Source organism: Nilaparvata lugens, chromosome X (genome assembly GCF_014356525.2).
Source record: "Nilaparvata lugens isolate BPH chromosome X, ASM1435652v1, whole genome shotgun sequence".
Classification (NCBI taxonomy): Eukaryota; Metazoa; Arthropoda; class Insecta; order Hemiptera; family Delphacidae; genus Nilaparvata; species Nilaparvata lugens.
This window is the reverse complement of record NC_052518.1, coordinates 98,433,092-98,505,180: the sequence shown is the minus strand read 5'-3', so window position 1 is coordinate 98,505,180 and position 72,089 is coordinate 98,433,092. Positions and strand designations below refer to the sequence as shown.

General features: G+C 36.1%; 3 protein-coding genes and 1 long non-coding RNA gene across 4 annotated transcripts; 2 read left to right on the top strand and 2 right to left on the bottom strand.

Annotated features, from left to right (window-relative positions):
• The first annotated feature begins 2,083 nt into the window (after nt 1-2,083).
• Nucleotides 2,084-5,727, top strand: LOC120354708 (gastrula zinc finger protein XlCGF57.1-like). The gene is made up of 2 exons (XM_039442142.1): nt 2,084-2,093; nt 5,126-5,727. Exons 1-2 carry the CDS (start codon nt 2,084-2,086, stop codon nt 5,725-5,727), a joined length of 612 nt encoding a protein of 203 aa, XP_039298076.1.
• A 17,177-nt stretch (nt 5,728-22,904) lies between these two features.
• LOC120354859 lies at nt 22,905-26,911 on the top strand. The gene is made up of 2 exons (XR_005573255.1): nt 22,905-24,603; nt 24,741-26,911. It is a non-coding gene; the product is annotated as an uncharacterized LOC120354859 (long non-coding RNA).
• Nucleotides 26,912-32,356: 5,445 nt separating this feature from the next.
• LOC120354707 (protein arginine N-methyltransferase 5-like) lies at nt 32,357-37,735 on the bottom strand. Its single transcript, XM_039442141.1, has 3 exons — nt 37,732-37,735; nt 34,491-34,678; nt 32,357-32,625 (listed from the first exon to the last, which is right to left on the bottom strand). The coding sequence occupies exons 1-3, from the start codon at nt 37,733-37,735 to the stop codon at nt 32,470-32,472; spliced, it is 348 nt and encodes a 115-aa protein (XP_039298075.1). The 3' UTR covers nt 32,357-32,469.
• Nucleotides 37,736-43,850: 6,115 nt separating this feature from the next.
• LOC111043959 (protein arginine N-methyltransferase 5-like) lies at nt 43,851-69,160 on the bottom strand. The gene is made up of 8 exons (XM_039442140.1): nt 69,107-69,160; nt 68,800-68,903; nt 64,724-64,842; nt 59,890-60,104; nt 56,513-56,619; nt 53,320-53,635; nt 49,192-49,406; nt 43,851-44,175 (listed from the first exon to the last, which is right to left on the bottom strand). Exons 2-8 carry the CDS (start codon nt 68,892-68,894, stop codon nt 43,851-43,853), a joined length of 1,392 nt encoding a protein of 463 aa, XP_039298074.1. The 5' UTR covers nt 68,895-68,903; nt 69,107-69,160.
• Nucleotides 69,161-72,089: the final 2,929 nt, after the last annotated feature.

The following is a 72,089-nucleotide window of genomic DNA, read 5'->3' as shown; positions in this document are numbered from 1 at the left end:
GCTCTAGCTCTCAGCAGGCTGGACCTGCTAGCTAAATACAGTATATCAATTTCAATTATGTGGTAATTAAAATTTAGAGGATAAGGTTTGAGGTGTGGGATTTCTGAGTCGCGAGCCTGCAGCTGCGAAAGGATTTTCAGCAATTCTGAAACTGCTAAACAGGATTTCTGCGCTAATCTGATGACTGCGCGCCGGTTATTAAGGGCCAATCTGTGACTGCCCTTAAGGGTATGGGAATCACTCTCAATCGTCCGAAACGCTTTTAAATTAATAGTCAGTATGTTGACTATTATGAGAGGATAGAAAAGATTTTTCACAGACACAGTCTGTAGAATAATATCGGGAAGACAACAGTCTGTCGTTGTCAGGGTAGGAAAGGATTCTTCCAGGATTTTCCACAAGGAAAATATCGAGTCAGAGACTCCTAATTCAGGAAAAGATTTCAATAGACTTTTCCAAGTAATTGCCAGTCTAAGGACTACCACAAGATCGATCTCTAATTTGCAACTGAGATCACGGGAAAATTCGTGAATTTTCCACAGGTAAAGCCAGCAAATAATATTTGCTATTAAAGAAGACAGGTTTCTAAGAATTTTAGAAAGGATTCGCGGGTCTGAAAACCCGCGACTAGGACGATCTCGAATCTGGAACTGAGATCAGGAAGGATTTTAACACAGGAAGAATTAAGAGAAAGGATGCCGCAGTCTAGAAACTTCGGCGAGGAAGTCCTCAAGCTGTACCTGAGAGCTAGAAGGATTTTAGAATAGGGAAAGTGAAGAGAAAGAAAGAGAAAGGGCGTCGCAGTCTACCAACTTCGACAAGGACGAACTCAAGCTGTACCTGAGTTCTCAAGGAAATGATTGGAATTTCCTACTAGGTATACAGCAAGTCAGAAACTGCTAAGAAAAGTTAAAATACTGGGCCACTCTATAGTATGAAAACTAAGCAAGGAAAATTTACCATAAATGATAATAATTTCTCTACAAGGATAAAAATTAATCGAGAAAACTATTCTCAAAAGGAACAGGGATTTTCCCACAAGAATAAAAATTAATTGGAGAAAAATTACTCTTTAAACTAAAGGCCACCTTACTACAGAGAAGGAAAAATATACGGACTACCAGTCCTGACATACAATTACCTGAAATGACGTGGATACTGATACGGAGAATAGCGAACCGATTCCCACTTCCCGTATTATAATTAAAAACGTCGTGAAGCGACAGAGTCGAGACTTATAAATTAAGTACTCAAAAATAACCCGCTATAAGAGCCTAGCTAAATTTCCCACTCAACTATTTGTAACACAAACTTGAGATCCCTTACAGGTTTCAAAACCAAGGATAACTCGTTCACCCCCAGTGATACGAATTTAGGAAAAATAACCAACAAGAAAGAAAATCCCCCAGGAAGTTCTATCTTCAAATACAGTCGGCAATTCGACATACAATATTCCATTCACTAAAATACAGAATAGAATATTAGCCCTCTAGTACACCACTATTAGGAGCGCCGCTCGGAACGCAGCCGTACACGAACCCGTTCACCGAACAACTGCCCTCTCCCAGGTCTTCTCGAAGCTGCACCGGGTCGCTGAAAATTAGGAGGCCGGGGGAAAAGAGCTTCCTAACCAATGAGAGTCTGAAAAGACGATCACGCCACTGGTCATGTGACAGGGTTTGATTCAGCTGCTCCTGATGCTAAGGGTGCAGCAAATGATGACAATGATAGTAATTGCTACACTAATTCAGGCCGGTAAACAATATTTCTATTCCAGAAATTTCATGAAGAGCGATACCAACCCGACTCGGTAGCCGCTTAGAGTGGTAAACAAGATCTGGAAATATCTGGTTAGATGAATCCGCTGCTGATGATTTAAAGGGGTTGACGGCGATGGTGATAATGCATATACAACTACAAGTCTAACAAAATATATCCGGCAGTCGATCCTATTCCTATTCTAAAACAGAATAGATTCGCTAATTTTTCACTAGTCGACGGCTCTCTATCCGTCACAAAAATTCACTTTGTGACATTACCAATTACTATTCTCGTGAATTTCGCAAGTTCTCAAGAATTATACATGGCAGGGGGTAAGTTATAAATAGAACATCGATTTACACAAAGCATCTGCTAAATCTCAGCCATAATAATCATGTAAGAATTTGGTTCAACTGCTGCTTCTAGCGTCTTCCCTTACAAAATTTTCCCGGAGAATTAATCAACATTAGCAAGCAATGTTAATCCAAGTTCTCTTTTTTTTCTCTTCTGCCATTTGTGTGTGTGTGTGTGTGTGTGTGTGTGGTGTGTGTGTGTGTGTGTGTGTGTGTGTGTGTGTGTGTGTGTGTGTGTGTGTGTGTGTGTGAGAAAAGGTGTTTGGTAGAGGGATTGGAGGAGACGACATGGGACAGATCTGTAAGGATAGTTACGTTTCAGGAGGGATTGGTGGAGTTTTTTGAGGTACTGGTCAAGATGGTTAGGATCACTGCAAATTTTTTGGCCACGGATTGAGAGGGAACGTGGGAGGGACCTTTTTTATGTGGTAGGGATGGCAACTTTCAAAGTGTAGGAACTGTTGAGTGTGGGTGGATTTGGTTAAAATATTGGTGAATAAGATATTGGAGTTGGAAAGGATTAGATTGACATCTAGGAAGTTGATAGAGGATTCAGAAATATTCCAGGTGAAGGAGACAGAGTAGTTGGAGTTGAGTTGATGGAGGAAGTGTAAGAGGTTGATTTCTCTTAACCCGTATCCATCTTATGTTTCTCCATAATATTTTATTTCCGTCATTGTCTTTGTTGGCAATACTCTTTGTTATCTCATTCATAGGTTTAATTGAGAGAAAGTCATCTTTCTTCATTTCAATAACAGTGAACTTCTTGGATGTTTTTTCACGATTTTCATCCAATATTGAGCAACATAAGTGTTGTTATGGTGCTTCTTTTGTTTCTCTATACGAACAAAATCTTGGCCACACTCCATATAGGTATGCCCTTGCTCCAAAAATTTGTGGTCAATAACCTCCAATGATTCACTCTGTCTTATTATATACATCCAGTATTTCAAGATGTTGTTGTTGCTGTTTTGACCGCCGCAGCAATCACTGTAAGCAATAATGTGTTTAGTACTGGTATTCATTTTCTTACAATATTTTTTTGAGGCAGGAGCCAATTTCTTGGGAGCCTCTGGATGCGATGTTTTCACTCCACATGAACACAGAAGCATCTCCAGTCTCAATGTTATGAACTCCTAGGTTATAGGTCCATAAAACTCTTAGGTAGTACACTTTGTTACTGGTGAGAGAAGGTGTTGGCAATGTTTTTTGCAGGTCAAAAGTGAAAATTTCAACATCATCCCCAGCATACTTCTTGTCATTCTCTTTCTGCTCAACAGCTAATTGAGCCTTCCTGTGATGCAGTTCTTGTTCAAGCTTAGTTTGAGACAAAATTGTTCCATCTGTTTCGTGTTTTAATTTGATTGCAAAAGTGTCACACTTGTTACATGTGTCTGTGTGTGGTCTGTGAAAACTCAAATTGAAACAAGTATTGAAAATATGACGGTAACACCACTCTTTCACATTATCATATCCATTTTCTTTACACCAATCACAATATAACTTATATATTATAGAAATGGAGAGATCTGGTGACAGGTATTGTCTTTTTGGATTATAACGCCTATGTAGTGGCTACTGTATTTGGGGAACAAGCGGATGTGTTCTTTTACTTGATTTATCAGGAGTTCATCAATTTCATGTTTCTTCTTCCCTTCACCTCGACTATCTTTTGATGCAATGCCAGTTTCAATCATTTTTCTTGTCACAAGATCGAATCTGTTGTGGGAAACACCTAAAGTTTGAATGAAGAATGATTTACATACTCTGAATCCCTTCAGAGTAACAATTTTTGTCATCTGCTTGCATTTTTCTTCTTTCTAGCTGGTTGTTTTGATGTAACACAAGAGGCTATAAATGCTGATTGCAAATTTCAATTTGCAAGAGACCAAAATTCATCAAAAAATTTCTGCCGCTCTAGATCATTGATGGTTTCACCACACTTGTATCTGCAGGTATGTCTGCAATCAAGTTTCACCATGACTTTAGCTTCTTTCTTTTTGCCATGATGACCAATATATTCCTTTCCAGAGTTTCTGAGTATTTTGTTTATGGTAGATTTCCTACCTTGTTTTTTCCGCTTGCGTCCTTTTTCAGTGCATATTTACTGTAGGGCTGCATCTACTACCTGGTTAGCTGCTGCTTGAGGCTGGTCACAATAAATTTCTGACTGCTCACTATCTGATGAGTCCAAGCTGTTTTCTCCACCAGGGTTATAGTCCACATCCTTGTCAGAATCGTTCACTTCTTCCGACTCTGCTGAGCTTCCTGAAAAAATATGAAAAATATCAGTCAAGATAGCCTAAAGATAAAACTAATTGCTGGAGTTCAATCAAATACCGTACTGAATTATAGTAACTTGTTATTCACAAACATTGAAAAAGTTACTTTAAAACCAAACCGTAGCTCAACATTTTCCAATCATTAACAATAAGGAATCCAATCCAACCTAAGATGAATAGTAAGTTACTAATATTCATAACAACATAGTATAGGCTAGACAATTGTTGGAGTTCAATTCAATTATTAATTGGAGTATTAATTATAAAGTTATAAGTTCTTTAATCATTAGCAATAAAGAACCCAATCAAACCTAACAATGAACAGTAGATAGGTCTCTAATAATCAAAACTTATAATAGATATCCAATAAACAGTAAGTCACCAATAATCAACATAGCCTAGAGATAAAACTAATTCCTTGAGTTCAATTCTGAATTATTGAACTTACAAAAATATTGAAAAAGTTATGTGGTTCATTACGGAACACCATATCAAACTCTGTCGGACAAGGAGGTTTAAGCTCAATCAATAGATCAGTTGATGAAACTCTTGGGAACACTTTGATCAACGATTCTGACGAAGACCTCAATGAGGTGGACTTATCAATTAAAAATGCAAGAAAGAATGTGATTGATGCAGCAAGTGATAGTGAATTAACTGAATGTCAGTTGTGTGGTGAAGCATTCAGCAACATCAGAGAATTAAATCTTCATTGTATTATACACACAGCTGGGAAACAACATAAGTGCAAGTACTGTAACTACAAAACAAAAAATAAAGCAGATCTCATCAGACATATAAGGACTCACACTGGAGAGAGACCCTTCAGCTGTGATTCCTGTGACTACAAAGCAATAACGAAATCAGCTCTCACCCAACATTTGATGATTCACACTGGAGAGAGACCCTTCAGCTGTGATTTCTGTGACTACAAAGCAACATGCAAATCATCTCTCGCCATACATATAAGGACTCAAACTGGAGAGAGACCCTTCAGCTGTGATTTCTGTGACTACAAAGCAACATGCAAATCATCTCTCACCATACATATAAGGACTCACACTGGAGAGAGACCCTTCAACTGTGATTTCTGTGACTACAAAGCAACAGACAAATCAACTCTCACCAAACATTTGAGGATTCACACTGGAGAGAGACCCTTCAGCTGTGATTTCTGTGACTATAAAGCAACAAGGAAATCAGCTCTCACCCAACGTTTGATGATTCACACTGGAGAGAGACCCTTCAGCTGTGATTTCTGTGACTACAAATCAATACAGAAATCATCTCTCAACAGACATCTGAGGACGCACACTCAAGATAGACCCTAGAGCTGTGATTTCTATGACTACAAAACAAATCTAAAAATAAAATTTAAGGAAACACACTTGCAAAAAACTTTGAAATTCAATTTTTCTATACAAAATCTCTAATTACAATCCAAAACAGTATCATAGTTCTCAAATAAAACACTCAATATTCATTTTTGTCTTTCCTATGTATCCTATTATTAAATTTTCCATTAATGCCTATGAATGCAACATCATTCATGTATTTACAAGTAAATTATCCTTGCGTTTATTACATTTTATTTAAAAACACTTTTTAACCAGACTATGTTCTAGTGATTTCAACGTTACAAAATTTATTATGCTCTTTGCACGTGGATTCACAAGATTTTTTGTTCTTTAATAGCTATGGTGAATGTGATATTTTCGAGCTCAAAATTTAAGTGTTTTTATTCTTTATTTTTGTGAATTTATAGTTTGTTTCATGTTTTTAAGAAACTTTTATTATTAATCCATCCAAATTTAAAATTGTTTGTTTTATTCTAATTTATATTTTAGATAGTTATTTGGTGTAGAAATTTGAATGGACATAACCTATAATATTTGGACAATTTAAAACTAAATTAGGAAACTAAATTAGCCTGTTTTTACTTTTCCGATTCTTGTATTTTTGCTAACCTTATAAATAAATAAATAAATAAACTTTTGAATTGCATAAATTGGAGAATTAAAATGAGAGGCCAAAATATGTTCTTTCTAAATTCTCCAATTTCGCTTTCACCACCCACTTATCTTTTTACAACAAAAGAGTTATAGCATTTCAAAATTTTTTTTGTTCCATTCTGTACCTGATCTGTGGTTTAGGTGTTTATGTTGAGCTTTGAGTTCATGCTAGACCCTTTGATTTAATTTTTGATTAGAATTTTTTTTATTAATAATAATGATTAGAATAATTTTTTATTAGTTCGTATAGCTATCAATTTGTTTTATTAATTTCAATTAACAGTAAAACGACTCATCATGGCAGTATCAGTCACTTCGTGGGCAAAAGACCCTTTTGAATTAATATTGATGGAAAAGCTACAACTCTTTACGAAGGCTGAAATCAAGTGAGTAATGTAATCGGTAATATTTTACATATTTTTGTAGTATTCAATTCAACGCTTTGTTTATAGCGCTTCCATAGCAGCGTTTCAAGATGAGTATTTAGAGCCTCCGTGGTTAGAGCACCTAACCTATAAATTCATAATGCCGCATCTACATGTTGGCCCGACGAAGGCCAATGTGACAGTGCCAGTGTTGGCCTTCGTTGACCTACGTTGGGTTACCAGGCTGGGCCAGAGACTGGGGCAAGCGGGCAACATGTAGATGCGGCATTAGTTTCGATGATTCAATGAAATGTAGTAGTCAGCACTTTCAATTCATCTACAGCCATAACGTTCATACAACATGAATTTCCAATGAGTCATCGATTCTAATGAATTTATAGGTTATGTGCTCTAGCTGATGGAAAGAGCTGTATATAACCAGGTTTCTTGCCGCCCCCAGGAAAGGAGTTTCCCAAGAGGATGTTGTGGAAATCGATGGAGCAAGTCTTCACCTATCATATGATATCACTATCAAATTTTGGGCTCAAAAATTATGCTTTCAGTGATGTGGAGTTCTGTAGGTAACCAGGTCCCTTGCCACCCCCGGGAAAGGAGTTTTCAAGAGAATGTGGTGGGCTCAACAATCACGCGGGGGGGGGGGGAAGGTTCGTAAGTAACCAGGTTTAATGCCGCCCTCAGGGAAGAAGTTTTCAAAGAGTATGTTGTGATACGACATCATATGTTGTCATATGATACGACTCTCAAATTTTGTGCTCAAAAATTACGCTTTCAGTGATGGGAAGAGCTGTAGGTAACCATGTCCCTTGCTGCCCTCAGGGAAGAAGTTTTCCAATAGAATGTAATCGAAATCAATGGAACAAAACTTCACCTATCATATGATACCTTTTCAACTTTTTGGGTTCAACAATCACGAGGGGAGGGGAAGGTTCGTAAGTAACCAGGTTCCATGCAGCCCCCAGGGAAAGAGTTTTCAAAGAGAATGTAGTGGAATTCGATGAAAAAAGTTTTCAGCTATCATATGATACCCTGTTCAATTTTTGGGCTGGGAAATTACGCTTTCAGTGACAGGAGGAGCTGTGGGTAACCAGGTCCCTTGCCACCCCCAGAGAAGTAGTTTTCCAAGAGAATGTTGTGGAATTAGAAAAAACAAGTCTCCAGCTATCATATGATACCACTCTCAAATTTTGGGCTTTAATATTACGCTTTCAGTGACGGGAAGAGCTGTAGGTATCTAGGTCCCTTCCCGCCACCAGGAAAGGAGTTTTCAAGAGAATGTGGTTGAAATCGATGAAACAAGTCTTCATATGATACTACTTTAAAATTTTGGGCTCAATTATGTCGTCAACAAGGAGGAAGGTTTGTAAGTAACCAGGTCCCTTGCCGCCCCCAGGGAAGGAGTTTTTCACGAGAATGTAGTGGAAATTGATGAAACAAGTCTTCAGATATCATATGATACCTTTTTCAAATTTTGGGGTCAACAGTCATGTGGGGGGGAAGGTTCGTAAGTAACCAGTTTCCATGCCGCCCCCAGGGAAGGAGTTTCCCAAGAGTATGTTAAGGGAATCGATGGAACAAGTCTTCAGCTGTCCTATGATACCACTTTCAGATTATGGGGTCAAAAATTACACAGTTAGTAAGGGGGGAAGGTTTGTGAGTAACCAGGTCCCTTGCCACCCGCAAGGAAGGTGTTTTTCATAAAAATGTGGTAGAAATCGATGAAAAAATACTTCAGCTATCATATGACAACACTCTCTAAGTTTGGGTTCGAAAATAATGCTTTCAGTGATGGGAAGAGCTGTAGGTAACCAGGTCTCTTGCCGCCCCCAGGAAAGGAGTTTTCAAGAGAATGTGGTTGAAATCGATGAAACAAGTCTTCATATGATACTACTTCAAAATTTTGGGATCAACAATTTTGTCATCAGCGAGGGGGAAGGTTTGTAAGTAACCAGGTCCCTTGCCGCCCCCAGGGAATGAGTTTTTCAAGAGAATGTGGTGGAAATTTATGAAACAAGTCTTCATATGATACCTTTTTCAAATTTTGGGGTCAAAAGTCATGTGGGTGGGGGGAGTTCATAAGTAAACTGTTTCCATGCCACCCCCAGGAAAGGAGTTTTTCAAGAGAATGTGGTGGAAATCGATGAAACAAGTCTTCAGCTATCATCTGATATCATTTTCAGATTTTGAGGTCGAGAATTACGCTTTCAGTGCCAGGATGAGCTGTAGGTAAAATTTTGGGCTCAAAAATTATGCTTTCAGTGACGTAAAGAGCTGTAGGTAACCAGGTCCTTTGCCGCCCCCAGGGAAGGAGTTTTCAAGAAAATGTGGTGGAAATCAAAGAATCAAGTCTTCAGCTATCATATGATACAACTCTCGGATTTTGCGCTCAAAAATTATGCTTTCAGTGATGGGAGGAGCTGTAGGTAACCAGGTCCATTGCCACCCCCAGGGAAAGAGTTTTCGAGAATGTGGTGGAAATCAATGGAACAAGTCTTCAGCTTTCATATGATACTACTTCAAGATTTTGGGCTCAAAATTATGCCGCCAGCAGGGGGGAAGTTTCGTGAGTAACCAGTTTCCATGCCGCCCCCAGGGAAGGATTTTTCCGAAAGAATGTGGTGGAAATCGATGGAACTAGTCTTCAGCTATCATATGATACTACTTTCAAACTTTGGGGTCGGAAATTACGCTTTTAGTGATGGGAAGAGCTGTGTGTAACCAGGTCCCTTGCCACCCCCAGGGAATGAGCTTTGAAGAGAATGTGGTGGAAATCGATGAAACAAGTCTTCAGCTATCATATGATACCTCTTCAAAACTATGGGCGCCACAATTACTCTGTAATTGGGGGGGGGGGTAAGGTTCATGAGTAACCAGGTCAATTGTCGCCCCAAGGGGAGGTGTTTTTCATGAGAATGTGGTGGAAATCGATGAAATAAGTCTTCATCTATCATATAATACCACTCTCAAATTTTGGACTCAAACATTATTCTTTCAGTGACGGGAAGAGCTGTAGGTAACTAGGTCCCTTGCCGCCCCCAGGAAAGGAGTTTTCAAGAGAATGTGGTTGAAATCGATGAAACAAGTCTTCATATGATACTACTTTAAAATTTTGGGCTCAATTATGTCGTCAGCAAGGGGGAAGGTTTGTAAGTAACCAGGTCCCTTGTCGCCCCCAGGAAAGGAGTTTTCCAAGAGAATGTGGTGGAAATCGATGAAACAAGTCTTCAGCTATCATATGATACAACTCTCGAATTTGGCGCTCAAAAATTACGCTTCCAGTGATGGGAAGAGCTGTAGGTATCCAAGTCCATTGCCGCCCCCAGGGAAAGAGTTTTCAAGAGAATGTGGTGGAAATCGATGAACCAAAACTTCACCTGTCATATGATACCCTTCCAAAATTATGGGCGAAACAATTACGATGGTTGGGGGGGGGGAGGTTCATGAGTAACCAGGTCCCTTGTCACCCCAAGGGAAGGTGTTTCCCAATAGAATGTGATCGATATTGATGGAACAAGTCTTCAGCTTTGACATGTTACTACTTCAAGATTTTGGGCTCAACAATTACGCCATCAGCTAGTATCATATGATACCTCTTCAAAATTATGCCGTCAGGGGAGGTGGTAAGGTTCATGAGTAACCATGTCGCTTGTTGAACCAAGGAAAGTGTTATCCATGAGAATGTGGTGGAAATCGATGACACAAGTCTTCAGCTATCATATGATACAACTCCGCTAATTTTAGGATTGAAAATTTCGCTTCCAGTGATGAGTAGAGCTGTGGGTAACCAGGTCCCATGCCGACCCCAGGGAGGGAGTTTTCGGAGATAATGTGGTGGAAATCGATGGAACTAGTCTTCAGCTATCATATGATACTACTTTCAAACTTTGGGGTCGAAAATTACGCTTTCAGTGATGGGAAGAGCTGTGGGTAACCAGGTCCCTTGCCGCCACCAGGGAAGGAGTTTTCCAATAGAATGTGATCGAAATCGATGAAAAAATTCTTCAGCTTTCATATGATACAACTCTCGAATTTGGCGCTCAAAAATTACGCTTCCAGTGATGGGAAGAGCTGTAGGTAACCAAGTCCATTGCCGCCCCCAGGGAAAGAGTTTTCAAGAGAATGTGGTGGAAATCGATGAACCAAAACTTCACCTGTCATATGATACCCTTCCAAAATTATGGGCGAAACAATTACGATGGTTGGGGGGGGGGAGGTTCATGAGTAACCAGGTCCCTTGTCACCCCAAGGGAAGGTGTTTCCCAATAGAATGTGATCGATATTGATGGAACAAGTCTTCAGCTTTGACATGTTACTACTTCAAGATTTTGGGCTCAACAATTACGCCATCAGCTAGTATCATATGATACCTCTTCAAAATTATGCCGTCAGGGGAGGTGGTAAGGTTCATGAGTAACCATGTCGCTTGTTGAACCAAGGAAAGTGTTATCCATGAGAATGTGGTGGAAATCGATGACACAAGTCTTCAGCTATCATATGATACAACTCCGCTAATTTTAGGATTGAAAATTTCGCTTCCAGTGATGAGTAGAGCTGTGGGTAACCAGGTCCCATGCCGACCCCAGGGAGGGAGTTTTCGGAGATAATGTGGTGGAAATCGATGGAACTAGTCTTCAGCTATCATATGATACTACTTTCAAACTTTGGGGTCGAAAATTACGCTTTCAGTGATGGGAAGAGCTGTGGGTAACCAGGTCCCTTGCCGCCACCAGGGAAGGAGTTTTCCAATAGAATGTGATCGAAATCGATGAAAAAATTCTTCAGCTTTCATATGATACCACTCCGCTAATTTTAGGTTTGAAAATATCGCTTTCTGTGATGAGTAGAGCTGTGGGTAACCAGGTCCCTTGCCGCCACCAGGGAAGGAGTTTTCCAATAGAATGTGATCGAAATCGATGGAACAAGTCTACAGCTTTCATATGATATTACTTCAAGATTTTGGGCTCAAAATTATGCCGTCAGCAGGGGGGAAGGTTCGTGAGTAACAAGTTTCCATGCCGCCCCCAGGGAAGGAGTTTTCCGAAAGAATGTGGTGGAAATCGATGGAACTAGTCTTCAGCTGTCATATGATACTACTTTCAAACTTTGGGGTCGAAAATTACGCATTTAGTGATGGGAAGAGCTCTGGGTAACCAGGTCCCTTGCCGCCTCCAGGAAATGAGTTTCCAAGACAATGTGGTGGAAATCGATGGAACAAGTCTTCAGCTATCACATGATACCACTTTCAAACTTTGGGGTCTAAAATTACACTTTCAGTGATGGGAAGAGCTGTAGGTAGCCAGGTCCCTTGCCACCCCCAGAGAAGGCGTTTTAAAGAGAATGTGGCAGTAATCGATGAAACAAAATTTCACCTAACGTATGATACCTCTTCAACTTTTTGGGCTCAACAATCACGAGGGGGGTGGAATGTTTGTAAGTAACCAGGTTCCATGCCGCCCCAAGGGAAAGAGTTTTCGAAGAGAATATAGTGGAAATCGATGAAAAAAGTTTTCAGTTATCATATGATACCCTTTTCATATTTTGAGCTGGGAAATTACGCTTTCAGTGACGGGAAGAGCTGTAGGTAACTAGGTCCCTTGCCGCCCCCAGGAAAGGAGTTTTCAAGAGAATGTGGTTGAAATCGATGAAACAAGTCTTCATATGATACTACTTTAAAATTTTGGGCTCAATTATGTCGTCAGCAAGGGGGAAGGTTTGTAAGTAACCAGGTCCCTTGTCGCCCCCAGGAAAGGAGTTTTCCAAGAGAATGTGGTGGAAATCGATGAAACAAGTCTTCAGCTATCATATGATACAACTCTCGAATTTGGCGCTCAAAAATTACGCTTCCAGTGATGGGAAGAGCTGTAGGTATCCAAGTCCATTGCCGCCCCCAGGGAAAGAGTTTTCAAGAGAATGTGGTGGAAATCGATGAAACAAGTCTTCATATGATAGCACTTTCAATTTTTGGGCGCAACAAATACCCTTTCAGTGATGGAAAGGTCTGTAGATAACCAGGTTTCCTGCCGTCCCCAGGGAAGGAGTTTCCCAAGAATATGTTGTGGAAATCGATGGAACAAGTCTTCTGCTATCATATGATACCACCATAAAATTTTTGTCTCAAATATTACGCTTTCAGTAATGGGAAGAGCTGTGGGTAACCAGGTCCCTTGCCGCCCCCAGGGAAGGAGTTTTCAAGAGAATGTGACGGAAATCGATGAAACAAGTCTTCAGCTATCATATGATACCTCTTCAAAACTATGGGCGCCACAATTACTCTGTAATTTGGTGGTGGGGGGTAAGGTTCATGAGTAACCAGGTCACTTGTCGCCCCAAGGGGAGGTGTTTCCCATGAGAATGAGGTGGAAATTGATCAAACAAGTCTTCAGCTATCATATGTGACCACTCCGCAAATTTTACGCTTAAAAATTTCGCTTCCAGTGATGGGAAGAGCTGTGGGTAACCAGGTCCCTTGCCGCCACCAGGGAAGGAGTTTTCCAATAGAATGTGATCGAAATTGATGGAACAAGTCTTCAGATTTCACATGATACTACTTCAAGATTTTGGGCTCAACAATTACGCCATCAGCTAGTATCATATGATACCTCTTCAAAATTAAGCCGTCATGGGAGGGGGTAAGGTTCATGAGTAACCATGTTGCTTGTCGCCCCAAGGGAAGGTGTTATCCAGGAGAATGTGGTGGAAATCGATTAAACAAGTCTTTAGATATCATATGATACCACTCCGCTAATTTTAGGTTTGAAAATATCGCTTTCTGTGATGAGTAGAGCTGTGGGTAACCAGGTCCCTTGCCGCCACCAGGGAAGGAGTTTTCCAATAGAATGTGATCGAAATCGATGGAACAAGTCTACAGCTTTCATATGATATTACTTCAAGATTTTGGGCTCAAAATTATGCCGTCAGCAGGGGGGAAGGTTCGTGAGTAACAAGTTTCCATGCCGCCCCCAGGGAAGGAGTTTTCCGAAAGAATGTGGTGGAAATCGATGGAACTAGTCTTCAGCTGTCATATGATACTACTTTCAAACTTTGGGGTCGAAAATTACGCATTTAGTGATGGGAAGAGCTCTGGGTAACCAGGTCCCTTGCCGCCTCCAGGAAATGAGTTTCCAAGACAATGTGGTGGAAATCGATGGAACAAGTCTTCAGCTATCACATGATACCACTCTCAAATTTTGGGCGCAAACATTATTCTTTCAGTGACGGGAAGAGCTGTAGGTAGCCAGGTCCCTTGCCACCCCCAGAGAAGGCGTTTTAAAGAGAATGTGGCAGTAATCGATGAAACAAAATTTCACCTAACGTATGATACCTCTTCAACTTTTTGGGCTCAACAATCACGAGGGGGGTGGAATGTTTGTAAGTAACCAGGTTCCATGCCGCCCCAAGGGAAAGAGTTTTCGAAGAGAATATAGTGGAAATCGATGAAAAAAGTTTTCAGTTATCATATGATACCCTTTTCATATTTTGAGCTGGGAAATTACGCTTTCAGTGACGGGAAGAGCTGTAGGTAACTAGGTCCCTTGCCGCCCCCAGGAAAGGAGTTTTCAAGAGAATGTGGTTGAAATCGATGAAACAAGTCTTCATATGATACTACTTTAAAATTTTGGGCTCAATTATGTCGTCAGCAAGGGGGAAGGTTTGTAAGTAACCAGGTCCCTTGTCGCCCCCAGGAAAGGAGTTTTCCAAGAGAATGTGGTGGAAATCGATGAAACAAGTCTTCAGCTATCATATGATACAACTCTCGAATTTGGCGCTCAAAAATTACGCTTCCAGTGATGGGAAGAGCTGTAGGTATCCAAGTCCATTGCCGCCCCCAGGGAAAGAGTTTTCAAGAGAATGTGGTGGAAATCGATGAAACAAGTCTTCATATGATACCACTTTCAATTTTTGGGCGCAATAAATACCCTTTCAGTGATGGAAAGGTCTGTAGATAACCAGGTTTCCTGCCGTCCCCAGGGAAGGAGTTTCCCAAGAATATGTTGTGGAAATCGATGGAACAAGTCTTCTGCTATCATATGATACCACCATCAAATTTTTGGCTTAAATATTACGCTTTCAGTAATGGGAAGAGCTGTGGGTAACCAGGTCCCTTGCCGCCCCCAGGGAAGGAGTTTTCAAGAGAATGTGGCGGAAATCGATGAAACAAGTCTTCAGCTATCATATGATACCTCTTCAAAACTATGGGTGCCACAATTACTCTGTAATTTGGTGGTGGGGGGTAAGGTTCATGAGTAACCAGGTCACTTGTCGCCCCAAGGGAAGGTGTTATCCATGAGAATGTGGTGGAAATCGATTAAACAGTCATCAGCTATCATATGATACCACTCTCAAATTTTGGGCTCAAAAATTATGCTTACAGTGACGTGAAGAGCTGTAGGTAACGAGGTCCTTTGCCGCCCCCAGGGAAGGAGTTTTCAAGAAAATGTGGTGGAAATCGAAGAAACAAGTCTTCAGCTATCATATGATACAACTCTCGGATTTTGCGCTCAAAAATTATGCTTTCAGTGATGGGAGGAGCTGTAGGTAACCGGGTCCATTGCCACCCCCAGGGAAAGAGTTTTCAAGAGAATGTGGTGGAAATCAATGGAACAAGTCTTCAGCTTTCATATGATACCTCTTCAAAACTATGGGTGCCACAATTACTCTGTAATTTGGTGGTGGGGGGTAAGGTTCATGAGTAACCAGGTCACTTGTCGCCCCAAGGGAAGGTGTTATCCATGAGAATGTGGTGGAAATCGATTAAACAGTCATCAGCTATCATATGATACCACTCTCAAATTTTGGGCTCAAAAATTATGCTTACAGTGACGTGAAGAGCTGTAGGTAACCAGGTCCCTTGCCGCCCCCAGGGAAGGAGTTTTCAAGAAAATGTGGTGGAAATCGAAGAAACAAGTCTTCAGCTATCATATGATACAACTCTCGGATTTTGCGCTCAAAAATTATGCTTTCAGTGATGGGAGGAGCTGTAGGTAACCGGGTCCATTGCCACCCCCAGGGAAAGAGTTTTCAAGAGAATGTGGTGGAAATCAATGGAACAAGTCTTCAGCTTTCATATGATACTACTTCAAGATTTTGGGCTCAAAATTATGCCGCCAGCAGGGGGGAAGTTCCGTGAGTAACCAGTTTCCATGCCGCCCCCAGGGAAGGATTTTTCCGAAAGAATGTGGTGGAAATCGATGGAACTAGTCTTCAGCTATCATATGATACTACTTTCAAACTTTGGGGTCGGAAATTACGCTTTTAGTGATGGGAAGAGCTGTGGGTAACCAGGTCCCTTGCCACCCCCAGGGAATGAGCTTTGAAGAGAATGTGTTGGAAATCGATGAAACAAGTCTTCAGCTATCATATGATACCTCTTCAAAACTATGGGCGCCACAATTACTCTGTAATTGGGGGGGGGGTAAGGTTCATGAGTAACCAGGTCAATTGTCGCCCCAAGGGGAGGTGTTTTTCATGAGAATGTGGTGGAAATCGATGAAATAAGTCTTCATCTATCATATAATACCACTCTCAAATTTTGGACTCATTAATTTTGAAAACATTATTCTTTCAGTGACGGGAAGTGCTGTGGGTATCCAGGTCCCTTGCCACCCCCAGAGAAGGCGTTTTAAAGAGAATGTGGCAGAAATTGATGAAACAAAACTTCACCTATCATATGATACCTCTTCAACTTTTTGGGCTCAACAATCACGAGGGGGGAATGTTCGTAAGTAACCAGGTTCCATGCCGCCCCCAGGGAAAGAGTTTTCGAAGATAATATAGTGGAAATCTATGAAAAAAGTTTTCAGTTATCATATGATACCTTTTTCAAATTTTGGGCTGGGAAATTACGCTTTCAGTGACAGGAGGAGCTGTGGGTAACCGGGTCCCTTGCCACCCCCAGGGAAGGAGTTTTCCAAGAGAATGTTGTGGAATTCGTAGAAACGAATCGATAGAGCAAGTCTTCAGTTATCATATGATACCACTCTCAGATTTTGGGCTTTAAAATTACGCTTTCAGTGACGGGAAGAGCTGTAGGTAACTAGGTCCTTGCCGCCCCCAGGAAAGGAGTTTTCAAGAGAATGTGGTGGAAATCGATGAAACAAGTCTTCATATGATAGCACTTTCAAATTTTGGGCGCAACAAATACCCTTTCAGTGATGGAAAGGTCTGTAGATAACCAGGTTTCCTGCCGTCCCCAGGGAAGGAGTTTCCCAAGAATATGTTGTGGAAATCGATTGAACAAGTCTTCTGCTATCATATGATACCACCATCAAATTTTTGGCTCAAATATTACGCTTTCAGTAATGGGAAGAGCTGTGGGTGGGTAACCAGGTCCCTTGCCGCCCCCAGGGAAGGAGTTTTCAAGAGAATGTGGTGGAAATCGAAGAAACAAGTCTTCAGCTATCATATGATACCACTATCAAATTTTGGGCTCAAAAATAACGCTTTCAGTAATGGGAAGGGCTATGGGTAAGCAGGTCCCTCGCTACCCCCAGGGAAGAAGTTTTCAATAAAATATGGTGGAAATCGATGAAACAAGTCTTCAGCTATCATATAATACCACTCTCAAATTTTGGGCTCGGAAATTACGCTTTCAGTGATGGGAAGAGCTGTAGGTTACCAGGTCCCTTGCCGCCCCCCGGGAAGGAGTTTTCCAAGAGAATATGATGGAAATAGATGAACCAAAACTTCACCTATTATATGATACCTCTTCAAAGTTTGGGCGCAACAATTACGCTGTCAGCGGGGGTGGTGAAGGGTCATGAGTAACCAGGTCCCTTGTCGCCCCAAGGGAAGGTGTTTGCCATGAGAATGTGGTGGAAATCGATGAAACAAATCTTCAGCTATCATATGATACCACTCTCAAATTTTGGGCTCTGAAATTACGCTTTCAGTGCCATAGCATTACCTGGTACTGCCAAAAGGTATTGCAGTCCTGTTTTAGTTTGCTCTTTATAAAAGAGAATATCATCGCGTAGGGTATAGTTACGTAATTTTCGCGCAGTTATTTTATCTGCTCTTTTCACAATACAAGGAGCATTGTTGTCAGGTGTACCTGGAAATCTATATGAGATAGAGCGCTCTACCTAGTCTCAGATTGTAGAGCACAAAATCACGCCCAGAAGGATTTTGAATTTTACATCTAGATTGTAACAATGGGGATATATTGTTGATCAAACTGAATATCATCAAAATTGATTTTTTTCTTAAAATTTACCCAATTTTTTAAAAATCATAACTCAGTACTCATTGGAAATAAAGAGTTCCGAATGATCCCATTTTATTCAGAATTTTATAAACTTTGAAATTGCTGAAGCAAATTTTTCTGTCCGATCACTGATTTTGGCGGAAATAGCTGAAAACTGGGAAAAGAACCGAAAATACGAGGTTTTTGGGCCACTCTGTATATAGCACAAGGGAATTTTGCATGTAGAATTTGGTTCTGGACTTATAATAGTAAATTAATATATATTAAAAAATCATAACCACAATGTAAATTGCAAGCACCAATGTATATAGTGACTGGACTAGTAACACAAAATATCTGATTAAACTATTTTTATGTTCGAAATAGGTACCGTACACAATATGAAAACAGGCTGTGCAAAGGCTAAGAGTAATCTTTCTACTCGTGATATTTTCCCAGGCTTTTCGATTTGTATATCATCAAGCTATCAAAATGAAAAAATTTTCCCAGGAAAACATTTTTTTCCGATCATTACTTTTTGAGATATGAGCGCCTGAAGTTTGAATTTTTGGGACAGAGCATTTCAAATTCGGTACGAGATAAATCCATGAAATTCAAAGGATAAATTCTTCATGGTATTGTTGATTGAATAAAACAAACATTTTCTGAAAACATTAATTCTTGAGAAGGTTATTCAATTTACTAAAAAATACCAAAAATAACGTTTAGTTGAGTTTTTTTTGTAAATTGAATAACTTTCTCAAAAATTGATATTTTTAAAAAATTTTGATAGCGTGATAATATACAAATCGAAAAACTCTGAAAAATAGCACCAGTAGAAAGTTTATTTTTAGCCTTTGCACAGCATTAAGATGTAGACTGCAGCAGAGTATTAGATCTACTTAACTTGCTAAGTAATTGAAACTAAAATTTCTATACTATAAGTTGTTTAACACACCTGTTTAATTAAGTAGAACTCGCCTGACCTTTGCATGGGGTAATTCCTTCACCAATTCTTCAAGATCTGGGGACAGAACTATTTGATGTTAGCTAGACCACTCATTCGTTCCTGGGACATTGTTGATCATTGTTGACCACTCATTTGTTCATTAGCTCGAGGTTGAAAAAGATTCTTATATAATTTTACTATTCACATTTGATATTATGAATGCATTATTTATTGAGCTGTTCCATTATTGGAAACATGCAAATTTTATCGAGTATGTGAGGTAAAAGTCCTCGCATTATGTACCTCACTTTTCGCGTTTCACCCATTTGTGGGTCTATTTGTCTACACAAAAACTGCATGTGTGCCATGTAATTCTGTATTGTTTCTGAACGAGACATTTTTCTGTTTGCAAGTTCGATTTCGAGTTTTTCAATGTGTGCTACTGGTTCAAACTATTCTGTCATTTCCTTTTGTACGTTTTCGTAATTTAAAGTATTTTGTTTATGTAATCTGTCAAAGTAGTGAGCGGCACTACCTTTTAGATAGAATGGTAAGTAGAGTGAAAAATCTTCTGAACTCCATGAATTTGACTTTGAGGTCGTATTAAAGCTACCGAAAAAGTCATGTATGTTTTCGTGTGGTGAGGCAGAATAGGTTGGTGGTGTAATAAAAGGCCTCTTTCTGTCAGCCATTTCGGTTTCTGTATCTGAATTTTTTTCAAGTGTTTCGGTTGGGATGCAAAAATTCGTATAGGTATTAATTGTTTCGCTTTGAGTGTAAGAATCTGTAGTGAGACTTTCTGTTTGAGTACATGAATTTGTTTTAATTGGTTCAGGGGGAAAATACGTTAGTTTTGCTGGCAGAAAGTGTTAATAGTTTATTTGGTGTATTTTCAAGGCTTTGTTCTCCTGCGCTTGCTAGTCTGAAATTTCTTCTTAAGTAGTTTTCAAGGACATATAAACCGGGATAGCTATCTTTTAACGTATCTGAAAGTGGGACTCGATCTATAATGTATTGAATCGCTCCATCACGCTCTTTCTGATATTCTAAAATATCATTGAAACTTTCTTTAATAAGACGAAGATTTGAGCGGACAAACACTCAAGATCAGCATTAGCGGGAATGTAAAGGTTATATTCCTGTGATAATTTTTTTGCTGTTCCCAAATTAAGTTTGGAAGTTTGAACAGTACGCAAGTCAGTTTTAGAGTAGTTGAGGACATATTTCCTAGCACAATTCATAAAAACGAGATACATTTTATACATTTGTATAACATGCAGTATAGCTGGATGATTGATCTAGGTCAGGCATGAAACAATAGAAAGCAAAAAATACCAATAAGCAATAACTGTAGGATGACTCTTCTCACGCTCATTTGCGTTGACTGCTATTCAATGACAATATATAATAATAATTCAAATAAAAATCTATATAGCCTTTGCACTTAATATTTCATCAATTAGTGGGCTCAGATAGTTAATAATCTTGGCATTGAAATAAAACATCCATTGAACACACAACTTACTTCGAAATAACAATACACTTTCTTCCTGTAATAAAAATTCATTCAAAATGGTTTGCTATTTCGTATTGGAGTAAGTTCACTGATCAAACGCCAGTTTTTAGTTCCATTTAATTTCAAGAACTTTTGATTTGAGTTTTGCAAATATATTTATGTATTTTATAATTTGAGGGACGGGGAAATAAAAATCTTTTGTTTCACTTTTCTGTAAAAGTGATTATATTATAATCAAACATGTTCAAAATCTTTAAGGAAGGAATCGAAACAATCAATGACACATGTGTACTAGCAATCAGTTCAGACATCTCGACTTACTTCTCGAATGATACAACTAATTGAGCAAACAGAGAAATCAATCATTTCAATTACCACATTAAAAAACTTTTGAAAAAAAGGGGGCGATCCACCAGTTCCCAGACGGTAACACTGTAAAATTTTTGTTGCGTAGCATTTGATGGTATAAAGCAAAAGCAGTTGGTTTTTTTTTTTAATATTATCAACTAGATGTTTTTTGGAATTTGAAAGGAAAACATTTTTAATGATTGTTTTTATCAATAAATCTGATAGGAGTCAGATTTATTTTATTGAAATGGAAAAATTTCTGTGAGATTTAAATGTGAATTTTAACATATTTTGGCTTTATAAAATTAGTTATCCTACATCTATTTTAATACACAAAACAATTAAGAAAGGTTATGGAATTTTGAGCATTCAATCAATTTTAAAAATTAGAAATAAACTTGTTGCCAATGACTTTACAAAACGTTAAACAGAATTGTGATGGACTATTTGATTATTGTGTTTTTTATTTAAACAAGTTATATGAAAGTTTTAAAAACATGATTCAAGGCATAATTAATTTGGAATTTCTAAAAATTAAAAACAATATGGAAAATAAATTTAGATTGGAACGATACCGTTATACAGTTGACGTCCATCCTAAGTTGCCATGGTCTGAATGGAAAACCAGGGGATGTCCATCCACGGGTCAGCTCGGTCTGTCTCTGGAGGTAGGCGATGGAAAAGTTTGTGAAATTATTCAGAAGAAAAGTGGAAAGCTTTTTCCACTAGCTGGCTGGAGGGGAGACTAGAATGCTAGCCCCAGAACTTCTACCTCTCCTCAGCGTCTTTACTCTGTCAGCCAAAACTGTCTGATCAGCTTTTAGTTTTTAAAATTGAAAAAATCATTTCTCTTCCTAAAGAAGAAACTGATGTTTGGAGGTTTGTCAAACCTTCTGGTTCATGACAATTATCTGCAAAAACTGCCTGATGAATGTTCAATGTGCGGATTTCTGTACTCTGTAAGGAATGTATTTTTTCTTTAGGGCTACCTACTTTTAATATAAATAAAAATATAAATCTGAGTACCCTTTTAAATTATTTTGTCACGACATGTTTCGGCTACTAATGCCATTTTCAAGTGATTGACATGTTTCAAGTGAAACTTGTTGGCTTATATTTGTTCTTTGTGCAAATTCATACATACAATCACATAATAATATTCACAAGAATAAAGATTACAATGTAAATTGGATAGATTTTATGATAAATCATAATAGATTGTTATGTGTAGATTGAATATGAATCAATAGATTTGTAAATAAAAACAGTATTCATTTATTTTCACATAATTTGAAAATGGCATTAGTAGCCGAAACATGTGACTAAGTAATTTAAAAGGGTACTCAGATTTATACTTTTTTCTGTAAGGAATTCTTTGATTTTGCTGTATCCAATGATGTATTGTTTTTCAGATGTTTATGGCAATAACTAGGCTGGTACTGCGCACTAAGAAGGAACTAAAGGAGCGTCCTACTGATACAGTCATCATAAGACCTAGACAAAAACCGAAAAAAAGCAAATGTTGTTAGCAGTTTTATTAGATAGAAGTTATGACTTCGGTTGCATTTATGGAAATACTCATGTACATTTTAATTGTGTACCACAATGAAAGCATTTTCATGCATGGCATGTGAAGTATATAGCGTGTTTTGCAAGTGTAAATATCTATAATTATGAATTGAAGCTGATAGTAGAGGAGAAGATGAACACTTCATAATAACTAGACAATGGTCGAAGATATTCATGTGATCATCATTTTCTTCTGCTATCTGAGCTCAAATCTTCAATGTTATCAGTTGCTTAATCTGAGTTAATATTTCAAGTGCATTCGGGTTAATTCAGCCTAATAAGGAAAAGGATTCAGCCTAATTTCGATGTATTCAAGAATGTAGTCGAATTGCTTGTGCAGTAGGTCTAAATTACATTGGATAGAGAAAATCTGCTACTTCATTCAATAGCAGACCGACCTTTTTTGGGTTGTTGAGATTTTCAGCTTCATTTTGTAGAAACATTTGAATTTACGCTTATTGTAAATTGTAATACAAATTTAGATGCTTGTTTGTGAACCTTGCATTCTCTCCTGTATGAATTTCATGCTGTTTCTATAATTTTATTTCAATATTGCTATACAAACGAGTATAAAAAAAACATGATAGGAAAATTTATCTATTTTAGAAGTTATGAACTTTTATTAATAGTATCCAACCAAGGAACTAAAGTAATGTTTAAAGAATGTAATGAATATATCATAGAAATAAGAGAGCACGATTCTGAATTTGTTAACATTTTTGCCCTTTGGAAGATATTGCTGTAAAATTCAAAAGAAGGGATTGGGAATTGATCTCACAATTTTAAATTGAGAACTTAATACTGAACCTTTTCCCATTCAAGATTCAACTTCATAGGAACTCCAACTACCAGATAATACACACCGCCTGTGATTCATTCATCATTCTTATTATTGGTTTTTTAAATTTATTTTATTAATTTGTTTTATCTATTTTGAAATTGAGTTCATTGAATCGTGTACTCTTATTGGGTCACTCATTATTATTCTTTTATTATATTACTGTAATTTTCGTTGCAAGTTACACCTGAATGGTAATTTTATGAATAATTATTGATAAACCTTGTATACATAATAAAATTGTACATTAAATCATAATATCATAGAGAAAAGATACCGTTAATTGCATTATTCGTCTCTGATAATACTTTCAATTATTATTTTACTAGCCTATATATTGTAGAATATTTAATGTCTCATTATATGTTATGATTAATAGTTGTGTATGAGTTGATGAAATAATACATTAGTTTTATTAATCGGAATGCACTTAATATACACCAATTTGATAAGATTACATTCCGAAGCTGAAAACATCGGAATAGCTTATTAAGGAAGTGTTAGTTAATTAATGGTAGCTGTGTTGAGATAATGTTGTGAATGGTTATGACTTAATGTCGCTTATTTCTAAAAAAATCTTCATATCGCGGATAATTTTGTAAAGTGAAATTCTCCAGATGTCTCCACAAAACATTGCTGAACATAGCTTAATATTTAAATCTCTCTAAAACTGTGAAGAGGATCAGGGCTGTAATAAAGTAAACACCATTTTAGAATAGTTGAGCTTTGCATATTGAATTTATTTCAGTTATCTAATTCGTGATTATTATTGGCAGGATTGAATGTCAGAACAAGTATTGTGCCTCTTTTACACATCCATGGAGGATGCATTTTTTACTGGAATTTTACATTTTTACTACGCTTTTATTTCAATATTAATGTATATAAAGATAACATTTATTGAAATCCCCAATCCTTTCCTGACGAACGTTTTCATTGATTAGGCATAATATAATAATATGGAAGGAATTATTAAGATAGTGTTCTCATTGAGTCTATTTCTCAATCTGGCTTTTGTCAATTATTGAATTATTTCTGTATTATGTACTCTACACGCTAAATTTCAGTTCGTTATCAATTAGTTGAATAACTATAAAGCTTGTCACTGGAGCTTCTGACTTTTTAATATAGCAAAATTTAAATTTAATGTCAAATGATCACCAGCACTATGAATCAACCAAACGTATTCTAAACTCAAATGTCCTATTCAAACTTAATTTGGAAGCATTACTTATTTGGAAAACTACTAATTCTCTTTTCAACTTGATTTTATTTATTGCTTCAATTTTGATTGGAAATTGTCCATCTGGAAGTTCAAACAAATTTGAATAATAGGTGAGATCGCTTTGCATAGATTAGCGTTGTCTGTGTAATTCTTGAAAAAAAATCTCGTTGAATTGAAAATGGTAGGTAATCTATTATAGGTCATTTTAGTCCCTTTGCCAACTTCGAACTTTCCGACTTAATAATTAATACCTTGTTTCTCCAATCTTTCAAAGATTTTCTGCCTAATATTAGTGCAGTTTACGTTGAATTGAAAATGGTAGGTAATCTATTATAGGTCATTGTAGTCCCTTTGCCAACTTGGAACTTTCCGACTTGATAATTAATACCTTGTTTCTCCAATCTTTCCGACTTAATAATTAATACCTTGTTTCTCCCGTCTTTCAAAGATTTCCCACTTAATATTAGTGCAGTTTGTTTTATTATGAGCTTAACTTTGAGACAATAGATACCAGTAGGCCTACTCCTTGAATGTTGAAACACATGAACATTGAGGAAACTCCAAGAGCTGAACATTGAGTAAAATTCATCCATTGTAAATCTCTCTTGATTATCCTGGAATTATGATTATTAATAAATTGTATTAACTAAACAAGAAATTTGTGTTCTTGAATCAGATCAGTTATCGTAGCCTTGTCTACTTCAATGTTTCTTGGATGGAAAATGTATGATTTTTGTGAAAAATATTATAGTTAGATTGAATACCATTCTTAGCCATGATACATGAGAAGTATGGTAGGTAACAACTTATGAGTTACCTGAATTTTTCCTCTAATATGTTTTAGCATACTCGAGATGCATTAGAAATGTTCTAAATTTCAATTAGCCTGAAAATCTGTTAAATATCAATTTTAATTATTCTCCAGCTGGAGTCGATTATCATTATTTTTAATGAGACATTCCATAATACATATTTAATGTCATTAGTTGACTTTGCCACACTTGTTCCAGTATATCAAACATAACATCTAACTATTCATCAAGTCATTGAAATTTTCTAGTTAATGTCAAACATAATTTATTCTTTATGAAACCCCACAGTGAGAAATCCAACGGTGTTGAATCTGAAAAAGATTTTCATGTAGGAAATTCCAAACTTTACAGTGAAGGAGTTAATGCACCGTCGTGTTTAAAATAAAAGGATACTTGTTCACCTGGAATATACTTGTGCTTGATTTGCTGTACTAGGAGTCTTTCCACACATTTTGTACTTTCCATTTAAACAAAACTTTCTACCGTGGCGCTTGTAGAGTGTCAATCTCCAGTTTATTTTGTGTTTTAAAACAAAAAGTCACCTCTCAATTATGTTTGTAATTTGATTAATGTTTTAGGTGCTTTTGAAGTTGTAAAGTCCTTGTGTAATCACTTTCTGTAATATATATTGTAAATGTTAGTATTTCAAGTTGACCATTCATCAGACTCGTTAACTTATCCAATGTTACTATTATTAGGCCAACATGCAAATACTATTAAGGAATTTATATTGTTTTGCTCACCTTGTGAATTTCTTGTTTCGTTTTTGTATAACAATAAGCATTGGTAGCTCTTGATTTCGACATCCAGCTGTTCAAAATATTTCCTGCTTTCTCCGCTAATACAAGTTCGGTTCTTAAGCTTTTATTCATAACGATATTATGTTATCAGGTAATTTCAATACTTTATAAGGAACCATGTTTAAAACTTCAATCGTCCTCATTTATCAGGAAGTTGGGTGTCTGGATAAGTTAGCTTACCAGGGTATGAATCTGCTATAAATATAATAAAAAATTGATTTGGCAATCTTCAATACTCAAAATTGTAACGTTCACTGCTCACATTCTTAAATAGCAAAGCAATAATATTCAATTGAGCTTTGTTATTTAGAATATGAATTTGTAATTTATTGAATCATATTATAAGGATATTGACTATTATGTATAATTTTATTTTTTAACGCATTATATACTGCAACTCTTACTACCATGTATTTGATATTGCTTTCTTTATAGGTAACCAATTCTTATTTTATTAAGTTTTTAGTTCCACAAACTATCGAAACATATAAAATGTTTTCAGCTCATTATTATTTCACTATACAGTTTAGCATGGTTTCTAGTTCTATATTAATCAATCAAATGTAAATTTGTGTATCATTTCCTTTGCTTCTTGTGAAAGAAAACTTTTTTAGTTCAACATTTTATCAAAAACACTATGTTTTCAGATTATTATTTCACATTGTATGCTGTTTAGCATGGTTTCTAGTTCCATAATATTTTTTGCTTCGTGTGATATCAATCAATATAGATTGCAATCAGTATACTCAAGAAATATAATCAACGTCATTCTTTAAATAGTATTAATGATCATCTTCCCTTGAAATGTGTTTATGTATAATAAAAATCACATATGTAAATGATGAGAAATCTTTATAATTATATACCATTTTTACAAACAAGAATATTTTTTATTTACAATATCCAATTCGTAGTCCAATTATTTGATGTTTAATGCTCAACTGAGAGATTATTCACGGAATCTTTCACCTATGTATTGTCCTTTATAAGAATATAATTTTGACCATAATTCAACTATTGAATATTCCTAAAAAATAATGGCGTATTCTTTCTGTTTTTTGCCATTTTTCAGTTACTTGAAAACAATAAATTATTTATTTTTATTTACAGAAATTATTTTATTGAAAATTTGAGTAACTTTAACTTAGTAGCCATACTTCCATTGAAATAATTTAAATGGAAGTTGATTTGAAATAATGCAATCAGTTGGGATTAGGAATGATTCAAAGATGAAACATATTACAACTACACACCAAAAACATCGCCCTATCCAATGTTTGTTATATCAAAAATCTATTTCACCCTATGCAATGATGTCTAGTAAGTTCTTGAATCCTTGAAATGGGAATTGGCTTTTTTATAATCTGTCTTTATCATCTGGGAGCTGATACATTCATGAGTGTGAAGAAAACAACAAACAATATGCACAGTAGATTAATGAAATAATGAATTTATTGCCAAATACAAGACATATTTTTACAAATAAAAATAATTATTAAAATAGGCTTACAATAGTTTTTTGCTTGACTGGAAAAAGAAGGCTTGAGCTACAGCCACGAATTCTAAAAATCTGGTGTGGTACACTCACACAACTTTCCTTGCTCATATTTGAAACTACGATCAGACTTTTGTATGTATATGTGTATAAGTAATTATTGTTTTCAGAGTACTTTTTCCTTTGTCTAAATTGTGAAATTCGATAATTTTTTTTTAGTTGTCTTTTTAAAGTCGTCATAACAGCTGTTCTACAGATGAAATATCTCGACTATGTGTTCTTTTTATGAACTGCTCTACCTACCTACCTCATGCACGAGAAGGAGGTTACAAGTCCATTTCCCAAGGATGGGGTGGACCCTCCATTGGTTTCCTAGAAAGGAGACTTATGCCAGTTGATAGAGCTGATAAATAACTATACAGGGTATGAATTTTAAAAAAATCGGTCATGTTATTTTTGAGAAAATCGTGAAAAACATGGTTTTTTAGCAATTATCCGCCATTTTTCTCAAGAATATTACGGAGCTCCTGCAATTTTCCCAGAAAAAAACTCATGTCATTTGATAGGGCTTATGAATAGCTATCCATGGTATAAATTTGAAGAAAATCGTTAGAGCCGTTTTCGAGAAAACCGTAAAAAACATGGATTTTTAGTCATTATTCGCCATTTTTCTCAAGAATATTACGGAGCTCATTGAATTTTCCCAGAGATGAGACTTATGCCAGTTGATAGGGCTTATAAATAGCTATCCATAGTATAAATTTGAAGAGAATCGTTAGAGCCGTTTTTGAGAAAACCGTGAAAAACATGGTTTTTTAGTCATTATCCGCCATTTTTCTCAAGAATATTACGGAGCTCCTGAAATTTTCCCAGAAATGAGAACTATGCCAGTTGATAGGGCTTATAAATAGCTATCCATGGTATAAATTTGAAAAAATCGTCAGAGCCGTTTTCGAGAAAAACGTGAAAAACATGGTTTTTTTGTAATTATCCGCCATTTTTTCCGCCATCTTGGATTGAATTTTATTGAATTTCTTATTGTTGGATCCTCATGGTATAAGGACCTTAAGTTTAAAATTTCAAGTCAATCGGTTAATTAGGAATGGAGTTATCGTGTTCACAGACATACACACATACACACACACACACACATACACACACACACACATACACACAGACCAACACCCAAAAATCATGTTTTTGGACTCAAGGGATCTTGAAACGTATAGAAAACATGAAATTAGGGTACCTTAATTTTTTTTCCTTACCTATGGTAATAGGGCAAGGAAAGTAAAAATAAGAAATACATTTTTTAATATAATAATAACTGTACAAATGAAACAATTACTAATTTTAAAGTTTACTTTATCGTATAGATTGAATATAATTATGTTCAAGAACTAGGATAGGGATCCTGGTACTTTCAACTGAAACACGCACTAGAATCAGTTATAACCTGGGCGTGAACCTACAACAGAATGCTATAGTGAGGTCCACGTTATGGCAGTGTATGATTTGCAATGTGTTGCTATCCTTGTCTATCATTCAACAAAGCAGATGGCGCTATCTCTTTCACGCTTTGCGATGTTGCCACATCGTTTATCAACAATGTAGAAATTCAACTAATTGACAAAATATTTAATCTCAATCATGAAAGTTTATTATTAGGCTACATATTTTAAAAAATTCTTGACAAATTAACTATTTTCAACAATAATGAACAGTTAAATTCATCAGATATACCAGTCACTTTTTGTGTAGTTGAGAATTTGATATTGTGGTAATTATTTATATTGAATGAAAAAGACTAAGAAATTGTCAAAAAACCACAGATTTATTGATACTTAGAAAGACCGGTTTCGATTAACAATGGTGTGTATTCCAAACCGGTCTTTCTAAGTATCAATAAATCTGTGGTTTTTTGACAATTTCTCAGTCTTTTTCATTCAAGATTTACCAGTATCAGCTGTTTGGGTGGCAAGGCTGAGATCTGGCAACCCTTTTCTCTTATCTTCCTACACTGCCATTATAACGTGCACCTTATTATAATCAAATGAACATTTATGGGCAGCAGGCAGGGTCACTTTACTCACAATTACAATATTCTATTTAAAAGATCATCATCTCCCTTGTTTTTTTTTAGTGTTACTGTACATCAGAGATAATGTATGAAGTAATTATTTCAAGCATGCAACTCGTATTCTGAATAATTATTATTTGTTTAGGGATTTGCATGGAGAGGCTTGTGTCTGAGTCATCTCACATTACCAAAATTGGATGAATTAATAACCCATTCTGAGGTCAAATTAATTATCATAAGCTGATTGATAGTTCCACTAAACACAAATGAAATGACAAGCAGTAAAAAGAAGGGGGAGATGTAGTGGAGGGAGTTAGATTATTTGCAGTACACCTGCAAATAATACAAGATCTTGACAGACACAAATAAATAGGCTTTCAATAAAAGATACTTGAACAGTATCTTTACTCTATGATCTTGACTTGTCAGTGCTATAGAGACTGTATGTAATCATAATGTGGACATAAAATTATGTTGGAATTTTGATTGGCTAACTCGGTCACATGGTACAAAGACTCTATGGTTTTGCCAGATTACAATGTAGTTACATAAGGCTTACATTGGGAACTATTCTAATAAACTGCAAGTATTACTACAGATCTAACCTATTACCACAGATCTAGTCAATTACCACAGATCTAAAGTAATAGAAGAGTACTTATATTAAATTGGTCTAATGGTATTACCAAGAGATTTTTATTGTGAGAGTGATAACAGCTGAATATGATACAATCCCTATATTCCACAATAACTTTACATGTATCTCTAACTAATCCAGAGGCGCTGGCGAATCCACAATCTTTGATGAACTATAGTTAGTAGGTCCACATTATAATGGCAGTGGAGGAAGATAGGAGAAGAAGGGTCGATGTCAAACGAGGCCACCGACAGAAGTGGACACTTTTAAAAGCACAGAAGCGACAATGGAGGCCTACGACAGTTGAGGACTATACAACCAAAGAATTCATACAAAAACCGAGAGAGTAAGAGAGTCTTGTAATTCATACAAGAAGACTCCTGATAAAGTTCCTCTTCTTCTATAATATAGTATTCTTGTATAAGAACAGCGTTGCTGATTCTCTGCCTTTAGCTCAGTCAACCAAGTGTTATACAGGGAAAAGTTTGGAAGACAATTTTTGACCCCGCAGTTCTATTTAGGGTAGTAAGGAGGTAAACATATCAAAAGTCCCCACCCCTACCCATTGTGCTAAGGGAGTGGGGGTGGTTCAAAGGTACCATTTTTTGGTTTCTCGCATATAACTCGAAAATTATGCATTTTACAGACATGACTGTTCTATAGAAAATTGAAGCTCACATAATTTCCTACAATATTGATGGAACAACTTTTTCTATATCTCTTTTACTTTTCGAGATATCTGCTCTAAAAGATGAGACATTTTTGGAAAAGACACATTCTCCTTCAACTTTTTGCTATTTTTGCTCTTATAAGTTTTTGAATATCGATGGGAAAAATCCATGCTGATCATAAGCTTATAGAGCATCAAATTCTATTCAATTTGATGTATAATTTTACAAGTTTACGCACATCCCCACGACTGTAGCACCAGCTTCAATGTTGAGTGTGACATCTACAGTTATGCAAAAATAGACCAATTGACAAAGGAATTGGGAGAGAATGTTTTGAACACAAATTTTGACTCCGTAGCTTTGTTGGGACTAGCTAGGGGGTGAACATATCAAAAGTCCTCATCCCTACCTCTTGTGCTAAAAGGATGAGGGTGGTTTAAAGTTTCATTTTTCAATGTTTTGCTTACACGCTCATATCTTGAGAAAAATGCGTTCAACCGACATGACTAACTATTCAGAAATAAAGCTTGATAAATTCTCAACAATATTTGTTCTGTGGTGATTTGTGATATCTCCAACAGTTCTCGAGATATACGCTCTTAAATGTGTAAAATTGTTAAAATAACAGCTTTTAATCCTGTTTTTTGATGTTTCAGGGCCTACAACTCTCCAACAATGCATCGTAAAAATGAATGCTCACCGTAGATTTGTAGAGCTTTGTTTTCTCTTCAAATTTGATGTATTATTTCACTACTTGATGTTTTCCTTCTATTGTCATAGCAGATTCAATGTGGGGGGTGAAATTTTAATTTTGTAACGATTGATCACTTGACAATGAAATTTGAGCCTGGAAGATCTGGTACACAATTTTTTACTTTGTAGCTTAATGAAGACTAGTTGGGAGGTAAACATAGCAAAAATACGCATCAATGTGGGGGGTGAAATTTTCAACTCTGCAACAAGTGTCAACTTAGCAGTTTCACACCTTCAATAGACGGGCTAGAGATGCGTTTTGAGATGAGTTTTTATAAACTTGTAAAATTATACATCAAATTGAATAGAATTTGATGCTCTATAAGCTTATGATCAGCATGGATTTTTCCCATCGATATTCAAAAACTTATAAGAGCAAAAATAGCAAAAAGTTGAAGGAGAATGTGTCTTTTCCAAAAATGTCTCATCTTTTAGAGCAGATATCTCGAAAAGTAAAAGAGATATAGAAAAAGTTGTTCCATCAATATTGTAGGAAATTATGTGAGCTTCAATTTTCTATAAAACAGTCATGTCTGTAAAATGCATAATTTTCGAGTTATATGCGAGAAACCAAAAAATGGTACCTTTGAACCACCCCCATCCCCTTAGCACAAGTAGGGGTGGGGACTTTTGATATGTTTACCTCCTTACTACCCTAAACAGAACTGCGGGGTCAAAAATTGTCTTCCAAACTTTTCCTTCTATAACACTTGGTTGACTGGGCTAGCTAAAGGCCAGATATCTACTTTTTTATATATGATTTCAATAATACAGATGTTTGATTTGACTTAAAACTTGAGTATCTATCGCAATTTTGCAGAGTATCCTATGCCGTTGAGATTGTGGATAGGAGTGAATTTTGGCTTACAAATGCTCCATTCATACCACATCTTTTCCTTGTTAACTAATCTCCAGAAATGTAATTCCACTTTATCTCCCGCTTTCAGTTCGACGGGGTTCTGAAAAATAGAGAAAATACATCGTTAATATTTGTCATAGAGGACATGATCCATGTATTATTTTTGGGAGTTGGAAGTTAGTCCTGGAATTGATTATAGACGTAGTTGGTAAAGTAATTCAATTTCCAACGTGTAGGTTATGAACCGTGTATTTTTTATCACGTTCATTAGCTGAGTATAAAGGCAATTCAAATTCATTCATTTATTTTGCCATAAAATAATACATATTGTTAAAATAAATATTCTAACTTACAAAATGGCACTACCGGCAAAGAACAACTTGTGCGCCGTCAGTGAGAAACCAATATTATGATTTTACTCCGTGTCATACAAACTATAATGAGTTAGCTTTTGGTCTGCAAATCATCAGGTTCTTCTCCTGATCCTATGTCCCATTTCTCTTGGGGTCGGCCCTCCTAATCCTTTTCGCCATTCTGAGTGTTGTTGGTAGGGAAATCAGGTTTGTTTGAAAACCACATAAATACTTTTTGAATTTTATTCTTGAGGCTCATATCCGTCTGTTAGGTGATTGTTTGAGATACAGCTAACCTGAAGGGATATTTTTGTTAGGCTGGTCCATTGATATGACAATGCCTCAACCTTCACGGCAATTATGCTGAAGAATGATCATAAGTGTAAGTCATAATCATAAGTGTAAGTGTAATCATAAGTAGCCTAACTATTGGAGGAAAAAATATTATTTCGTATTATATATCCGTCATGTTATTGTCTTTTTTCTTCAGGGCTACTTCTAATATAAATAAAAATATGATTCTGAGTACCCTTTTAAATTATTATTTCATCACGACATGTTTCGGCTACTAATTCCATTATCAAGTGATTTGAAAATAAATAAATTCAATTCAATCCTTTATTGCCAAAATTTAACAACGTAATAAATCAAAGGTTAATAAATCAAACACATCACAAGAAAATAAAATAAAATGAACGAACTACCCAGAACTAAAAAACTAAAAATTGTTCAGGCACCACAGCAAAAGAAAAGTCTTAGACCGCTGGTGGGAGTCGCAAAAAGTCCGATTCAAAATAAATACTGATGGAAGATTCTTATTTTTTATCATATTTTAGTATATTCATATGATTTTATAAACTAGGACTGTTAATTATGGATTTAAATTTGCATGATTCTATCAAAAATGGGGTTATAGAGGTCTAATTACATTTATTATTAAAATAAATGTTAACGAAGAATTTCATATCTATGCGGCGGCAATATTAAACAAAGATAAAATAATAAATTTAATTCAATTAGACATCAACAACCCCATTTTTGATACAATCAAGCAAATTTAAATCCAAAATTTACACTCCTAGAAATAGAAAGAAAAATAAAAATCTCAGTACCTTTTTTGAATTATTTAATCACAACATGTTTCAACATTGATGCCATTTTCAATGACTTGAAAATGGCATCAATGTTGAAACATGTTGTGACTTGAAAATGGCATCAATGTTGAAACATGTTGTGATTAAATAATTCACAAAGGGTACTGAGATTTTTTCTTTCTATTTTTATTACAAGTAGCCCTATACAGAAAAGATATTTACAGTCCTAGTTTATAAAATCATATGAATATACTAATATATGATAAAAAATAAGAATCTTCCATCAGTATTTATTTAATTTCAAATCACTTGAAAATGGTATTAGTAGCCGGAACATGTCGTCATAAAATAATAATTTAAAAGGGTACTTAGATTTCTATTTTTATTTATATCCGTCCTTCATTCGAGACCAATCGGTGGCTTAAAAATTGACCCTCGTACATTCATTATATGAGAGTATTACTACTACATTAAATGCGCTGCACTATTCTATGTGAAATATGAACTACTCTAATTACCTGGATAGGGAAGTAAATCGGGAACCAAGTGAACAATCCCGATGTATGGTTGTCGGGGATGGTGCTTAGAACTATGTCACCATACAATAAAGTATGGAAGTATCCAGCAAAGCCATGCAGGATACATTTTGATTTCACATTGAATTCGAGTACTTTATACCGGGTGATGTCCTCGTGTGACTTACTCTCTGCAAAAAAAATGTTTCAATTCATTTAAAAAATGAAATAGTAATATAGATTACTAGTGAATAGTAAATATATTACAGCTGTATTAGTATATAAATAGTAATGTGCATTAGAACCTTGATATAGTACATCTCAAGGGACTGTTCAAAAAATACTAGGTTGAAAATTATATGGACGTTTCAAGGGACTGCAGAAATTATGGGGTGTACTGGGTCTATTATATCCAGGTTCCACTCTATTACCCAATCCTGAATCTTTATTATATTGAAGCTACAAATGACAAAAAATTCACAGCCAATACGGCTTGTTCGCTCGAAAAACTAACCTCAAAATCAGTTGGAGGCTATGGAAAACACTCCAAATCACGAGTAATGTATAACAAAGAAAATAAAAGAGAAAAATTACAACTGATAATAAAAACAAAAATGATATTTTTAGGGTAAAAACTGTTTATAATAAGTTCATAGTTAGTTGATTATGAAATATTCTTATTAAATAAAAAGACTAAGAAATTGTCAAAAACCACAGATCTTATTGAAAGCTAGAAAGACCGGTTTCGGTTTAAAAAAAAAAAAACAACTAAATATTACATTTCTCTGAGGCTAGTTCTCATTTTCAATATTAGGCTATATTATATATAAAAAATTGGGGTTATAAATACTGGATGAAAATTACAGCAATGATTTTGATTATAGACAAGTTATAATAGTTGGTATTGCTTAAATTGGTTATCAGCTATCAGTTTGACATTCAGTTTTTCACGATTCCAGAGGACGTTCTATAGTGAAATTCACTTCGAGGTGTCAGCATTTCACGAATAAAACATCATTCTTTCACATTCTTAATTCTGACAGTTCAAAGTTGATTCCAAATCAAATAAAACTTTTATTATTGTCATGAACAAACATTGATTTCATCGACAAAAGTCACTTGAACATAATTATTCATAAAGAACATTTCATTATAATTACAGTTTAGTATAAGTTACACGTTATCAAAATGCTTTTGATAACCCGACTCCAGTAACTATAGTGAGGTCCACGTTATAATGACAGTGGAGAAAGATAGGAGAATCAGCCTACATTCTACCTTCAGAGATCTTTGGTCCCTTGGTCAGCGCCCAGGTCTCGAATGGCGATCACTCCCGTCGTTAAAAAATAGATATAAAATAATACTTTTCAAGATGAATGATTAAAACACTAATGCTCAACTCACACTTACGCGACTCAGGTGGAGAAGAGACTTGACTAAAGTCGAGAGCATGCGTTTCCAAATGTTGACGTCGCGGAGACTAGATTCGACTGGTCTAATCAGACATCGCGGAGACTAGAATCGACTGGTCTACTCAGACCAGTCGATTCTTATCTCCGAGACTGTCACCATTTGAAAGCACATGCTCTCGACTAGAGTCGAGTCTCTTCTCGACCTGAGTTGCGTAAGTGTGAGTTGAGCCAAACTTTCCTTACAAGATCCCGACCCTGAAAATACAATTATGAAGGTTTAAACTGCCCGAATTGAGACAGTCTATAAAATTGAAATTGATTTATTTTCTTCTTCTTTTACAAAATACAATAATATACAACATTAAATGTGAAGAAGGTTCTCCCATATGGATGCTTTTTGATTTGCAAGACAAGATACCTTCAATTTCAATTTATTTACAACACACAAAAATACAATGAAAAAAGCAATGTGCAATAAAACAATTACAATAACAGTAGCAATGCAAATAACAGATAAAAAAGATATTGCTAAAAAGATGTGATGTGCTGGGAGAAAGAGGGGGAAAATTATTGCCAACTATGGTTTTCCATGTAGTAGGCAGGTAAGGTATAACAGAAAGGGTAAGGTGTGACAGGAAAATGAAAGAAGGTGGTAGATAGGATGTGAAATAAGGATCCAGGTATCCTTCAGGATTATAAAGACCTTCAGTTGAGTAATCCTTCAAACAATTACTTGTTAACGACAAACGGATATGAGCCTCGAGATAAAAATTCAAAAAGTATGATAATTCTGTACTGATAAGTAAAAAGAGTTCAAGCCACAAAATGTCGATTTTGTTGTTTCCACATTTTCTTATTCGGGGAATTTTTTTTGTATAAAGGATTTAAGTCTATGTGGTATTGTTTTAGAGTTATTCTCATGGTAAAATGAATAAATCTCAGAAAAAATCATTCATGTTTGATAAAAATGATACAAGTCAACTCAAAAGGTGGAATTAAATCTATTAGGTATTGGTAAAAATGATACAAGTCAACTTATAACTTTCAAGAAAAGAAATAGGTATTGATATGAATGATACAAGTAAACTTATCCCCTTCAAGATGCGGCAAAAGGGTATTAATATAACTGATACAAGTCAACTCAAATCAAGATCAAAAAGGGTCAAGTCATAAAATACTTTGACACAAAGGGTTCAAGTCTACACATGTTGTTTACACCTGTATATGCACATGAAGATTTCCTGGTGGCTAAACCAGCATCAATAGCCTACTTAAATACCCTGGAAGCATGCCTCTAATTTCCAGGTCAAAAGTGACTAAGATATTTTCATTCGATTTATATATGAATTTTCTATTGTTTTCTTTTTTTTTTTTTTTTTTCGAATTTTGTGATCATAAATGTGTTGTGTATACTGCCATACGCTAAATAAATACACCTGTATAAAAAATTTCAATATGTGAGAAACCATTAATGGGCACAGTAAACATTTGAAGAAATATGTAGAGCAACTATTAGCGTTTTAATACTTTCAATAATTGTAATATCTCGGGTAGCTAAGATATTAAAGAATTGTTTTTACCAAAGTGTAGACGTGATTAAATAAAGCTAAGGTTTACTCTACGAAAATTTGTTATATTTAAACATTTGCTCTACCAAATTTTACATCAATTTTGGGCTCTATTCTGGCTGCCTAGCCTAATACAAAAAAGAACATTGAATGAGATTTGGACTGTTACAATAAACAAAAAACAACCTATTGTTATGCAAAAACATAAATAAACATAGTTCGATCGCTCCGTGTCATTAGAGTAGAATTAATTTTGGGACTCACCCATAATGAAGACGTCGAAGAAATCCATTAGGTGATGATTTGGGTGATCCAGTTCCGAAAAGAATTTGTGTCCGAGCGCGCTCCGTTCGCTTCAACCGTTAAAAGAAGAGTGCACGGAAAGAATGCAATTTTTGTCTCAGGTCCGACTCTTCCTAGGCCTACACGTGGAAAACTAGACTACGGCAGGGGGGAAGAAGAGCCGGAAACTGTTGATGGGACGAGTGGATGGAAACTATCTTTCCCAGGCTGGGATGCAAGCTAGGCAGTTCCCAACCCTGAGAAAGATCCTCACCTCGTCCATCGGTTGAAAAAAATGCAAGCTTTCCGTAGCCTATGCTAGGCTGCCAGCAAATAAAATATTACGTTCTAATTTCACAAATTTCAATAATACTATTTCAATTGCTTCCATTACATCACCCCCTCCCTAGAAAAAGGGCGCACTAGGATTCCCGCGGCTCCTCAGGATCCTGGGTGGGTGGTGTAGAGTCCTCTGCAACATCCATTGTAGAGGGCTGCTCTGCTGATACCAAAGCATCCTTGCTCTGGGCTGAGTGACGGTGGCGGTCCCAGATCAACCCTGCAGCCAGTGCAGCGACAGCAGCAAGGGTGGCTCCAAAGGCGAGTGCTGAGGTGAGCCACCAGCTCCACCCCTCAGCATTGGGTTGTTCTTCCAGGGATGTCAGATGGTGTAGCAGCTGGTCAATGGACACCTCGTCTACCCCAAGTTCACCAGGTTGCAGGCGACCCTCGGTCTGATGATGGTGGATGCCCTCCAGTATCCGCTCTCTAGTCATGCCTGGGATAGTCAGCATGAGAGCAGGAGGCACACTAAGGAGTGCCAAAGAGTGCCAAATGCTTCTGAAGATTGAGGTGCCCTCTGACACGAGCTGATGGTAGGATCTGGTAGTGGGATGTACTCAAGGTGCAGCCAGGTGTTGCCTTCATGTGTCCAGTTCCATGGAGTGTCAACTCATGTACAATGATCTGGTTGCCCTGCTGACACTGCGAGACAACCTGCCGCTTGGATGCTACACTGTAAATCCAGGTGTCATCTTGATCATTCCAGACCCAAGTGTCTGCTGGGTCGGCGGCAAGCACAGTCAGCTGACACTGTTGTTGAGCTACAGCAAGGTCATTCAGGAACAGTGCACTCAGGCAGGATGGATGATGTCGGCTGTAGACTGGAGTCATCACGGAGCATACAGTCAATGGCCCCGCTTCACACTGCTCCAGTTGTTGTTGGTGGATGACTGCAAACCGAGCCCGATCAGGTGTCATCAGCAAGCGGTGGGCAGGCTTCAGCTGGTATTGTACCATCAGCTGGGTCTGGTTGTCACGAACTGGCAATGCAAAAGCCTGGAAAAGTTCAAATCTCCGTCCAGGAGACATTAATGGCACCATCACAATCAGTTTTATCAAGCCACCAACGGATACAGCACGCACTCGCATGATATTGTAGTACAGATAAGCACTAGTGGGGTTTGTCCCAAATGGCAACTCCAACCCATCTGACAGGCTTGATCGAACTTTTTCCAAAATATTACTTAACTCAACAGGAGACAATAAATTGATACTTAACCTACCATATGACACTTCATTAATAATCGTTATCAGTTTTCTTAAATCTAACAATGCATTACTACTTGCTAATCTTAAATTCTGTAGGGCTGAGGATGTGTTAATATAGGCATTCAAAAGTTCTTCGATCTTAACCACCTTTTGGTTAAGTTTCTTTATTGCAGAGACTATCTCGTTAGTGTTCCTTGAACATTCCCTTGTAATTTCAACCAGCTCTCTACTGTTTTCTGCCACTCTGCGACTTAAATGTCGGGTCAGGGTCAAGTGATCCTTCTCCACATGAATGAGTCCTGCAGTTTGAGTTTGGAGTGCTTCCTCGCTGTGTTTCACTGACTGCAGATCCTCATCTTCTGCCACTCCAAAGATTACACGAAGAAGTTTTCCTCCCGCATTGATCAGCCCCCTTCTTCCCCTTCCTTGGTAGAGAAGATCCATCAGGGTTCGAATGGAGTCAGAGATGTCATCCTGCATATCGCTGATGCTGCTGAAGGCTTGCTTTTGAATGTGTAGTGCAGGCATTTTTTCTGAAGCAGTGGTGATGGCATTCTGCATTTCTTGGGTCTGATCGTGTAGTTGAGAGAGTTCGTGACTGATTTCAGTGATGTTGATAACTACCAGGATCCTCCAATAGTCACCTGTCATAAGGACATCTGCTTTCTTCTGGAACCATACTCCTTGTGGATTGATGATCTCTCCACATGATAGGCCGATAGCACCTGCAACTGATGAAACAGCTGTGTCCAGTCTTGGAACGGGTTCATGTTCTGTTAGTTAACTCATCTGTACAGTGTCCTTGCAGTGTTAGATATCTGACCCTGATACCCTTTTCTTGCCACTCAATAGTTGCATTCCTCAGCCCAGTTATTTACAGCAACTTAATACTATACCAACACAATTAATCTTATCCTTCTAATATCAACCAATACGATTTGTAATCAAAACATCCAGAGAACAAAATACACTATCTGTTCATGGCTCTCCATTGAATATGAATATTTCAAACAACAACTAAACAATAAATTCTTAACCTAATTCACATGAATCTCAATTACTAGATATTGTAGCCAATTACAAAAGTGTTCGTTAAAATTCACAAACAAAATTAATCAACAACAAACAATTTGGATCCTCTGAATTTTCAATAAAACTTCAACAACTGGGTATAGCAGCATGTGATCCTCAACAAAGTCCTTTTAGGCTTACACCTTCCCACCAAGGATTGCTCAAACCTCTACCAAACAATACTCGACTCAGCTATGCTTTAGGACAGACACACTTCCTCCTTGCCAGATAGCCATGCTTCTACAGTTCCAGACAGCCGTGCTTCTTCCCTGCCAGACCTCCATGTCTGCAGTTCCAGACAAGTCACGCTTCCTCCCTGCCAAACAGCCATGCTTCTGCAGTTCCAGACAGCTGTGCTTCCTCTCAGCCACATGTTGATGAGTCTCATATTTGAGCTAGTGACACCTTCACTTGCTCCTGATTTTCTCATGCATACCCTAATGCATGTTGTAACCTGCACACCCTAGGCAGTTACCTGTGCACACATCTCATGTGTGACTTCCTTGGGGCACCAAACAATGTTGCTTCCGACAGTCGACTACTTATCTCTGCTACTCTAGGTCGAGAGATAGAAATATTCTTCTCATCTTGGCATTGTCATTAATTTGATACCTTCTGTACTCGTTGGACTCCATCTCAAATGATATACAGAAACATACAAGATAGAACTATTACAATCTTGATCACATGACAACTATACCCTAAAAAGTCTACTGCATCAGTTAAACTAAACACATTACATCATTAAAATTCACCAAAAGCGTTTCAATAACAAATTACCAACAGCATTGCCAAAATACTACTATCCTTGTTTTTTTTATCACTTTCTTCATATCAACATAATTACAAAAAAAATGTTACTAAAATTTTCTACTTCTTCATATCTCTTCATCACACTTCTTGTGGCAATCAGCTAACCCAGAGCCAAACAACTCTGCAGCAAAGAATTTCCTACTCGATCCAGAAATTTTTTACCCGAATTTATTGGTTAGGTTGCCGACCTTCTCTGACTTCTCGTTGCAAGTGGGGATCTGGGAACATCTCTCTGAATTAGATAAAATAAAATCCTGCTTGTACCGCACGTGTGAAGGATCCTCTTATCAGCATGCAAGGCGATGATGTTGCTAGCAGACAGCACTCCTTACAACTCCAGATGACATCACAGTTAGGCTCTCCAACTCTGCTGTAGAGCATACTCCGTCTAGGGGTAGGATGTCATACAGCTCTATTGGGCACCGCGAGAGGTGGTGACGTCGAACGCTGTCATTGTCGAGGCCGCTATCGCTAGCGAGCGCAAGAAGGTGGTCTCATCATCTCATCCTCAGCTTCCGAGGAAGCGAAGGGAAATTTCTTACCGCTGGAGGGAAACTCCTGAGCGCTGGCCGGAGGGAATTTATCAACCAGAGAGGGAAATTGTTCCGCGCAACCAACCGGCGCACTGAGTGATCTTCTCTTGGTTTTCCTTTCACACGCTTTTTCGTTGGTTATTGGTTGTTTCTTTCTGCTCTTCTTCTTCTTCATCTTATTGGCTTTTCGCATCGTACGTCCATCCGTAGATTCAGATTCGGTGCTATTTTTCTGAGATAGATCGTCAACTAGTTCTTCTCCTCTCTGTTTTGTTCGGAACTTCGCGTTCTTTTCCAAGCTACAGTCTATAAGCGGGTATTCTCGCTGTTTCTCCCTTACTTCGCCAGTGTTTTCGACTCTATGCTCGCCCATACTAATGAATTATAACACAGTATGCTGTTACAATTTAATATGTTATTCCTCTTTCATTTGCTTCATAACCATTGCGAAATTACTATTTACTATACCTTTAAACGAACTATACTGAAACAATACTCTAATTACAATAAAATGTCTTGTGAATAAACTAAATTTATTATCGAATCTCTCACAGAATTATTTATTCCGTATGCAATCATAAATATTGATTCCAGAACGCGATAAATGAAACAAATATGTAAATACTAATATATCCAAACAATTTAAAAAAAATATATTTTTCAAGGCTTTAATAATTTACTTAACTTTCAAATTCTTTTGTTCTAAGACACATTTCAATAAAATCCTTCTATGAGTTAGTTTTTCCCATAAATTAATTTCTCCACTGATTATTTTCCACAGAAAATAATCCCACATTGATAATTCTTGTTCTTCAAAAGTTCGGACATCAATCCTCCTATCGCATGAGATACGCCAACAAGCAACAGCATTCTTTGAAAACATTTTTTCCTTCAATTTAATCGTAGACTAATAACGTGTTATATCATCATTTCATAATTACTACTGTATTTTGTTTCCGAAATACAATTCACTGTATTTAATTTGCGTAGGCAGCCAACTAATAATTAAATTGATAATTCTGATTAACATAAAAGCAACAATTTTCTCTAATAATTTGCATTTGGCATTCTTGCAGCCAAATCCCACCGCTGCCACCATTGTAATATCTCGGGTAGCTAAGATATTAAAGAATTGTTTTTACCAAAGTGTAGACGTGATTAAATAAAGCTAAGGTTTACTCTACGAAAATTTGTTATATTTAAACATTTGCTCTACCAAATTTTACATCAATTTTGGGCTCTATTCTGGCTGCCTAGCCTAATACAAAAAAGAACATTGAATGAGATTTGGACTGTTACAATAAACAAAAAACAACCTATTGTTATGCAAAAACATAAATAAACATAGTTCGATCGCTCCGTGTCATTAGAGTAGAATTAATTTTGGGACTCACCCATAATGAAGACGTCGAAGAAATCCATTAGGTGATGATTTGGGTGATCCAGTTCCGAAAAGAATTTGTGTCCGAGCGCGCTCCGTTCGCTTCAACCGTTAAAAGAAGAGTGCACGGAAAGAATGCAATTTTTGTCTCAGGTCCGACTCTTCCTAGGCCTACACGTGGAAAACTAGACTACGGCAGGGGGGAAGAAGAGCCGGAAACTGTTGATGGGACGAGTGGATGGAAACTATCTTTCCCAGGCTGGGATGCAAGCTAGGCAGTTCCCAACCCTGAGAAAGATCCTCACCTCGTCCATCGGTTGAAAAAAATGCAAGCTTTCCGTAGCCTATGCTAGGCTGCCAGCAAATAAAATATTACGTTCTAATTTCACAAATTTCAATAATACTATTTCAATTGCTTCCATTACATAATGATTCATAAATTATTTCATACAACATTTTTTGAACTTTGTTTTTGCTCTCCTGAAAAATCATGAAAACTGACTTAACACCTTTGGGCTCAACTCACACTTGAGCGGCTCAGGTCGAGAAGAGACTCGACTCTAGTCGAGAGCATGTGTTTCCAAATGGTGACACTCGGACCAGTCGATTCTAGTCTCCGCGACTGTCACCATTTGAAAACACATGCTCTCGACTAGAGTCGAGTCTCTTTTCGACTTGAGTCGCGTAAGTGTGAGTTGAGCCTTATACTTATCAGTACAAAATAGTAATTCCAAGTTTAATCTACACTGTTTCTACATTAATATCTCACCCTTGAAAATGTGGTGGGAACCATTGAGTAACTCGGGCGCCAGATTGTCGTCTCCGAAAGATCCAAGGAGCTCGCTGACCACTATGTCAGCCAGATCCGCCTCGTCCGGTCGGCAGTCTCGCATGTCGCCATGGATCACAGTCACATCAAAGCCACGCCAACCTTCTATCAGCCTTTTCTTCAGTGTCAACACGCAGTTCTGATTCTTCTCAACTGCAAACACTCTGACGCGCGCTTTTGCCTTCAGCCCCGCGTTCAACGCAGCGGACACCAGGGGTCCGCGTCCCGCTCCCAACACCCAAATCACCCTGAAAATTGTAAACGGGCATTTACATTAGTCAAGTTTACTTGAATTCAAGTTTTGTATACTAGTAGTAGTTCGGAGATCAGTAGAACTCGCTACACTTACTAACATTACTACTCACACACGCCCGCCTATTCACACACAAACACACGCGCAAATTGGATTTAGAGTATGGTGATAAATATGCAATAGGATCGGTGGAGGACGCTGAGAAATAGAAGTATTTTACACTTTTGTGCACGGTTTAAATCTGAATCTTGTGGGGAAAAATGATCGAAATATAAAAAATTCAAAATTTTCAACATGAGATGTATGAAATAAGACCGCCTTGGAACGCTAGAAAATAAAAGTCTCTTACACTTTTGAGCTAGGATGCACGGTTAAAGAGATAAAAAATCTGAAACTTGAAAAAAAATCGAATTCCAAAAATTATTAAACAATTTTGAACGTGTGATACATGAAATAATATTGCTTTGAAGCGCTAAGAAGAATAAGCCCAAATAAATAATAAATGAATTAATTTTATTGTCATAAACCAACATTGGTAATTGATAAAGTCACACATTAAACAAAATATAGAACACAAAATACATTCATTCAGGTACTATCAAAAATTTCGTTCAAACAATAAAACGGTCTTTCAACGAGCCAATCAAATAGTAATTTCTTAAAATGAACAATGTTAGCACATTTGATCTTTGTAGGTAACTTATTATAGATCCTTAGTCCTATGCTGTCATAATACTTCATGCTTGTGGAGAGACGTTGATATGGTATATCAATTTGATGTTTATACCTTGTATCATGAGCATGAATTTTGCACCTTGTTTTCAAATTAGGTAAGTTTTTCATTGTATAAAGAGTTACATTCTAGATATACAAATTTATGACTGTCAATAGTTTAATTTCCTTGAAAAGAGGTCGACAGTGGCTCAGATGGTATGTACCTGACAAAATTCTGACTGCTTTTTTTGCAATAATAATACTTTGTTCGTGTGGCTGCTGTTCCCATATATTAAAATACCATAGGCAATTATGCTTTGAAAAAAGTTTTCAATTGTCTCAGTAAATAAATAACTCTAGCTAGCCTAACAGTGATGAAATTTATGTGGGGTTCCCACGTCAACTTGGGGTCAAACATTAATCCAAGGAACTTGATACTATTGGTGTTGTTTAGTGTGTGATCTCTCTGGCTAAATGTCAGAAACTGAGTTTTGTCTTCATTTAATTTGAAGCCATTCGCTCTGAACCATTTGGAAGCTTCTATTAACGTATTAGCTGTCATATTCTTTAGTGTGTGTGCATCAAAGTGAGAATGAAGAAAAGTGGTATCATCAGCGTACAACACAGTCTTACTATTGAGTGAGAGAGGGAGATCATTAATCATAATTACAAATAAGAGAGGTCCCAAAATTGATCCTTTGGGGACACCATACTTCACTCTGGCATGATCTGATTTATTATTGCCCATACATACAACCTGTTTTCGTTCACTAAGGTAGGATCTAAAAAGACTGATACTCCGGATCAGGAAGCTTCTCTACAAATTCTATCAACTCCGTAAAATCCTCAACTATGAGACATTAAAAACTGTTTATTTTTCTTTAGTGCAATCAATTTTAAGATACGTCATAATTATCTGGGGAGCTACGAATTTGACACATGTTGAACCTCTCTATAAACTTCAAAAACGAATAGTCTACTAAAAATAATAGGCTTCAAGGAGAATCAATTCCCCACGAACATTCTTTTCAAGGACAGTAAAGTAATGAGTGTAAGACAACTCTACATCCAGGCTATCATCACGCGAATGAGGAGAAACAACGAACACATAAGACTGGCAGATCATAACCATCAAACAAGGCAGAGAAACACGTATTCAATAGTACCAAGGATGAACACTACATTTGGGCAAAGAAACTACACATATTTGGGACCAAAAATTTATAATTCAATACCAAGTTACATTAGGGAAGAATTCAATAGACACAGGTTCAAGAAAAGTTTATTTTCCTGGTTGGTTGATATTGGAGTGGAAAATTGTGAAAATTTAGTTAGACTGTAAATATTGAAACTATTTATTCTTCATTCCACTCTTTACTGTTTTTCATTTTTCTAAAAATAACCTTTCTTATTATTATCCTTAATAGAACATTAATATTTATTTACTAATTCCATAATTTTGTTTGTTTGTATTATACATTTTTACTAATTTTATTATAAAAAACTTTTATCCCATATCAGTGAATGAAGTTTGTAAATAGTAATTATTACACGCAATAAGCAACTAATTACTTATACCCCAACACATATAATATATAGTGGGGTGTATATTTATTCATTGAAATTATCATTTATTCATTGTTGAAACACCGCTGATTTATGTAGTTATATTACAATACTATATTATCAATATTCTAATGTTGCATTCAATCTTCATTCTAATTAATAAGTTTTCATAATATGTGAAATTTGTTGCATAATTGGCTGTTGTACTGTAATTTATTGTAGATTCGTGTATGAACCAGAATGTATTGTAACTTCCCAGTGATTCCATAAAATGCCAATTTATCCAGCAGGATATTGTGTTCCACGCAGTCAAATGCGTACAAAAGACTTACTCTCAAATGATTCGATCACAAATTTTATCAGGGAATCAAAGGCGTCAGTGGTAGATCTTCCCGTCACAAAACCAAATTGATGTTCTGATAGCACTTTAATATTTATCAAATATTCGTATACCTGTATGTACATGACAATCTCTAGCACTTTTGAAAACACTGGCACTATCTGAATAGATCTAAAGCTAGACGGTTCTTCTTTAGAACATTTCTTATAAGCCGGAAGGACCTTGGACACTTTTAACACATTAGGAAAAATACCTTTTGAAATGCAGATGTTTATACATCGAGTCAGTGCTGGTACCACTGCACCTGGAATACTTTTAAGAAGGCAACTGGATAGGCCATAGAGATCCTCGCTTTTAGATGGCTTTAGATTATAAACCACTCTAGAGATAACTTCTTGACTGACTTCATGAAAAAAGTGGCATTATGCTATTTTATCAACACTTTCATTTAGCATTTTGATGGCTGATATGGATGGCTTCACTATCTTTTCATGGACATCATCAACCGATCGTATGAAATATTCATTCAAAATATTTGGCATTGGAGTGGTGAAACCTTGAGCACATTTACTTGAAGATATTGTTTTGATTATTTGCCATGCTTTCCTGCAACTGGATAATTTAATCATTTCCATTCGAGGACTCAATAATAGAAACAATAGACTCTCTCTTGGCCTCATCTAATGACTTTTTGTACAGTGCTCTATATCTCTGATAAACAGTTTTAGCATGTTCGGTATTTACTTTTTTAAAGTTTTCATGATAGTTAATAAAATTTTCAACCTTCCAAGCTCAGGTGTACCAGTCAGCCTTACGTTTGGTTCTCTTTCTATTCTTAACTAAGGATTTATTTTTCCTGCAGGTCATTTTGGGAATAGTCAGATTGAAATAATACAAGACCACATTTAGAAAGGATTTGAACATGACGCTGGCATCTGGCTTATCCAAGACAGCCTTCCAGTCTACCAAAGTCAGAGCCTGGTTAAATTGTAACATCTTATCTATAGTGACAGGTCTTGTAGTAATTGCAACAAATTTGTTAATACTGATCTTAATAGAACAATCCGGTACACATATAATCACACAGTCATGATCTGAATATGGGAATTCCATGACACTTGAAATTGTCGTATGAGGATGAGTATTTGAAAAAACGTTATCAAGACATGCTTGATCTCTTGTAGGCAGAATAATAAAAAGTCTAAGATTGAATTGACTCAATCAATTTTTTAAATTGTATAAATGACAAGTTTCTTGATTTATATCAAAAGCTGAATTTAAGTCACCTCCAAATACAAGAGTATAGCCATTATAGCAACTTCTTGACATGTATATAAGAAGTTCCTCCAATTTATCTAGAAATAGTTTCGGATCTCCACAAGGTGATCTGTACAAAGATACAATAATAAGTTTATTGGCTTTAATAACGGTACAGGTGTACTCAAATTCACGTTCAATGCATGGGAAGTCCAAACATAGTTCCCGACTTTGAGAGTTGAGATCCTGTCTTACAAAGATAGCAACTCCACCATTCTTATGTAATGATCTACAATAGCTACTAGTTACAATATAATCCTCCAATTTACTGAACTCAATTTCATCAGCATGCAACCAGTGCTCACTTACACTGATGACATCAATATCCTCATCCAATAGAAAATCATTTAGAACATTTAATTTGCCCCTCAAACATTGAACATTTAGGTAAGCAATCCTAACATGAGGCTTTGTAACTTTAGTCGAAACTAAATCCTTAGCTGAACGAGGGATCCATGCAACACTGGATGCAAAAACTGTTAAAAATTACAATTCCAAATTACTAACAACAGGGAGTGTCGCAGATGCAAGACGATCAGGAAGACCATCAACGTCAAGGACAGCAGAAAATGTTGACAGAGTTCGTTGAATTTTTATGAGGAGCCCAAAGAGATCGCTGTATCAAGGATCTCGTGAAAGTGGTCTTTCACGTTACTCTGTTGCAACAATTCTTAAGAAAGATCTCAGTTTTAAACCATGGAAGACACGAGATCCTTGACGCAGTGACTTTTTAGGGCTCCTCATGAACATTTCACGAACTCTGTCAACATTCTCTGCTGTCCTTGGCGTTGATGGTCTTCCTGATCGTCTTGCATCTGCGACACTCCCTGTTGTTATTAGTTTGTGGCAAATCATTTACTGTAGTAATGGACACGTTAAGCCGTCGGTCCCGGCTGCCTAAAAAGCAGTCGTTAGGTCATGTCAGAGGCCCTGAAATTGATCAGTTGCGACCTGAAAACTCTGACACCAGACCTGAGCCAGCAAGGTCACTCGATATTATTATTATTATTTACTGTAGTAGGTTTCACATCATTATGAAGGGTAAAAAGGTACACCATTAAAAAGGGTACTCACTGCACTTTAGTGGCAACCTCCTCCTTGGAGACGCGGTCCATCACGGCCTGGTAAATCGCCTCTTGGTACTTGCCGTACTTTACGTGATCCTTCTCAAACACATCGTAGGTTTGAGAGTCCATTTCATGTGCTATAGGCTGGAAGGGGTACTGGAGTACATCAGGGTAGGCTTTCGCGTAGAAAGGATATTTATCATCCACTTCGCCTCTTACCCTCTAAAAATATAATGAAAATATCAAGTGGTTAGTAAGGATAAAACACTTAGGCACTACTCATACTACCGCGACTCAAATCGTACGACTCCTGTCACAAAAACCAGTTTATCAGACCTTTCAACTTGACTTATTTAAAATATTGTGTAATTGAATGCTAATTTAAATCTATTTTTAATGACATAGAATGAGAAATTTTACTACCTGATCGATTTCGTTTTCTACGTGTTCTCGTTCATATTCACGCTATTTCACTTCAAATCCTAACCTCACTTTTTGAACGTATAGGATACCCAAGTCGCACGTATCTTGGCGACTTGACATGCTCGTTGCCAAGAGACTTGAGTATCCTACATGCATAAAGTGCGGTTAGGATTTGAAGTGAGATACGTGAATATTGAATTGTATTGAAAAAATCTTTATTCATAAACATGTACAGGTACATTAGGAACCGCATCAAAATACAAACAAACATAAACATAAAAAGTACCTAGTAGAAGTAGTAAAAAGTAGTAACAGTCTTAAACCTCTTATGTAAATAACAAAAATCGATGAACAACAATCACAAACCCACAGTGCGATCTGCAAACTCCTGCAGGGAGTACAGACACAATGATATTAAAAACTCCTTGAGTTTTACAAATTTTTTATGTTCTCTATTGCCTGTAATTCTAAAGGCAGCATTGTGAAGTATTTCCGTCCCATGTAGTGCATCTTTTTCTTGAAAATTACTAACCGGTGTCTTTCCGTTATCCTCCCAAATCTAGTATTGTAGCCATGAGTCTCATTTCGTAGTTCTTCTACAGGGTGATTCCTAACATACATAATAACATCAAATACATATTGCCCGTAAACTGTAAGAATGCCAAGCTGCGATTTCCCAGTTTTACTGAGTCCATTCTTTTTAAATTCATAATTATTCCTAGTGCTTTCTTCTGTTGAATGAGAATTCTATCAAGATCGCTCTTGGTCGTGGCTCCGTAGATGCATAGACCATAGGCCAGATGGGAGTGTATTAGTGAGTGATAAAGCTTTTTCATAGTTAGAAGACTGCATTTATTCGACATTTGTCTTAGAGCATACAGCCCAGGAGATTTTTTTTGACTACCTGACAAACATGAGTATTCCAGGATAAATTACTGTCGATTTCTGAACCTAGGAATCGTGTACCGTTTACTAATTCCAACATTTCATTATCAATAAAGACATTTTGGCAAATTTCATGTTTTCTCTGATTCGTCGAAAATGAAATTACGACTGACTTCCCCCCATTTAAAGAAGGTTCCTGTCATTATATAAAAGTTTCCATTCATATAAACGAAAGAATATTCGAATTTGTTTAAAAAGTAGAAATTCTCATGTTACACCATTAAAAAAGTTTGATAAAAAATAAGTCTTCAATTAAACAATTTTAAAAATTCAAGTCGAAAGGTCTAAAATACAGGTACTCGCGACTAGTGTCGTATGATTTGAGTCGCGGTATTGTGAGTAGAGCCTTACAGTTACAATCATGACGATATGTCGCAAAATACACAGGTGCAGACATTACAGATGGAGTTGGTAGGTTGCTCAAAGTACTGTGTCTAAAAAATTATGTATCCTGTAGAACCTATTTGACAATTCTAAAAATTATGACTTTGGCATGTCTTCATTTTTTTCAACTTTATTTATGTCAAGGAAAATTTAAATCAGTTCACTTGCAATGATACGGTTCATTCATTTGATACGAGACATAGTTATTTTTTATTTATTTATTTATCACATTGTGTACACATACTTAACATGAGAAAAGGCACAACAGGCTCATGCCCAAAACTGTCCAATTTCCAATTTATACTATACTGTCCAAATCAAAAGGTTGGCTATGTCACTTTCACTTTTCAAAATACAATTTACGCTCTTCAATACTCAGATAAACGAGCAAATTTTGAATCAAATAGATACTATTACAGTCTAGAATCGAAAAATCTAAAACAGTAACTTAATAATTATTCAAAAAGTCTAAATCTTGAATGAAACTAGAAATTTTTAAGCTAAAACCTTCACACTTGGTAACACCGAGTGTTAGTCTAAGCAAAACATTGTAATGCCACAATTATCTACAATGTAATGCAATGTATAACAAGCTGCCTTTATCAATTAGATTGTTGCCGCTAAACATTTTAAAAATAACTATTGCTGGGTGGCTCAAGGTTAGAGGATTTTACTCAACAGATGAGTACCGTATCTAAATTGTAATGATTTTATAAATGTGACAAACTGACTCAATTATTGAATACTTTTTTAAAATGAAAATATTGTTAAACTGACGATGCCTATTGTTAACTTGTTTCATTTTATGGCAAATAAAGATGTTGTATTCTTATTCTTGTTCGCTTCACACAGATACATTAGTAGCGACTACAAGCTTATATGGGAACGCGGAATTGAAAATGTCCGGAACTCAAATGTACATGGCTTTTCCAATTCCGTGTTCCCACGACAGCTAGTTGACGGACAGTTGACGAGACAATAGAAGCCCTATGTGCAGGCATAGAGAAAAGATAGCATAAGGGGATATCCCATCTTAGGTCGTTCATGTTCCAAATTTCAAGCAGACTTTTTGTCAACTCAAGCCGATTATTGTGTTTATTATTACTGTTTTGTTGGGGTGGGAGTGTAATTATTCTATGGCATGTACTGCCTACTGGGTTGGGGGAGCCTTGAGTCGAACATCGTACTCATGAATGTGTTGAAAACCAGAATTCACCCACAGTATCCCTGCTTGTCGAAGGAGGCGACTAAAAGGGACCCCAAGGCAACTCCAGAAGTTGCCTTGCCTTCAAATCTGCCAAATCAGGGCATTTCGGAGGGGCAAAAAGAAAAACCCAAGAGACCAGAGATGGGTGAAACTCCAGGCACAAATGTGGGTCAAGAGGCTGAGTCAAGGGTGGCCGGGCGCCCTTGAGGCAACTTGGCCACCACTTCCTCAGCGGAAGGATCTTCAAAGAAGGCCAGGAGTGGAACTCACGTTAGGTCACGAGGACTAATCAGTCTGAAGAGACTAATGGGATTGCGACAAGCAACCAGGTGATGAATGGGATGTTAGCATAGGGAAAAACTCCTGGTTCTTGTAAAGGACACAGGTATTGGTTTGTTCAACTAACATAGGCTACTACTTGGGAACACAATAAGCTACGGTTGACGTGTGGGGTTCTTTGAATCCGTCCCTTCAAAAATCATAATCATCATCATAATAATGGGATCCACTGTTCTTATTTGTTGATACTGCATGATAGCTAAAAATTTATTACTTTGGTAACATACATTAAATTAGACATAATATGATATTATATTGGTAATAGAAGTAGACATATTATAATATAATAATAGACTTGGACATTGTGAAAAAAGTCATTTTAAAAAGACAATTATACATTTGAAAATTTAAAAATCGACAGTAAAATGAGATATATTAGACATTTGATATATTACACATAATTTGTTGATGTATAGATTTAATGTTTGGATATTGTGTTTCACTACTGTGACATTGTACTTTATAATGAATTTTCTATGTGACCTGGCTTATGTACTGATGCTCAAATAAAAATCATTGAATCATTTAGTGCCGTTTGCATAGTGACAGTTTAAACTAAATTTCATTTTAAACTGGATTAAATCCATATCAAGTCTCGTTTGTAATAATGTGATTCATTTTGAGTTTAAGCCACCAGCTGATCAAATCCAGTTTAAGCTTTGACTGTGCAAACGGCCCTAAGACCAGCACAGTACGAGAGAATACCAGCACCACACAGGATCTATCGGATTGAGTTAACAGTGAAATTTGGAACATAAACCATGGGATATCTTGTTTTCTTCTTTTGCTATCTTTTCTCTATGGTTCAGGCTACTTAAATGTGGAGAATCAACTAACCTCCACAACAAACTCAATATATTTGCGATACAAATCATAGCTTTTGTGATGACAGGCGCCGGTGACAATGTAGTTTACACCCATGGGGCACGCCCGTGCGACGGCCACGAGGAATAGATGGTGCCTTCGGGCGAGCACCGGGAAACCCTTTGCGTTCAGCACAAACAGACGTGTGGGCAGCACCAAGGCACGTATGGGCTCTCCCAGCCAGCGCGACACTTCGATATCCCCAACTTCCCCAGGCAAGTCGTCAGTCAATTCTAGAGCCAAGCAGACTCGACTGTTGGATTTGGCCAACGAGCGCACCATGTTCCACCTAAGCACAAAACAAAATCATTCTGAACACATTGGAAAGTGTGACTTTTTAAATAAAATAATAAGGTACAGTAGTCCTTGCGCTATTTTTCTTCCAAATTTATAGGTGACCAAGTTCAAGATAAGGTTAGAATTTCACGTGTACAAATTTTATAAAATTTTAGTCCAAAATAAACATGAAAACTATAAATTTTGAATTTAGATAGCTTGAATATTAGAAATATTCCACTCAATTACCACTTCTAACGAATAATATTGAGTTAGGAAAATTTGGAACCATTTACATCGCAAGAGCATTTATTTATTGTAAACATTACTTACTGGCCATTAACGACAGGACATGTGTGAACACGTCATGTTCAACCCAGTTAAACAATGAACAACAACTGCATGTTAAAAAGTGAATTCGTATGGCTTTTGTTGGTGGGGAGTACCTCGCGGGAAGGTCCCACCTCACCTGAATATATTATTTCAGCCGTCAATTGGCCTTACGACTGTCAAACTTCAGCCGATACCAACAATTGCATGTTAATACAGATGAACAACACATGTTGAACAAAGTGTAGAAGGCTTCAAACAACCTTTTTGTGGTTAGGTTTCTGTATCTTTGATTTTGTTGTTGTTTATTTTCTCTTCGCTGCTCTATTTGAGGTTGAATTATTTTCAGTGGTTTATTTATTGTTATTGGTTGTTCATTTCATGTTGGAAGCCGCTGTCAAACAGCTGTTCGACAGCCTTTTGCGAGAATGTCTTTTTCGTTTGAAAACATGTCGGTTGATGTATGCTCGACACATTTATCCTGTCGTGAGTGGCCACCCTCAATAAACATATCTAATTTTTTCAATCAAGTATTTTGACAGGGCTACTTGAATGTTTGATTACAGAAAATCACTTTTGATAATGTCATTACCGCCGAAACTAATCGTGTTAAGGGAAGTAGCGAGTTTCTGTAACTAAATATTATTAAAGTATATAAGCACCTTTGTGGGGAGCGTCGTTTTAGTTCGTATACCCTAAACCCCATAAGAGACAATGCAACCTGTTAACGAGTGAGAAAATTCAGTGCGTCTAAGATGCCCACAAAGTTAAAACATAAAAGACCTAGAACTATTTTTATGGGGCTATTTGAATGTTCAATAATTATGGAAAATTACCAGTAAAAATGACATAAGTTCTCGAAACTAGTTCTGTTTATGTAAAAAGAGTCCTATATATTAATTTTCCATAACAAGATTGAATTGCATACAATGTATCCTCTTTTATAAGGCTTGTCGTACCAATAGAAAAATCAATTCTTCAATGTTGTTTTCCATCACGAACTGCTTATTATTAAATCAAATTTTGCGATGAGAAAAAACGACTATCAGTCAGATATTTTACAATAAATGAATTAATCACTCACTGTGACGAGATCTTTCGGCATTTTCCTGGTTGTACTCATAGACAAGTAGAAGGATAGGATGGCAATTTTTAGTGTGCTGTTGGTGTCTATTGGATTGGGTTTGTTGTGGCTGAGAAGGTAATCAAAAAGGATGTGGGATCTGAAGTTGGTTTGTTCATTTAATATACCTACATTGTCTATTGCTTTTAAATTGGGTGTATATTTCAAACTGTGTCTACTGTATTGTGTCTAGTTCTGGTCCTTTGTATTTTATGTGTATATGAATATAATATGTGTATAATACACAAACATAAATACTGATCTACAAATCATACACATAAAAAACAAAGGACCAGAACTAGACACAGTTTGAAATATACACCCAATTTAAAAGCAATAGACAATGTAGGTATATTAAATGAACAAACCAACTTCAGATCCCACATCGTTTTTGATTACCTTCTCAGCCACAACAAACCCAATCCAATAGACACCAACAGCACACTAAAAATTGCCATCCTATCCTTCTAATTGTCTATGAATACAACCAAGAAGATGGCGAACCTGCCGAAAGAACTCGTTGTCACAGTGAGTGATTAATTCATTTATTGTAAAATATCTGACTGCTAGTCGTTTTTTCTAATAGCAAAAACGAAAAATCAATCAATTTAAATTACATGAAAATATAGAATTATTATGATGCAAAATCATAATATCCGAACTCAGATAGAACATACAACTTGACACATTCATCTTCTGAGCAGTTATGAAGGTGATATTGTGGTCTGGACAACCAGATTTATCCAACCAGAGTTATTAAAAATCGATTAAAAATCGATGTCTCGATTTCTAATAAATCTCTTCTTTCTTCTTTGGCTGTTGTAGTGCATTCGTTACTTACGTCTCAACCCATGTGTACCTGTGAATGCTCATTAATCGCTTTCTTAGATCTTTCATCACAAAAAATCTTTCAAAATATATTCAACATACTCAATTATGTTATTTTTTCTCATCAGTTATACAGCTATTAGTATACTTCTCATTACTTTATTTTTTACTCTGTATTATTTTCAGTGTATAAAATTATTTATTTTACTGACCCCAGTAGTTTGTAATATGTTCTATATTATTTGTATATTATTTGTATATTGTATCGTGAAAATGTCTCTGATCGACTACTGATTTGTCGACCCAAATACAGACCCTTGAGGTCCATATGGACGATCAGCAAAATGTACTATATGCTTGTTTTATTGAATAAAGAATTTGAATAACATTTATTCTTTTTATTAGGTATTCATCTTCAAACTAAGTCATAATTGAAACTTACTGGCTTTATTTTATCTGAGAGTTTAAGGAAATGGTCAACTATATCATGAAGAAAAGGCTAGCTACCAAAGTATTACATGATTAAGAAAGATTTTTATTTGTAAAAATAATAAAGGAACATGGAAATTATAAAATTGGGAATAACATTTTTGAAGATTGATAACTCACCAGTTCCACGAATCATCTTCCTCTGAAGGCTCAGCATTAGAATCTGCTTTTTTGAGGTAAAGTTTTGCCATTTGTTTATAAGATACGAGCGGGATCTTAAACCAAATCTGAAAACGGATGAATAATGAATTATCGATTTATGATAATCCAAGTAAATTGCATCAAGAAATCAAAGAGTTTATAGAACCACCAATCAGTATGTATATGTGGCGTCATTGCCGTGCAATAGAAAAATACAAATGTTAGAATTATAAACCGGAACATCACATGTTCGAGATGACCAACAGTGATGGAGGCCATGCAAATATAGAATTAGTATGATGCAAATTCATAAGATCCATAGATGCAGAATCATAAGACGGGAATGAGGCATTCCCGTCACAATGCCTAATACTTTATTATTTATCCCTAATCCAAATATCCTAATATTGTACCCTATCCTAATCCTAGTACTCCGTACCAATATCCCACGATACATAAGTCTCAAATGCCTACATACACGCTACACTATAAATGAGAACAATATAAATGAAAACAATAATACGGTATATAGTGAAAAAATATAGTATCAATTATACAGAATATTCTAAAAAAAGGTGTCCATAAGCCAGGGCGTGATTCCTCACATCAAAAGAGGAAAAAAATCTCTAATCAACATAGGTTCGAAAATGCTTCGTTACCAAGTTATACAGAGTGAAATATTTCGTCTGAATTTCAGTTCCCCTTCTGAAACGAAGCCCTGCAGGTATTTGTTGGCTGTTAATTAAGATGTAAAATTTAGCGTACTTCATGTAAAATGAACTGGAAAATTGAATAAAACAGTTTCCAGACATGTAGTTACAGTAATTTTCAAGATATGTGACGAAATACGCGAAACTTGGTCCCGAAAAACATGTTCCTTTGAGGTATGAAGCAGATTTACTATGTTAGTTTAATGTTTGTAAACTAAATTTTTTTACAGACATTGTAAAAAAATTGATTTCAAAGAGATAGATGTAAAATAAGTATATAATAGACAAACGCAACCTTTAAAAAAATAATCCCCAATTACATACAAAACGCATGAAAAGAGAGCTCAACAGATTTTGTCTATTTTTTCATGCGTTTGGTATGTAATAAGGGATTATTTTTATAAAGGTTGCGTTTGTCTATTATAAACTTATTTTAAAAAACGTCTGAAAAAAGTCTCACTGTACTTAGTAGCCTCAATCCCTGCACACATACACATCGATTTTTGTTCGTACCATATTTTGCCGTCTTTATGAATTCTATCAGATTAAACGGAACTTGACAAAAATCATCTGTTTGAAATCATCTGTTTAATCTAATAGAATTTATAAGGACGGCAAAATATCGTACGAACAAAAATCGATGTGTGTGTAGCTAGCCTCACTGTACTTGACCCTTAGGCTCAACTCACATTTACACGACTCAGGTCGAGAAGAGAAGAGACTCTAGTCGAGAGCATGTGTTTTCAAAAGGTGACGTCGCGAAGACTAGAATCGACTGGTCTGAGTGTCACCATTTGGAAACACATGTTCTCGACTAGAGTCGAGTCTCTTCTCGACCTGAGTCGCGTAAGTGTGAGTTGAGCCTTAGGGTACTTACACACACACCGATTTTGGACGACCGGTTTTTTACCGGCCGTCAAAATTCCAATAGTGGCGCGCAGGCGAGAACGGGACCTGGCACACACGCCGACCGCTGATCGGCGCCGGTAAAATGCCGACGAGCAGCCGGCCACTGCCACTGCGTTCCACCTGTGCCGGCGATGTGCCGGCGATACAGTGGCGCCCGTGAGTAAATACAGGCTTGCACACACACCGATATTTCTCCGACCGTCCTTGCCAGTTCTTGCTACTATACACCATCCTCCATTCCAGTCGACTGCTCAGCTCTTTTGATAGTGCGAGGTAATTACGTTTGAAATGGGTGACATAATTAATGATATCCTTATATTGTTAGTAGAAGCAAGACCTGTGTTGTGGGATAAGACTTTGAAACATTTAAAGATCGGAATCTCACCAGGGATGCATGGAGAGAAGTTTGCTGCACTCTCAAAAATTATTTTGAGGATCAAGAGGATACAGAAAAAAACGCATTTGATGAGTATTTTTCTTTATTTTACATTTTATTCCTCCTAATCACTTTTTACCTATGGCTAGAATATTAAACAACGAACTGAAACATGATATCTTCCCAGACGGTTTAAAATAGCTAGTCTTTCCACTCTACAAAAATGGCGACAAATCCCAAAAAAATAACTATAGACCCATTTCCCTTTTAAGTATCTTTTCAAAACATAGACGCCATAATTCATTCTAATTACCAATAATTTATTATCAATTAATAAAGATCCCGTAATCTGCACTTAGTATGAATATACCATTACTGGAATATTGCCTTAATCAGGCGGTGAAAAATCGGCCGTCCAAAAATCGGTGTGTGTGCAAGTGGCCGTTAAAATTTTGCTTCCGATAAAAAACCGGCCGTCCAAAATCGGTAGTGCAAGTAGCCTTAGTCGTCTCGGCTTACCTGGCCAGGCATATATCATCTGCCTCAGCTATCTAAATTCGGAAGAGACATTTTTGGATTAATTCTGTTGTTTCTCTCCCAATCATTGCTTTGATTTTGTGCATGTGTAAATTAAATTAATAAATAAATACCAAGTAGAGTAATTATATTTTCCTACAGTTACCTTGAAAAGTAACCATTTCTGCACTGATTGCAGGCCGCAAAGAATCACTTTTCCGCTCTAGTGCGCAAAGTATTACTTTGCGTACTCTTAATACTTTGCGTATTGGCAGCCATTCCAATCAGCTGTTGACATTGCTGGCGTGTATTTTGAATGCGAATTTTTTCTATCTATATTTTTTCTGATTTTCAAATAAATAAAAATGAGAACTCATTAAATTATAAATTTTGAATATTATTAATTATTCATTATTTCAAATATTATTCTTTTCATTCATAAATTGATTGGTTAAAAAATTATTTAGAAATTGAGATTTACTCAAAATTATTCAAATTTTCAAATTGATTGGATCAATTTGAATTAATTATATCGATTATTAATTTTCAATTTGATTAAAATAAATTAAAGTTGTTGTTAATAACAAAAGTATACAGACAAACATTTGATGGATTTCAGCCATCATTTCACCCATAATCAACACTTTTCATATTCAATGGTAACTGTAGGAAAAATTTAATGTGAGATACGTGCGCAAAGTTCGTCTGCTGCAATCAAGAAACCATTCCGCCCTCGCCTACGGCTTGTGCGTAAACGTTTCTTTCGGTGCAGCAAACTGTCACTTTGCGCACTAGTTGCACAAATAACTATTATTTGATTGTAGAAAATGAGTAAATGTACAAACCTCAATGGCAGTAGTAGGAACCAGTTTGGAGATGAGGATTCTAGTGAGGTTCACTGCAGAAAGACCTCTCAAAGGAACGATGAAAGCGTGCATACCCACGTGACAAGCGTAGTCGAGCTCCTGCATCAGAGTCTCTTCACTCGATCTGCGAAAATGCTTGTTTGTCGAATCGCAGTCAATGTACATAGAAGGTCGACCAATCACATATTTCCAATCTACACAAAAACAACACCGTCACGTTATTTATAATCAGGCTAATGAGTAATAACAATATTTTTTAAATAATAAACTGCTTAAATATTTGTTTGTTTGTGACAAAGGAGATGGATGTGTAGAGGCAAGAAAGAGTGACGACAGAGAATTTGATGTCAGCTACAGTTGTTATACTAAAGAAACTGTCAGTAAGGTTGCACAGTTTGCGACTGCCTATATGAGTGCAAAATTTAATGCAGAAATCAAATTTTAATTCGCCATAATAACAAAAATAATACAGTAACACTTATTCATTCACTCATTCATAATCAATAGAGCTAAAAGAAACTGTCAGTAAGGTTGCACAGTTTGCGACTGCCTATATGAGTGCAAAATTTAATGCAGAAATCAAATTTTAATTGAATAAATAAATAAATATGATTTTATTGCCGTTAAATTCTTAGAACAATAGGCAAAGTCAAATATTGATTACAGTAAGACAAAAGATAAAAATCAAATTTTACAGCAATTGTACATACAAAATTACATTACTGAGTCTTAAAATAATACAGTACCTAAGTAAACTGTAAGTCAATTGGATTTTACAAATACATTAACAATATTCATTTGAAAGTACAAAACATATTCCTTACAGCACAACTTGAGCCTTTAGAACAATATATAAATACAAATAGAAACCTCTTAACTCTAAGCAACAATTATTTCACTCTCAAAGAACTCTTCAACACTATAAAAAGGATTTATCACAAGCCAATTCAATAATCTCGTCTTAAATTTCTTTTCTGTCTCTGATATTAAATCCGTAGGTAATTTATTGCAAATTTTTATACCAAATGTATCATAACTTTTGGCTGTTTTGGATAACCTATGATAGGGAATATCAATCCTATGACAATTTCTTGTGTTGTAGCTGAGTTTGATGCCTTAATTTTAAATTGGATGAGTTTTTTTAACATGCAACGATACAGTATAAATGTAAAAATTCACTATTGTCATTATTCTAAGCTGGACGAAAAGAGGCTTACAGTGTGCTAGTCTATGAGAATCAGTTAAAACCCTGACCACCTTCTTTTGCAATAATAAAATATTTTCTGCATGACTACTATTTCCCCACAGTAGTATGCCATATGTTGCAATACTCTGAAAAAAGGCAAAATATATCGATCTCAAATAATTATCTGGAACATGATTTTTCAGTTGTCTGATCAGATAAATCACTCTTGAAAGTTTGCTTGATATATAATTAATATGGGCTTCCCAAGTCAAATATCTGTCAATGAATATCCCCAGAAATTTTACATCGCTTATTGCATCCACACAATCTAAGCCACCTCTAAGGGTGAAGTGCATAGTCCGTGTTTTATTCTCGTTGAGCATGAAGCCGTTAGCCCTAAACCATGTCGCTGCTTGCATCAGAGTGGTCTCAGTTAGATTTTTAAGATTTTGAAGGTCAGTACATTTATTGATAAATGTTGTGTCATCAGCATACAGTATTGAACGGCAATTTAGAACAGCAGGAAGGTCATTTATCATAAGAATAAAAAGCAATGGCCCGAGAACTGATCCCTGTGGGACACCGAATTTTACACATGCTACATCTGATCTCTTATCTCCAATACACACCACTTGTCTACGTCCCACAAGATAAGTTTTAAATAAGCTAAGAGCTGCTCCACAAACGCCATAAAATTTCAATTTATCCAGTAAGAGAGAGTGCACAACACAATCAAAAGCTTTGCTCAGGTCACAAAAGGTCACCTGAGCATACTCTTTATTTTCAAAAGCGCTCAGAATATTCTTGACAAGAGCATCCATGGCTCCAGTAGTTGACCTACCCTTAACAAATCCATTCTGAGCATTACTTATAATATTGTGCTCTTGAAGATATTCATATAACTGCCTATGCATTATGGTCTCAAGGACTTTTGAAAAACATGGCACCAATGAGATGGGACGATAGCTACATGGAATATCTTTAGGCCCCTTCTTATAGACAGGTACAATTCTGGAAACTTTTAGCACTTCAGGAAAAATTCACCATAATAACAAAAATAATACAGTAACACTTATTCATTCACTCATTCATAATCAATAGAGCTAAAAATCTCTGAAATCGGATCACATTCGGATCGCTGCGGTTGCACAAGTTACGCCTGATATGCTGGTACAAGTGTGGCAAGAAATCAACTATCGGTGGGATGTATGTCGCATTACCAACGGCTGTCACATCCAACCAAAATAACTCCCACACTTTGAACTTGACGTGTTTTGTAACAAAATGACACCTTTCTCAATTCTGTAAGTAATTTCAATAAATATTGATGTGCTTTATTAGCGAAGTAATTCTCCAAGCCTCTGATTTAGAAGAGTGAATGAGCATCTGCTTTGAAGTGCAACTATTTAGTCTTGAGATCAGAATAATTGATCCCTGGCTACTTAGTATTGAAGAATAACAAATATTTTATAATAATAATAATTTATTGTCAGTCATACAAAATACACAATAAATTATAGATACACACAGAGTAAATTGAGACTGAGAATAATACATATATGCAGAGCTCATAGAGCTTGTCGGCATATGGGAGAGCATATTATTATCATAGAGAAACGATAATACAAGAAGATATCCCATGGTACTATATCTCTCTCGCTTTGCAATGCTGTCTATTTGCCAGAATAGGAAATTGGAATAGAATACCTACCAAATAACTCAATTTCTGTTGTTTTGAAATTCAGATTGGAGTATCACAGCTTTTTAAATTAGCCGCCATTTCAGGTTTGTATAAAAATCTGATCTCAGTCATGAAAGCAAATTTTTGAATCAAATTATGAAAAAATATATTTTCTTGATCAATTTGACATTAAATTGATTATTTTATCAAGGAAATGGTAATTATTATTAAATTAAATTCAATGGGATGAATTGAGTAACAGGTGTGTGTACAGTCAGTGGCAAAATGGAGAGACTTGGCAACGTTTTTCTCCTATCTTTCTTCACTGCCATTATAACGTGGCCCTCACTATAGTTATTTTTGGTGAAACTATGTGACGCTGGTAGTTTCTTATACTGTGCCGTTCTAACACTCCCACCCGACCAAAACAGTAATAGTAGACAGTAGTCGACAGTAATCAGCTTGAGTTAACAAGAAATCGGCTGGTAATTTGAAACATAAATGACCTATACCATGGGATATCTACTTATGCTATATTTTCTCTCTGATATTATGCAAGTCATCAACGATCTTCAAATACTCACATATGAAGAAAACAAAACCCAATGTTAAATCAATCGTTAAGAAATCAAGTAATAGATAATTGTTATAGATTTACAATTTTAATAAAATCTTGATTATTTCCTTGCAAACTTGAAAACCATTACCAACTTATGAACTTTAGTGAGATTATTTTTGATATCATTATTACCAAACATTCCACCAGCACAATTCTTTTCACTATAGTAATACTGTATTAATGAAAGAAAAAAAACAAAGTACGCCTGTCACGTACTGTCATTCAGTTCAGTATTTTTTTTCTTATGGTGTGAAGCCTCTCCCCGATGCAAAATGCATGATGGACATGTGTGTATGCATGTACACATATGTTCATCATGCATGTCCTACAGTTAGTGGCCAGCCTTAGATTCACATCTGTACGTTATTTTGTTCTGTTTACGTTCACAGTCAATTAGTGAATACATTTTTTGGACCATTCTGTATATTATAATCAAGTGTGTACAAAAAAGAATGACCCGATTTTAAATAGCTATATTTATTAGGAAGAAGGGCTTAAAACACTAACAAATTGCTTACTAAAATACTCACAAAATACTGGAGTTTAGTATACAGTGTTGTACAACCGCACTGGCACAACAATGCTCACGGTTTCCTCAATGATAACTTGCCTCAACGTTGGATAGGGCGTACAGAACCGCGAGACCAAGCGTTACACTGTTGGCCTCCTAGGTCCCCTCACATAACACCATGCGATATGTTAAACAACATGTTTACATTCCTCCCTTACCTCGTGACATTGATGAACTGAAAACCCGAATATCAGCGGCTGTAGCCTCAGTGACAGAAGACACCTTACGCTCAGTTTGGGATGAATTAAGCAGCAGACTAGTTGTCGTCCGTGCAGCCAATGGAGGACATATTGGACATTTTCGTAAAATCCAATATTTTGTGAGTATTTATGTATACAATTTGTTAGTGTAAAACCCTTCTTCCTAATAAATATAGCTGTTTAAAATCGTGTCATTCTTTTTTTGTACACACTCTACTATATATTATAATATTAATAGTTCATTCTGGACTATTCTTGACTTCACCCAAAGCAATACATGGAACTAGGTCCTGTTTCATAAAACTTATGAGTCACGTAATACAGGAAAATCACCATTCCAATTACATGCTCAATATAGCCGATAAAATCAGCTGTTCCTGTATTACAGAACTTTCAAGTTTTTATGAAACAGGCCCCTGGATGTGCGCTACTAAACCAGACCATCATTTGCCTTCTCAGTTAGTTGGATTGAAAGAAGATGACATATTTACGACTTCAAGAATACGAAAGTTATGTACAGAAAACTAACTGATTTATAAATATTTGCTCAACTCACCAGAAGCTGTTAAATTGAGATCACTTCTGGTGTATGGTCCTTTCCGGTCCCTGGCCTTTCCAGCAAAAAATTCTCTTTTGAAGTGATCATTAGCTATTTGGATGATCATATGGGTATATCTGTAAAAGCAAAACAAAAAATAATAATTAATAATTACACAATGAACAAAAAATAATTAATAATTACACAATGAACATATTTTCTAAAAACGTATTTTAATAGGGCTACTTGAATTGTTTGATTGTTATAGAAATGATTAGTACCCTTTTTACATATACACAACTATAATGAGGTCCACGTTATAATGGCAGTGGAGCAAGATAGGAGAAAAACGTTGCCGATCATCTGTCTTGTCAATGCCTTCTATAGACGGTAGCTGATACAGGTTTATTGATGTAATATTAGCTGTTCATTCTCGTTTAAAATGATTAATTATATTTTATTCAAGAAATTATATTTTTCAATAATTTCACAATAAATTTTTATAATTTAGATGAAATATTTTCTTGAAAAATTATTATTTCTACATTGTTAAAAGACGGTCTGACAACACAGCGAGAAAGAGATAGCGCTATCCGCTTTGTCTCAATTTCAATTTATTCCAGACAACTTATTTAACATAAGTATTTTAAGTCTAGTATGAACTGGATGATAATGATGATGGTGCTAGAGATGAAGAGTGAGTTACATTGCAACACTTATATCACTAATGAAATTCAACTCAAGTATTCTAATAAGTCTATAGTATGGGCTGGTTGATGATGATGGTGCTAGAGATGGAGAGTGAGTTACAGTGCATCACTTATATCACTAATTAAATGACACAATATACAAAGACTATGCTAATAAAATTACTAAACTAAACAGTAAGACAAATTATTTTATAACACTAAATTAACTTACTTATAACAAAAATTGGTAATTCTACTAATTATATCTAAACAAACAGCAAGTCAGATTTACTACATTCATTAAATTCAGTGATGGAGTAAAAAGCCTTGCCCTTCATCCAGTTACCCAATACTGACTTGAACTTCACCAAAGGTTCTGCACGGGCACTGGCGGGAAGGGCGTTAAAGAGTTCAATACCTACATAATTATGGCTTTTGTGGATTTTAGTTAGCCTGGAATAAGATAGATCTATTGTGTGTTTTTTTCTAGTGTTGTGTCCATGAATAGATGTTCTGGTTGTAAATTTATTGATATTTTCTTTAATGTAAGTTATACAGCTATTTATGTACAAACTGGATACTGTCATTATTTTCAATTTCTTGAAGTACTCCCTGCAGGAATCTTGAGGAGACAGCCCACAGATACATCTCAGAGCTTTCTTTTGCCATTTAAACACTGTCTGAGCCAGTGGAGTTACCCCAGAGTATTATGCCATATGTTAGGTGGCTATGGAAAAACGCAAAATAGGAACTCATCAGCAAGTTGTTACTGACATTAATTTTCAATTTAAGCAACAGAAAATTAACTCGTGCAAGCCTAGAGCAAATTAAGGCCACATGGTCCTCCCAGTTCAGTTTTTCATCTAATTTTATCCCTAGAAGTTTTACGGATTTATTAGATTCATTGCTATTTTTCATATTAAAAATTATCTCTTAACTTTTGGTTTCATCAACTTGAAGGCAGTTAGCATTGAACCATTCTGTACATCTTTCTAACATAAGCTTTCTCTTAACAGCTAAAGATATTTCACATTTGACAGTGTTAATGAGTGTTGTGTCGTCTGCGTACAGAACAACTTTACATGCTAAATGATTGATATAGACTATGAAGAGGAAGGGTCCCAAAATAGAGCCTTGGGGAACATTTTTTCCTACTTCCAGAGGATCAGAGAATTTATTATTTGTGCTAACAATCTGTAGCCGGTTACTCAAGTATGACTGTAATAATATTATTGACCTGTCATCAACTCCATAGTGCTTCATTTTCTTGATTAATAATTCATGTGAAATGGAGTCAAAGGCTTTGCTCAAATCCAGTAGGTTTGCGCTAGTTAGTAATTTGTTTTCAAAGCCTTCATAAGTGTCAGATACAATGCTCTCTACTGCCTTAACTGTTGAAAGCTTTGTTTGGAATCCAAATTGGGCAGAGTGCAGAAGACAGGTTTTTTTTTCAAAGAAATGGCTCAGCTGTTGGTGGCTCAGTTGTTGAATGATAGGCAAGGATTGCAATACCATTGCAAATCAAACACTGCCATTATAATGTGGACCTCACTAGTATCGAGCACTCATGCCATTCGACACTTGAAAATGGCATGAGTGCTCGAAAACTAGTTGCGTTTATTTAAGAAAAGTATAAAAAGGGTACTAATAATTTCTATAATCGAATCTTTATTAGTCCCAAAAACATAATTACAATGTTAATGGTTATAAAAGAAAAAAGTAAAATACAATGAAAATGAATTACCATCAAATAGGATAAAATATAAATATATTGTACGTTAAGTTCCTGTAAGGTTTGAAAAACCTGAGCGCAGAGGCTGAGTGCTCAATGATTGACAATAATGCAAGAAAATAATAATGGGATAACATGCAACGTAGGCCTAGTTCTGTTATTCAACATTTATTGAGGAAATCGAGAAGAAAAACAGGGACTGAGAAGGGAAGAGAAAGTAGCCGAGTAGTATAAGATAAGATATATTTAATGATAATTGTTACAAATAGTAGACCGTGTAGAGGCATAAGGGAAAGAAAAGAATAGTTGAAAATTTCATAAAACAAGAGAAGTCTTATTACTAAGCTAGGAGGAATTTCTAGATAAAAGATACCTCACACTAAAATTGCATTGTTTATATTTATTGATAATTGTTACATGTAATAGACCGAGTAGAGGCATAAGGGAAAGAAAAGAATAGTTGAAAATTACATAAAACAAGAGAAGTCTTTTTACTAAGCTAGGAGGAAATTTCTAGATAGAAGATACTCACCCTACACTAAATTTTTAGTTTGAAACTATCCATGTATTAATTTCAATTACCAGTTTTCTATTGTGATAGTTTTCTAGTTTTATAGTTTTCTACTAGTAATAAAATGGTTGAGGGTAACATTAATAAGCTTCAATACCTTAAAAACTGTTTTCCACAGATTTATAAAACAGTTTCTGTACTTGTATTATAATTTACTATGAACAAGTTTTTCATCATTCTGCGAAAATAAATTTGGAACCCATGCTAGAATAATTGAAGAATCAATTGATTTTTCAGTAAATATTAGATTTTCACATGTTTTTTCTCAATTTTCTGGGAGCTGAAAACTCTAAAATCATGATAATCTATGCTAATACGGTTATGGGATTGATATCCCTTTCAAAGAATATAGGCTACGTTTAAACGTTTTAGCACATAAAAACATTATTGCTCAAGTAATTTGCATTTCAACTTGAATAGTTTGGAACCGTATTATATATAGATTATTTTAAAAATTCAATTGAATAATTTATTAAACTGCAACTTATTATTATTATTTACTAAAATCCAAGTTAAGCATAGTACAATTTAGTATTTTGGAAAAGCTTATCCAACACAAGTCCAAAATTTTATTTCTGTCGTAACTAACCAATCCCCGGTATAGCTGGTCTCGGTAGGTATTGATAGACGAAGTGTTTAAAACTTGTCATCGTCTAGGAGTCTAGGTAGATGTGATAAACTGTTAGATGAACTGAATTCCAAGTTTATATAGTGAGATCCACGTTATAATGGCAGTGGAGAAAGATAGAACAGCGTTGCCCATTCCCCTCTGCCATCTATAGAGGTAGCTGATACCGGTATATCTGAAGTAATATTAACTGTTCATTCTTGTTTAAAATAATGAATTAGGCTGTATTTCATCCAAATATTTTTCAATGATTGAATAATACATTTCCATGATTGAGATTGAATATTTTTTATTACAGTAATTCTATTTTTACATTGTTAAAAAGAAAGATCTGGCAACTTTGCGGAGCTAGAAAAGGATACGCTATCTGCTTTGTCGAATGATAGACAAGGATAACAACACCAATGTTAATCAAATAATGCCATTATAACGTGGAAAACATTATAGGAATATTGATCAAGCTGGTAAACTTACCCAAGATCATCAGTTTTCTTAACTTCGTCTTTTAAATTCGTAACACTTGAAAATTCAAGAGTGGTTGGTAAGCGCAGTTGAACTATTTTTGCCATTATGCACAACTGAAACAAAAAAATGAGGTTATCGAACCTGTAGTTCTATTCAAAAGGTGATAATTTGAAACTTAAAGTAATTTGATAACTTGAATTAAAGAAGCTTCTAGAAGCTAGTAGTGTTGGAATAAAAAAAGGGCAATTGATAGCTGTTTTTTCAGTAGACCAAAAAAGAATATTGAATATAACTAATATACTTTATAAATACTCACTTCAGATAAAAACAAAAACTAGATAAAAACAACGCACATCTCAGTGACTTGTTTACTGCTAAGTGTGAAATGTGAACATGAAGAGCAGTGTTACCAGTCCAACATTTCCCAATTACCCCGCCAGAGCAAAAAATTACCCGCATCTTGTCAAAATTACCCTGAACAAACTAAAAATTCCCTATTTAAAAAAAAATTCCCTATTCAACAAGAAATTCCCTACTTACTTTCCACTCCACCTGTCAAAAAACATGAGATAATATGAAAAAAAAAATTTCGCCACACTGGACAGAAAGCAGCTGTTTTCCAGTCCCTACGTAGATCTGAAAGACCTTGTTTGCAAACGACTCTCGACTCTCGTCTGACGTCAGAAAAGGGTTTCTTTTCCGGTCTAGGCCAGATAGTGGTCTCTTTCACAGAGAAGGGATCTCTTCTCTGTGTCTCTTTCCAGCCGGTCATGGAAGTCTGTAGTTGATAAGTCATCCGCTAGATCGGGCGAGTGTCCACTTTCTTCATCAGCTGAAGTCGGCATGGTTTCAATTCAAGTTTCAAATCAAACTAATTCAGAATTCGCTTCGCAACCAGTTTTATTCAATTATTTATTGTTGATTAGCGCATTCCAAATTTTCAAAAATGCTTGAAGATGACAATGCCTGTGATATTCCAAGTGAAATTTTAAAAGAATCTGAAATCCTGACTGCAAATCTTCTACCACTAAAATCAAGAGATAGGTACAATAACAAGTATTCTTTATTTATTTTGTCAGCAATACCTGTAGTGTGGTGAAAAATATTGTTCGCGCCACAGGCAAAAATGTTTTTCCGGCTCTCAATCTTTTCTAGTCCGAGGCCTACGGCCTCGGACTTGAAAACCGATTTCGAGCTAGAAAAGTCTCATTTTCTGCTCTAGGAGCGAAATATACTATTCTTGTGGAAGATTATAAAGGTAACAATAAAAAAACAAATTGATATTTTCATTTCCAATTACGGTACCTGGTTTTTACCCTCCATTTGCCATTAACCACAGCATTAACCCGCTTTTTGGCAACACTGATGAAGAGTGATGATGGAGGAAATGGTATAGTGAGGTCCACGTTATAATGGCAGTGTGTGATTTGCAATGGTGTTGCTATCTTTGTCTATCGTTCAACAAAGCAGATGACACTATCTCTTTCACGCATTGTGATGTTGCCACATCTTCCATCAGCAATGTAGAAATTCAACTAATTGACAAAATATTTAATCTCAATCATGAACATTTATTATCACATCTTTAAAAAATATATTTTCTTGACAAATAAAATATGATTAACCATTTTCAACAATACTGAACAGTTAAATTTATCAGATATACCAGTATCAGCTGTTTGGGTGGCAAGGCTGAGATCTGGCAACCCTTTTCTCCTATCTTCCTACACTGCCATTATAACGTGGACCTCACTTTAGGTGGCTTACCGGCTCGAAAATCATAATATCACATCTCCAAAGATCATAGGCTGACGTGTTACCAAACTGTGTAAGTATGAACATAACCTAAAAGAAAATAAAACCTGACCGCTTTTAAAAGCTGAAAGGAGTGTTAGAAGGTGAGGTTTTCGCTTTTATGGTATTAAAATTATGTTATTTGAATGTTTTGATAGTTGAAGAACAAAAAGCTAACATCTCAGAACGTGATTGTGTTGTATAGTTTGGCTGTACATCACCGAATGATGATTGTCAGAGATGCGATATTTTCACTACTGCTTTCATCTGTGTGATGTAAAGAGGGTGCTGAATCCCTCAAAGACAGCCGTCGGTCCCGGCTGCCTAAAAAGTAGTCGTTAGGTCATGTCAGAGGCCCTGAAATTGATCAGTTGCGACCTGAAAACTCTGACACCAGACCTGAGCCAGCCAGGTCACTCGATATTATTATTATTATTATTATGTTTTGAGTTTGAAGAAAACGTCAACAACTGCGTAGTTACCAATGACTTGCAAAAAAATGGAATTATGTTTAGTGTTTCCAGAATTCATAAAATCTGTTGACGTCTTGAAAAGGTGAGATTCTAACAATTACTTTTTTCAATTTCTATGAAATTAGTTTTACTGTCAATAAGTTTATTACAATAAACTTAATTCCTATAATGAAGTATTTTTAATAGGCGGGATACTTCTATAGAATTTACTAGACCCTCGAGTGCATGAGTGTTCGGATAATACTATATATGCAGGAGTGGTCGAAACAAGCTACGGTTTATATAAAAAAGTAAAAAGAAGTCACCTACTATAATAGTAATTAAGTAACTATAATGAATTTCGATAATTTTCGAAAATACTTTATTGACCGAGCGAAGTGAGGTCTTACATTCAAGTTGCCGGTTTTCATTTCTCTTTATGTTTATTATGTTCCGCATTTACGGCGAAACGCAGCATGATTTTCATATGAAATTTGACAGGGTATGTTCCTTTTTGAATTTCGCGTTGACTTATATATAAGTTTTTTTTGAAATTTTGTATTTTAAGGATAATACAAAAGGAAAAGGAGTCTCCTTCGAACACCCAATATTACCTTAAAAATCAGACTATAGAATTATTCATCATACATCAGCTGTCGAGTGGATTATTAATTACATGCAATGAGGCATGCAATTAATATATGCAGGATTATGTAGGATTATTCTGTGAATTGTGAGTGTCCTAATTTCGTCAGGTAAAAGACAAAAACATAGATTCTACCTAACAAAAATCCTACAGAAATTAACAGAGATAAAGTAGATTTATCTACTTTTGCTATGTTCACCTACTAACTAGTCCAAATCAAGCTGCAAAGTCGAAAATTGTGTCACATACACCCCCTTCAAATGTCATTGTCAAAAGATCATATTGTTGCAGCAATGAAAATTTCACCCCCCCCCCCCACATTGAAGCTGCTATAAAAATGAAAGGAAAACTTGGAATACGGTAGTGAAATAATACATCATTTCAAAGAGAATTCTATGCTCTAAAAA

What these genes read in the sequence shown, in the direction of transcription:
- LOC111043959 (XM_039442140.1), bottom strand. Translation starts at nt 68,894, where the DNA reads ATGGCAAAAATAGTTCAACTGCGCTTACCAACCACTCTTGAATTTTCA. An exon ending in AAGAAAACTGATGATCTTGG is followed by an intron (nt 64,843 to 68,799) that starts GTAAGTTTACCA and finishes TTGCTTTTACAG; the next exon opens with ATATACCCATATGATCATCC. An exon ending in GAAGATGATTCGTGGAACTG is followed by an intron (nt 53,636 to 56,512) that starts GTGAGTTATCAA and finishes TTTTGTGCTTAG; the next exon opens with GTGGAACATGGTGCGCTCGT.
- LOC120354707 (XM_039442141.1), bottom strand. An exon ending in CGATTTACTTCCCTATCCAG is followed by an intron (nt 32,626 to 34,490) that starts GTAATTAGAGTA and finishes TCTATTTTTCAG; the next exon opens with AACCCCGTCGAACTGAAAGC.